The sequence below is a fragment of the Camellia sinensis genome, chromosome 6 (genome assembly GCF_055761805.1).
Source record: "Camellia sinensis isolate YWXY chromosome 6, ASM5576180v1, whole genome shotgun sequence".
Taxonomy (NCBI): Eukaryota; Viridiplantae; Streptophyta; class Magnoliopsida; order Ericales; family Theaceae; genus Camellia; species Camellia sinensis.
Window position 1 is genome coordinate 169,676,969 of NC_138966.1, and position 72,089 is coordinate 169,749,057.

The window sequence follows — 72,089 nt, forward strand, 5'->3', positions numbered from 1 at the left end:
TATGCATGTCTTGTTTTTCCCCTTTGAGCCTTTGTATTTGAGGTTTAGAACTTGTTAGGCGAGTTTGGAATAGGTTGGTTGTTAGTTGGGTTAGATTGTTATTGCCCAGATTTTGGCCTCTTCGCTCGAACGAGGCTTCTTGCCCTCGAGCAAGTCTTGTGTTATTTGTTTCTTCGCTTGAGCAAAATTTCCTGCGCTGCTTGAGTGAGGGTGTGCATTTGTGAAATACCTAAAGGTATGTACTCTACGCTCGAGCAACACTTCTTGCGCTCGAATGAGGTCACTTGTTGTGTTTGGTCACTCGAGCGACAACTCCTTCGCTCGAGCAAAGGTCATGTATATCAGTTCGTAGCTGGGTCATTTTACTTTACTTTTTGATTTCTTTTCATCCCAAAACCCTAATCCGGCACACTCTCTCTCTCTCTATAAATACATCTTGATTTGGGGATCTCTCAACCCTAATCCCTTTATTAAAAAGATAGAGCATCTTGTGGGCCTCCATTTCATCCGAGCAAAATCGAGTTTGGACATCTTTGAGGTTCTTCTTTATCTCCTTTAAGCTTCTACATTTGAGGTAGGGATATTCTACTCTTTGATATGGTTTTTAACCTAGGTATTGGTCATTTTGTATAAATGGTGGAGTTAGGAGGTTTTGGGTGAAACTAGGGTTTGGGTTTGAATTTTGAAAGAGGGGTTTTCTATGTTTGGCTCCATATATATGGGAGAGAACTTGATTATGATATTATATGAGAATAAATGGTGAGATTGGGCGTTGGGGATGATATTGGAAAAAAGGAGAAGGTGTTGCCCTAATTTGTGTTAAAGAACTATTTTGAATAAATAATGAAATTGACATGGGAAATATGAAATTGGAAGGGTATATAATTAAATGGTGTAATTAGATTTGTTTGATGGATTGTATATCTGTTTAAGGATATCTGGTTTGGGTTATCGGTGGAGAATAGCTATGATTGTTGTAGAAACTGCATGACGATTAGGTGAATTAAAACTAATCATTTGAATTATGTCATTGAATATGACGGTTTGATTAAACCATTGAATATGTGATATGGTTAGTCATCGTATATGACAACGCTTTTAAATACATTGTATATGTATCATTGTTTGGGAGAAGATAGGGGATGTACTCCATTGTTTGGGAAAAGATAGGGGATGGACTCCATTGAAAACTAAGTTAACCGAAGTGTCCTGGGTGAAAGTCTCGAAATCTTATAAATATGGGTGCTGATTCTCTCAGATGTGAATTCCGTAAAATGGCAAGAAAATAGAAGTGTTGGATTGATGAATGTATTGAATTGTAAACCATTGAGTTGTAGTCTCATTTGGTTGATTAGGTGATAATGAATTTGGTAAATAAATTAATCTGAAGTGGATAAATAGAAATGGATTGAGGTATGATCATCTATATTGAATGGTCTTGGAAAGAATATGTGTTGGTTATGAATATTGCACATTTATCTGATACTTATATCTTTGTTAAATCTTATATATTGTTTTAGCATATCTCTGTTGGGCTTTGGCTCACCCTACATGGGAAACCATTTTCAAGTACAGGTGACATGCCGCCTCCAAGGACATAGCTTGGGAGATTTAGGAGCTGAAGGCTCTATTTTTGTTATGATATGTTTAAATGTTTATTCAAGCCGACGGCTTTACATGTATAGAGCTTAGGACTCCTCTTTTATTGTAACCAAGTGATAACTTGGAGAGATGTAAGCCCGTAGGGCATTTATTTTGTTGTTGTTAATCTAGTGTTACATGCTATAGATTCAAGATGGATATTTATAAATGTGTAATGCATGTAACACCCCTTTGTAATATAAACTCTGATGAATGAAATATACCACTGTATTATGTTTATAGATCTTATGAATGGATTATTTATGTATTTTTTTTTTTTAAGGCGTTACATAATCTCATTTTTATTTGGTTATAATGCAAAATACCGGGGAACATAAAGTGGAAGGAAAATATAATCTCACTTTTTGTCTTTTTAGTTCACTTTAGACTGTGTTTGGTTGAGGGATTTGGGAAGAGATTTTGAATGGAAAATAAAAAAGGTAGGTGGAATGTGAATAAAATATATTTACATTTCATCTAGTTTCACACACCTTTTCCATTTCCAAATCCCTTCTCAAATCCCTCAAACAAACACAGCAATAGGTTATTTTCTTTCTCCATTTTTCAACTCAACCAAACATAACTTAGAATTCGAATCCTATCAATTTTTTCTCATTTTGTTCCTATTTCTTTTTCCCTTTTCATTTTTCTCATCAAATCCTCCAATAAAAAACAGCTTAATTATAAACTACAAATTTTAAATCATTCAAACTTTTGGGTAAGCCTCATAAAAAAGCTTAGAGCCCATGACTAAACTGGGCTCAACCCATTGAGCCTTAGCCTAGCTATACTTCAGTATGGGCCAGTCCATCTCAGCCTTAAAATGTATAGTCTGGGCGTATGCTGAAGAATAGAACCCGCAGCTCAGCCGATCAGGTTAGGCTACCAAAAGCCAGCCCACAACCCCTGACATATAGCCCGTGTCCTTCCTATTAAAAAATTCGATAACCTTGTCAATTTTATTTTGAAAAAATTATTAAAAAAATCTTAAGATTTAATTCTTATAGCATATAAGCATTGAGTTTTTACTTTTATTAATAGAAACTCTAATTCAAAAAAAAAAATCAATATAAACTATCTATCTATTTTTGTTAAGTAAAATTGAAAAAAAAAATTAGTAATTAAACTCGACAAAAAATATTATTTTAGACATTTTATATACATCTACATTGAGTTAATGACCAAAACACCTTTTGTGAGATAATTTTACGGTTTTTATAAACTAAAAGACTAGAGGAAGATTTTTATATTTTTATAGAATATATGTAAAAAAAAATGCTACGTATTTTTGTATATTTTTAATATATGTTATGTAATTTTTGGTAGAATTACGATAATTTATTATTAAAAAATGAAGTTATATATCTTTTTAATACTATGCATTTTTGTAATAATGTTATACACTTCTTGATTAGAAAATATTTCAATAAAAAATATACTATTATCACTAAAATATATAATTTTATTTCTTACTGATGTTTGTTATGGACTATTTGATAATTGAATTTTTAGTAATTTTTTTAAAAATTTTACAATGTATATATATATAAACCCTTAACTATTTTGACTAAAACTTGAAGTTCTCAAAATAGTTCTAATTCTTAGAAAGCAGCATTTTAGCATGGCGCCTTGTGAAGTTTAATTTAGCACAACCTCACCAAACAAGAATAGTTTTTAATCAAGTTAATTAACAGTTTCTACTCCCTTATTTATAATCTTAGGCTTTTACTTGTAATCTTTTACTTTCTAATTTCATTAACATTATTTTTTTGCTGATAAAAAATATAAAGAATAGAGTCATTTGAATTTAAATAAAAAAATAACAACGCTACAAATTTATAAAATTTTATTAAAAAAGAATGAATAATCTACATTCATTGAGTGTAACACAAATTATATTAATTTTAAATGTACATGACATGATAGGAAAAATCATTTTAGAGGATCTCACCCTACTTCTGATAGATTTGAAGTAAATTTTTATGCATTCTTTTGATCATTTGAAGTGTATTCTCCTACCGTGAGTATATTCCTAAATTGTGAAAACGACGTCGGTTTTTCATTAGTATAAAAACCCTAAATCCAAGCCCACTTCTTTTTTTACTTAAAACACAGAACAATCATATATCATTCAACTCAATTTTTAATGCATACAAATATCCAGTAGCTCTCTCTCTCTATATATACAAGAAGCAGATAACTAACTCTAACTAACCAACCACCTAACAAACTATCTAACCAACTGAAGCAGATGTTCAGCTATAGCTGCAGCACATGAATTATACAATGAGACCTCAGCTAGCTTCTTGAACTCTTTGAGCTGGCTTGATCTGTCGAAGCTTTGAAGGTTCACCTGAACTTGAAACTGATCTGTGAGCTGTAGAGTTAGTATTGTGAGCTGCAGAGTTAGTATCCTCAACATCCCCTTGCAAGCGAATGGGGGAAGATGGACACAACATGAGCTTGGCTTTAAGATACAAAAATCGAGAAACAGATAGGGGCTTAGTGAATATGTCAGCCAGCTGATCAAATGGTAGGAATGTACTGAAGAAGCAACTTCTTAGCCAGAACTTGATCACGCACGAAATGGCAATCTACCTCAATGTGTTTAGAGCGTGAATGAAAAACAGGGTTGGAAGCTAAGGCAATTGCAGATACATTATCACACCAAAGTGTAGGAAGCACAGGAGAGACAACAGATAAATCTTGAAGAAGCATGCCAATCCAAGCTAACTCAGCTGCAGTATGAGCAAGAGACCTATACTCTGCCTCAGTAGAAGATCTGGAAACGGTTGGTTGCTTTTCAGCGGACCAAGAGACAAGATTACTACCCAGAAAAATGCAATAGCCTGAAGTGGATTTACGGTCGATTATATCTCCAGCCTAATTGGAATCAGAGAATGCATGAACATCAAAGGAACTAGGGGAATAAGATAGACCATGAGTAAGAGTTCCTTTGACAAAACGAAGCAATCTCTTCACAGCAGCAAAATGACCAACTGTGGGTGAATGCATATGTTGGCAAGACTGATTGACAGCAAAGGAAATGTCAGGTCTAGTAATTGTGAGATATTGAAGAGCCCCAACCAGACTACGATAAAGAGCAGGATCAAAAAATGAATGATCAGCATTGGGGGGAAGAGTTGGCTTGACAGAGGTGGGAGAGGAGCATGGCATACAGTCAGCTGGACCTGCTTTCTTGAGAATGTCTTGGGCATATTTGGTTTGAGATAAAACATAGCCTGAAGCAGTGGTGGTGATAGAAATACCAAGGAAGTAAGATAGGTTCCCCAGTTCTTTCATGGAAATAGCTGTGTGCATATGAGAGATAAGGGACTGAATATGAGAAGGATTATTGCCTGTAAGCAATATATCATCAACATAGACTAAAAGAATAGTAATATTGGAGCCTAATTTCTGAATAAACAAGGAAGAGTCACACTTGTTGTTGGAAAATCCTTGAGAGATCATATAGGTTTATTTACAGAAGAATTAGACAATTGAAAAGGTAAACGATGACTTTTAGCAACACAGCAGTCAATACAATCAAGTGACTTAACAGACTTATTGGTAGTAAGCTGCAAATGAGGAACAAGATGCTGAAATTTCAAACTACTAGGATGACCTAATCTATTATGCCATACAATACTAGAAATAGGCAGTGACTTATTAACAACAGAATCTGGTACATTAGTAGTAGCAGATGTGAGTGATGCTGTGTTTGGAGCAGCAAAGGCAGCAGAAGCAGATGTGTTAATGACTGATGGAAGAAAAAGGTATAATCCATTGAGATTAGATCCTTGATGAAGAATTCTCTTCGTAACTTTTTCTTGAATCACAAAATTGGCTTCATAAAAACTAATAATGCAATTATTATCCTTAGCCAACTTTTGAACAGAAACAAAATTAGAAGACATAGAATTAGCATGAAGAACATTATTGAGTTTGAAAGAATAATGAGGTGCAGGAAGGAGACCTTTACCAATGTTCTGAATGGGAATAGAAGTTTCATCTCCTATGGTAATATGATCTGAACCTGGATAAGCCTGATAGTTACTGAGATGATTCAAATCATTGGTAATATGATCAGTGGCTGCAAAGTCTAAGTACCAAGGACTAGACTGAAAATCTGAAGAAACCTGAGACAGATGTGAAGAAACACTAGAACCAGGGAAAGAAGATGTAAGATGTGCTCTAGGTTGCTGAGGAGAAGAAAATTGAGAGGATGGAGAATGAGTAGAAGTATGTGAAGGAGACTGATATTGAGGATCCATGCAATGCCAGCAATCAAGTGCAGAATGACTCAGTCCTCCACAAATTTGACAACCTGAAGTACAAGAGACCTGATTGAAATTGCGTCATCTGCCTTTGTTGTTGCTATAATAGTGACTATTACCTCTATATGATCCTGAAGTTCGACCTCCTCTGCCTCTATAGGATGATCTGCCTCTTTAATAAGTGAAATGAGGTGCTCGTGAAGCAGAATTAACAGATCCAGATCCTTTGAATGAAGAGAATGCAACAGTTGGTTTTGCAACTATTTTGTGTTTAGCTTCCAAATGAATCGCCTCGGAACATAGCAGAGATGATAGATCATCCATAGTTATAGTTTCAGATCGAGCATGAATGGCTGTGGTGAAAGCATCATATTTAGACGGCAAACCATTCAAGGTAATTAACACCAAACGTTCATCTTCAACGATTACTGAAGCAATTTCCAGTTGACTGACTAAGGCCTTAATCTTTGAGAGATACACCTCCATTGTATCTAATTTCTTGGAAACAAAATTCAACTTGTTCTTCAATTGATGGATATGAGACCGAGATAGAGATGTAAATCTCTTGTTCAGAGAAGACCAGATCTCAAAGCAATTCTGATACTGAAGCATAGTTGAGTAGATTGGTGGTGTAAGTGTAGCAGTGATACAGCTCAATAGATGAGCATCTATCATACACCATTGAAGATGATCCGGATTAGGCACTTCCTTTCCTGATGAATCTATAATTGTAAGAGAAGGACATGGTGTTGATCCATCAACAAAACCTAGAAGATTAGTAGCTCTGAGAATGTTGGACAATTGATTTTTCCAGATGATAAAGTTTGATCCATCAAGCTTTACATTGACAAATGATGAAAGATTGGATATCAGCATTGTTGAGTTTAAAGGAAGTGAAGAAGATAAAACAGATGAAGATAGTGAAGATGAAGTTGCCATAGATCAAGAGCTCGTGAGAGCATCAATGCTCTGATACCATGATAACTTCATCTTCACTATCTTCATCTGTTTTATCTTCTTCACTTCCTTCAAACTTAACTGTGTCTTTTCACCATCAGCTTTTCACAAGGAAGACGAGGCTTGAATCCTAAGGCCACGAATTTCGCAAGATAAATATAATGGTCACTTTGTCTTTTGTTATGGGGGTGGGTAAGGTCTATTATTACCCTCTATGATGCCCAGGGAGCGTCCGTCCGTTTTTGGTGTTAGTGAATGGAGAATTTAGGGTTGGAGACAAAGAGTTGGTGTGTTTGGGTTGGTTTACGAATGTGAGAGCTCTGATCCTGATAGAGTCAATAAAATTTGATTGAAGAGTTTTTTTAATGGGAATGGATTTTTAGTTATTTGGAGGTTTCAAAGTTCACAATTTTTCAATCTGGGTAGCTACCTCAGTAATGTACAATGCCCCCATTTTTGTGACTTTGATTTCAAATTGTCCGTTTGATGGATAATTAATTGAGTTCAAATTCCTAGTCTCTCTTACAAATGTTGAAACATCTTTGATCTATGAGTTGAGAATAATCAATGCAAGTACATACAATAATACAAATATACAGAATAATTAATGTAAGTTATAAAACAGAGAAGATTTAGACTACTTTAGTTTATTATGGTTATTTAAATAGATCATGGTAATTTTCTATTTATCGCTTTATTTATTTATTCATATATTCAAACCCTAGCATGAGGTGCATAAACGAATCATGGCCAGAACAAATAGTAGACTGAAGATATAATTTTTCGTTACATTAAACCAATGATTCACATAGGTTCTTAGTTCACAACAAATATTAATCAAAGATAATAATTTTTTTTTACAAAAGTTTTTATACCATTTACTCTTCAATAATAATTGGCCATTTTATAGTAATACAATACATCAAAGCTCTTTTACTTGGAAACCCACAAAAATTGGCACAAGAAGCGAGTACGGAAGAGAATATGGATCTTGAAACTCCAATAGAAATTTTTACCCAGTGTGGAGGATATGAGTTCCAAGGTCATTGTCTTTGGAGTGGTATCGAATCCTCGAGGGTTTAGGATTGTTAGGGACTATACTAAATACAAAAACTTGGAGTGCTAACCAAGTGATCTTAGATTGATAACCAAACAACCGAAGTAAGCAAATATGCAAAAATAACGAAAGCCAAACCAATCAAATTAAAAGAGGTTGCCCTCATACAATAGTATAGATGATTCCACTCTTACCTAAAAATAAAGGAATCTTTATATCTCTTTCACACACACACGTTAATAAAAATGCTTTGTAATTTAAAATTATAGTGTAAATTTAAACTTCGTGTGAATGGGCTGCCCAAAATGAATTTTATCCATACATTTCAAATTCTAAACACTTTTCTGATTATTTTTTCTAAGTACATAGTCATTACTGCAAAGGTTAGTGAGCTACAAAGGCACAAATGTTGGCATTTCTTTCTAAGTACACCAGGAAGGAAGGCTATGCGAACTGGCCCATCTTCTGGGACCCTTTTGTTTTAACACAAACTGTAATAAAAGTAATTTTGGTGCTGTTTCTGATTCCAAAAGCACTTTGTAGTGTACGGAAATACTCATAGGATTCTTTGAAGTGAGGAGTGGCATCTCATTTTGCTGTTTGAGCATATGACATTTCTCCTTCCACTGAGCAAAGTATAATACCCATAATATTTTCCTGTTAATTTGTTATCAACACTATAAATTAGTGCATAAAGGGAGTGTTTCATCACTGGCCCATTCACAGTAAGAGTTAGAAGGGTAAGAATAGTGCTATATGTAGTTTATAATTGATTCTGTACTGAATTGAAAGAAGCAATATCTTTCATATGAAGATGTTCTTATATATGTTTCTCTTCTCCGTGCATGAACATATGATTCACTACAAAAAATTAATGTTTTAGAAACTAAAATTTGGAGACAAAATTATTTTTTAGGGACCAAATATTTTTGTTGCAAAAAATGTTGTTATTATATTTTTAGCAATGAAAATTGAACATTAGTGATGAATTATTATCTTTTTGTGACCAAATTTTTTGTCTCAAAAACTAAACCATTTTGAGACCAAATTATTTTGTCCTTAAAGTTTATTTATTAGTAACATTTTCAAAATTTTGTCGCTAAAAGCCTTGTTTTTGACTTTTTTGGACTATTTTTTAGCGACTATCCTCACGACGATAGAAATTGGTCCCTAAATGTCTTTTGCAACAAAATTATCACTTTCAGAGACGAAAAAGTTTGGTCTCTAAAACTCTTATATGTTGTAGTAATTCTACCACTTGATCAAAAGCTTCACAGGTTTGTTAGGGCAATCCTACGTCGCCGGGGGACAATAGCGGAGTCAGGAAATTAACTTAGAGGGAGTACTTATTAATTACAATTTTTTATTTAATAAAATCATGATTAACATTAAGATAATAATAATTTTATGAGCTAAATTTAAGCATAAGATATTAAAAATCCTTATTAATAGGAACAAATCAAAATTCTATAATAGTGTATAATAGCTCGGTGCGGGATAGTGATATAAGTTTGTAATTTTAGCACAAAAAATTATGAATCGAAATTCCTAATTTTAGAAAATAAAAACACATCATTTATGGTACAAATTATTATAAAATCTATTTAATTTTTATTTGACAGAAAATATTAAAGAGATGATATTGCTTATAAATGATATGTCCGAATAGAAATTATTAAATAATCTTTGAGTATCATATGGTGTTGCCTATGTGATGCTCAAAGCATGAAAAATCACAAATCACACTAAGTACTTTGTCAACTACCTGAAAATAATGAGTTAATTATATTCAATACATAAGATTTCCCACTACACTATTGGTTTAGACTACTACACAAAAGTGCTCCCAAAGTATCAAATAATTACTTATTGTGGACAATACAATAAATCCTTAGCCAAAGAAAATGTTAAGAAAAAAAATTTATTTTGTATAGACCACAAAACAAAAACAAAAAAACTTCAAAATTGAGGGAGGGCACGTGACCCCCTGGGCCTTCTTTGGCTCCGCCCCTTGCCTAGGGAGACGGATGAACTTCACCTTATAAGCATACTGTCCCCTCAACATGTGACAACGCGTTTTCCTCTGAGGAGGAACAAAGCCGTGAGGCCGACGAAGCTCTGCGCCCACCTCGCCAAAGCGGAATTGTGGTAGGCACGCAGGCACCAAGCACACGCACTTTGTTCCTCCTCGGGAGAAAACGCGTTGTAACAAGTTGAGGGGCCAGTATGCTTACAAGGTGAAGTCGATTCGTCTCCCTAGGTGATGTGGGATTGTCCCAACATAACCCCTAGCGAATTGGGCCCGCAACAGCAGGGGAAGAGACGGGCCCTTCTTCTAGCACCAAATGCGCGTGCTTGGCGCTTACGTGCTTGTCACAATATTGTCCGCTTTGGCGAGGTGGGCACGGAGCCCTGTCAACCTCACTGCTTTGTGCCTCCTCGAGAGAAAATGCATTATAATAGGTTGAGGGGCCAGTATGCTTATAAGGTGAAGTTGGTCTATCTCTGTCGCCACAAGCGATGTGGGATTGCCCCAACACTACAAGGAAAAGCAGTTTTGGCGACTAAAAACCAAATTTTCATCGCTGAAAGTGGCACAATTGGCGACTAAAATGGAATTAGTAGCCAAAAGTGAAGACTTTTGGCGACTAAAAGAGTTTAGTAGCCAAATGTATAGTTATTGGCGACTAAAAACAGATTTAGTCGCCAAATGTATGGGTTTTAGCGACGAAAGGTTTTTTAGTAGCCAAAAATGACGGTTTTTGGCAACTAAAATAATTTAGTAGCCAAAATATAGGTTTTGGCGACTGAAAAACAGTTTGGTTGGCGATTCTACGTGTTTTGGCGACTAAAAACAGTTTGGTAGCTGAAAGTGAAGCCTTTTGGCTACTAAATAAAATTTAGTAGCTAAAACAGGCAATCGGCAACTAAAGTTCAGTTTAGTAGCCAAAAGGGGACATTTTTGGCGACTAAAAACAGGTTTAGTCGCCAAAAATGCCACTTTCTGCCGAAACTTATTTATTTAGCTACTAAAAAATATTTTAGTAGCCCAAAATTACATTATTGGCGACTAAATATTTAGTCGCCAAAAGTGGCTTCAATTTTTTTTAGTAAATAATTTATTTTTTACATAAATTATATTGCATAAAAATAATTATATTTATATATATAGTTTTATATTAATATGGGTCAATATAGTATATAAATAATATATATTGCATATATATTCATGTGATGTTGTAGTGGTATAGTGGAAGGAGTGTGTTGCTAAAGGTTGGTGGTTCGAATCTTAGAAAAGGTAGAAAAGTTAACTTTTTTTTTTTTCCACTGAACAACCTTTGGCGACTAAACTATTGGTCACCAAAAGTATTTGTTTTGGCGACTAAACAGTTTGATCAGCGTTCCATCAACTATTGGCGACTAAAAGATTGGTCGCCAAATGTATAATTTTAAACAGTGGAATTGAGTATTGGCGACCAAAACTTTGGTCGCTAAAGACCTGTCTTTTTGCCGACTAAAACCTTTTTAGTCGCCAAAACCTTCTGCGACCGTTTATTCGCGACAAAATCGGCGACTAAAAAATTTAGTCGGGGAAGGTAAAAAGGCGATTTTTGGTGACTAAAAATGGACCTTTGGCCAAAGGTGATTTTTCTTGTAGTGCAACTTCCGACACAAACTGTAATAAAAGTAATTTTGGTGCTGTTTCTGATTCCAAAAGCACTTTGTAGTGTACGGAAATGCTCGTAGGATTCTTTGAAGTGAGGAGTGGCATCTCATTTTGCTGTTTGAGCATATGACATTTCTTGTTCCACTGGGCAATGTATAATACCCATAATATTTTCCTGTTAATTTGTTGTCAACACTATAAATTCGTGCATAAAGGGAATGTTTCATCACTGGCCCATTCACAATAAGAGTTAAAAGGGTAAGAATATTGCTATATGTAGTTTATAATTGATACTGGGGTGATGCTATGGTACATTTAGATGTACCATACATTTAGTTATGAACTTATATGATTTTACATCATAATCAATACCATATTAGTCATAATTACTATCATATTAAGTCATAACTTAGTTATGTTCAATTATTTACTTATACCATATTACTTCATAACCAAGTCATAACTAAGATATTTAAATAATTTGACTCTCAAATTAGGCAACCTGTGTAACCGGTTACCAAACAGAGCAAAAGATCAGAGTAGTCCAACAGTCGCAAGTCAGTTGGTCTCCCTCTCTGGCTCGTGCTGTTGCTCTTCTCTTCTCCTCCCTCCCCTCTTCCACCATAGCCGAAGCTTCAGCCATTGCCGAAGACCACCAGCCCCGTCGGCGTCGGGGCCACCATTCTCTCGGTGTAGACATCTTTCTTCATAACCTCTCACTGTCTTGACATCAAGAACCAGAGTTTCTTCCATTCTAATCGAATATTTCCAAGAGATATTTTCTATAGCTCAGGTTTGTTTCTAACTCTAAACTTCATTTACATTAGGGCTTTTGATTTGAAAACCCTAACCATTTCTTGGAAATATCTCTTGGAAATTAATAGTAAGAAATTAATTTTGATGGGAATTTGAATCACCATTTCTTCCTCAAAGTAAGTATGAAAATCTATATGGGCAAGCAGGGACGACGGCATGTCAACAAAGAGGGTTCATGTGAACCCAATGAAATTTGCAAAATGAGTATTAGGTATGTGAAGTTTTACGAATAAAAGTCAGCAATGTTCTGAATGAACCCACTCATTTTATTCTTTGAACTGTGCATTTCTGGGAATTCTTAATATCTTTTAAGGAATGAGTGGTTCATTGGAATGAAATTATTTCATTAAAATATTCATTTATATGTTTGGTTGAATAAAAAATAATTAAAATTATATTGTAAATAAAATTACAATTCATTATTGTAAAAGAATTATCATTCCACAGAGAAACTTAAGGAATGATAACTCCATTTCATTTCCATATCAATCCAGTAAACCAAATAATGCATAACTTGTATAAGAATACACTAGACCTTTTCACTCTGTTTTGTAGAATCAATTCTATATTTTTTGAAATTTGTGAACTTGCACTTTACGTCTGAGGCCAAGTTTCTCCAATGACTGACCAAATTTCTTCTTTATTCTTCTTTATATTCATTTTTGATCAGATGATAAAATTGAAAATTATATAAAAAACATTCATTGAATATATCCATAGTTCCATACTCTTGATTTTTTAAGTAACCCGTGTCTAAGAAGATTCTGGGTCTGTACTGCCAAAGTATTAACATTTGCAAAATCTCAACCCTTTTGTCACATCATAAGTTTATTATGCTAAAGGCTTGCAATGTAGATTTTTTGTTGCAGATTAAATCCATTTTCTTTTAAGTTGTGGTGTTGATATCTTTACTAAAATTATTTCCAAACAGTCAATTGTAGTCATTCACTAAGAAAAGAATTTATTTGAACCTGTCACTGTCCGTGTCTTCTTTTATATATAATTTTTGTGTTTTTTTAATCTCAGATTTGGCAAGCCCACAAGGAATTCCAAAAAAACTGTGCAATTTACTTTTGTTTAGCAGAAGACTCCACTTTTTTACTAACTCGGTCTTCTAAATTTCGTTTATGCAAATTCATTGCCATCTTTATATGGGGTTCCGTCTTTTTTTTTTTTTTTTTTTTAATTTTATTTTGAGACCAATATTTCCAGTGACCACCTGAACTTGTTTAGTCTTCTTTAGATTCAATTCCCACTTCTTTTTCCTTTCCAACCCTGAAGGCTTTTTAGTCTATTTTATTTGTTTCCAATTTTTGTTAATTAGAATCTCTTGGTAAGAACAAATCATAAGGTAGAACAAGTAAGAATACGTATCATTGAAATTACTTATCAAAAAAAGAAAAAAAGAAAAAAAAAAGAGAATATGTATCATTGAAATTGAAAAAAGGAACATGAACTACCAGCTGTGATACATATCTTTGAATCCTCTCTTCTTTTTCCTTTTTAAGTTCATACAAAGAAGCACGATTCAGATATGCATCATGGCTAAAGTTTCTTTCTTCCTCTACCGCTGTGTGCAGATAGCCGGCCCAAGTTGATTGCTGGATCACCTGATGGGTATTCGGGGCTTGTGGATGGAAAGCCAAGAGAAGCTAGGATGAATCACCCAAAAGGGATTACTGTAGATCACAGAGGAAATATCTACATTGCTGACACTCTGAATATGGCCATCAGGAAGATCAGTGATGCAGGTAGAGTAGAGTTTTTGCTTAAAAACAGATGTACCATACATTTAGTTATGAACTTATATGATTTTATGTCATAACCAATACCATATTAATCATAACCACTATCATATTGACTCATAACTTAGTTATATTCAGTTATTTATTTATACCATACTATCTCATAATCAAGTCATAACTAAATTACTTAAATAATTTAACTCTCAAATAGGCAACCGGTGTAGCCGGTTAGAAGGGGAAACAAAATTGAATCAGTCGTGTTTGGCCCTCTTGTTGGCTCTTCTCCTCCCTCTTCTCTTCCCTCTTCTCTTCCGCCATAGCCGAAGCTTCCAAGGATCACCAGCCTCGTCGGCGATCCGAGCTTCAGCCATGTCGACATCTTCTTCACAAGCTCTCACTCTCTGGACGTCTCCACCATGGGTTTATGACCAAAGACCTAGTCATCGTCTTTTCCCTTCCCTTCCAGTCGAATCGAATTTTTCCAAGAACTCTTTTCCGTAGTTCAGGTTTGTTGCTAACTCTAAGCTTCATCTAAATGTGCCATTGGGGCTTTGATTTCAAAACCGTAATTGTAAAGAATGAATATTTACTTTTCTATGTAATTTTTTGTTACTTCATAGCTGTCTAATCGATTGTTAGTGTGAGGTTGTAGATCAAACTTCAAAAAAAAATCTGAAGTTTTTATTTTTCTCACTTATCTGTGTATCTCTAACTTTGGACCCTCTTGAATTCTGGCTATTGTGTTTGTTTCTTATTCAAAGATACCAATGAAGTTCTATGAAAGTTCAGATTGGATCCAAAACCTGGCTGTTTGATTTATATGTTATGGAGTTCCTTTAAATGGTGTTTGGTTATATAGATTTGGAACTGAGTGCTGGATCCTGGAATTTTGTAGTCCTTGGGAGTTGAGGCTTATACATCATGGCAAGGATTAAACCTCAAGCTCTGCTACAACAAAGCAAGAAGAAGAAGGGTCCAAGTCGTATCGGTGCCACTACAGTTATTTTATACAGCTTAATTATAGTTGTGATGGTGTTTTTCCTGTTTGCTAGTTATAGACATTGGATTCAGAGGTTTGTTGGAATCTTCTTTGATGAATAAATACTTGTTATTTTGATAAATTGGGATTCAGAGGGACTAGCATGACACCTTGTATCTTGTTAACCGAATTTAATTTTTAGTTTGATTATTAATTCATATGTTTTGAATCTTGTGGGTTTGGTGAAAGACCTATATCTGTTTTCTTGGAATGATTTCTGAATTCTAAATTTAGCAACAACCCATGTATTTAATAAGTGATAAAAAGAATTTTAATTTAATCCTGGACCTGGTGTTTTGAAATATTGCAGGAGGTCTGTTGCAGTGGTATCTGCATTTATTTAGTAACAAAATAGAACCACTTGAAATAATCATTATTTTATAGACCAAAGAGGGCTTTATATGGCTTTTAACTTTTATCTGCTAACTTGTGTTTAGGTCAATAATTCAAACAGAGCATCGGTTATCAGTTATTGAGGTACTCTTTTCTGGATAATGTTGTTACCTGTGTATTGTTGTTGTTGTTGTACCTTTCGCGAGCATAAGTGTTGGTTATTGATTAGAAAGACTTACAAATTGCTGATATCTTCTTCTCTCTTTGCCTTTTAAGTCATAATGACGACTTATAATGACAATTAAAGATTTATTAAGTTTATCTTACTTTGTGTGTGTGTGTTTGTGTTTGTCTATTATACAGTGTTAATGCTATTGAGGTTTGAACAAATTCCTTTCAAGTGACCATCACTATTTCTTTATTCTTTCTCTTCGTATTTGGTTCTGTGTGTGCTGCAGCGTGACGATGCTTTTGCAGATGGAAAGAAATCTGATGTCCCCGGATATGTTGTGAGTTTCTTTATATCCTAGTCATTGTAAATTGCTTTTATTTTGTTCTTATTTTAAATGTCGATCCACTATATTAGGTATTGCTTTTAGATTTAATCTGCTCCTGAGGAATCATTTCACTTATTGGTCAGTTCAGAGGATGCTACAGGCTTTAGTTTAGATACCAATATGTGGCAGGGAGCTACTGTTTTGTTAATAAAGTTTCATTTAGTTCTCCATTTCTCTGTTTGTTGTTTTCGCATAATGTCCATTTATCTTTTTTCTTTTTATTGGGACATGCAGGGGGTATCAGTTCTTTTGGAGAGTCTTCTCAAAATTTTATTGTTTATTGTCTATTGATAAACTTGTATATTTTTTTGTTTTCCTGTTTTAATAGATTTTAAATACCTCAAAAGGGTCAATAACAATCGAGTTATACAAAGAAGGCTCTCCTGAGGTGGTTGATGCATTTATTGACTTATGGTGGGTACTGGACTCAACTCTATTATATTTCGATCCGTTGTTGTGGATTCTTATTTTCATTGTTCACATGGCTGACCTTGTTTGTTTCCCAAATCCTTATTTACTTATTTGCTTACTGCACTTTCTTCCTTGTACATAGTTAATCACTTGAGTGGTTCTTTAGACACGTTAACAGCAGTGAGATGAGAGGGTTTAGTGTTTTTGTGGTCTTTATGCTTCTCCAACATTTCATCACATATTTTTTTTGGAATCTATCATTTTACTTGAACCTCAAGCTTTGCCTTCAGTCAAGCAAAGCTATGGAAACTTTAATTTGGTTGGGCAATCTGATGCTTGCAAGTGTATAATCAAAACACATATCATCAATTTGATCTTTGCACTAAAGAAGTAGTTCAATTATTGCATATGCTTAGTGCATCATCTTTATGTAATACATCACTTGAAAATGGTGTAGGCAGTCTCCACGCAAGCCTTCCACCTGGGGGGATAATTTTTGACTTTGTACATATACTGAAGTTTTAAATTGAAACGATTTTTTAGTCAGAGGGGGCACTTCAAGGGGATGCCTTTTCACCATGTAATAAAGAACTTTGTGATTCAAGGAGGTAATTCTGATATACCTGGAGCTACAGATGATTGGACTTTGAAAGTAAAGCATAACAACCAACTTGAAACAAGGTTTGCCCTCCTGTTGACCCAACCTGTGGAGTTCCCTTTTTACCTCTGTAGTTTCTTATTCTATCCTGGTTACTGAATTTGTGATTTTCATCCAGCATGAAGCATGAGGCGTTTATGCTTGGTACTACAAAGGCTAAACATGACAAAGAGGGATTCGAGCTTTTTATTACAGCTGCACCTATAGCGACCCCGGTCTTTTCCCATCTGATTATTGTATCCGGACTTAGGTTCCGTAGATTTTGTCATTGTATATTGTTGTTGTTGTCCTTTATTCTCTCATTTGGAATTATGGGTTGTGTTGGGCAGGTTTGTTTCAGGTTGGTTGGGTTTAGAAACCAAGTCTTGCTGTCCGGGTTTTTGGTTGTTCGCTCGAGCGAGGAGTTTGTCGCTCGAGCGAGATGTTATTTTGGTTCTTCGCTCGAGCCGGGGTTTGGTAGCTCGAGCGAGAGTTTGCGTTTGGGTTGAACCTGAAGCTTTGCATTCTTGGCTCGAGCGAGCTTTTATTCGCTCGAGCGAGTTAGTTTGTTCTTCGCTCGAGCAATAGTTCCTTCGCTCGAGCGTGTGTCTGGTTACAGACCTGAGGGTTTGAGTTCTTCGCTCGATCGAGCTTTCTTTCGCTCGAGCGAGCTTTTGGGTTGTTGGCTCGAGCAAGGTTTCCTTGGCTCGAGCGTGGTTTCTCTGTGTCTGGTCGCTCGAGCGACCAAGTCTTCGCTCGAGCGAGCCTGTCCAGTTTATATACACAGCAGCGGGATTTGATCAGTCTTTTTCATCTTATTTTGATTCCAAACCCTAGGTCCGACTCCTCTTTCTCTCTACTCACCTTCTCTCTTAGATTTGATCCATTTAAGGAGTGTTTCTACCCTAGATCCTTCATTAAAAAGATAGAGTGAGTTGAGGGCTTCCATTTAATCTGAATAGTTGGTGATTTGGAGCACTTTGGTATTTGGGGTATCATCTCTGTCTTCTTCATTTGGGTTGTTCTCTTCGAGGTAGGGATTTCCTACTCCATTTTATAGGTTTTGCTCTAAGTTTTGGTATGTTGATATGTTGGGTTTACTTTGGTAATTTTTGGGAAAACCCTGGTTGTAATATTGAATTAATTTGTATAATTAATTTAAGGGATTTGGGGAAATATGGCTAAATTCATGGTATTGGGGAAATTATTGAGTAAATGGTGTAGTTGGTTAGTTTAATCACTCACCTATGAAAATGTTGGAATTATGTTAGTTGATACATTTATTTCCTGTTTAGAAATAACTGTTTTGGGCTATCGGTGGAGGATAGTTGTGATTGTTGTAGACATTGCATGTGGATTAGGAATAACTGAAACTAATCACATTGGTTAAGTCGTTAATTTTGAATATTGCACTGATACAGAAAATACGTGTATTGATTGAGCATTGCATGTGCATTTGCATTTATATTGTTTTGTGTGGGAGGAGATAGGGGATGTACTCCACGGTTTAGGGGAAGATAGGGGATGGACCTCTAAACCGGATTTTGTTTGGGAGGAGATAGGGGATGGACTCCATTAGCATCACTTTTATGTGTGCTTATTATATAGAAGTGTTTTTATTGATACAGCACTAAAATGTGTATCAATCTGGAAGTATGAAGTGTTGTGAATTGAGCTTGAGTCTCATTTGTTTGTTGATATTGGAAGGATGTGAATATGGTATATGTAATTCACTGTTGTAAGTTTGGCCAGGTTCTGAGCCATGTTGATAAAATTGGAAAGTAAATTGTATTTTAGACAATAGTGTCATGAGACTGTAAAAATGAAGTGGTTGATTATCTTGGTTAACCATCTGTCAAATACTATTGCTTTATTCATTTCTTATATGTGGTTTAGTATATTTCTGCTGGGCTGTGGCTCACCCTTTATGGGAACATCATTTTCAGGTTCAGGTGATAAGCTACCTCCAAGGACTTAGCTTTGAAGGACTTGGATTCTGAAGACTATTTTTTTTAGTTGTTTGTTTTTGGTTGTTAGTACATGTAAACATTCAAGCCTAGGGCTTTTCTTGTATTGAGTTAGAACTCATATTTTTGTATCCAAGTGTTGGCTTGGAAAGATGTAAGCCTGTAGGGCATTTTATTCAATGTTACATATAATGCTTTATTTAGTAATACTCTGATGAATGAATTAGTAAATTGTCTTCTTTAATTAATGCATGTCAATGATATTTAATGGGTTATTTTTGAGGACGTTACAACTTGGTATCAGAGCGTACCGGGTTTGAATACTTTGGGTACGTGGGAAGTGATTAGTATCACATTGGGTTCGTCTCGTTTGATAGAGACTTAGTGTAATGTTATATGCTTATGTGATAACATGTTTATGTGATTATGTGGGTATGGAATGTAGTTCTAGGATGTTGATTGGACCCTTGAGTTTCTAGTAGTCTTGTTGGAAAGGCACTTGATCACTGCTGCTTCCAATCGGAACTATAGTAACGCATTGGGACTATCATTATCCGGGAATGAAATTCGTAGGTGCTTATGTGATTATGTGCTTACGTGGAATGAATTATTGTTGTCCATTGCATTAGGATGCGAGTGTTTAGCTTCGGCACATTTATTAATGTGCTAATGTCTTTGTTTCCTTTATTAGGATGTCAGGACGAGGACGAGGACGCGGTAGGCGTGGTAGGACGGGCAGGCAGGAGGTGCCTGTGCCAGGAGAAATTCCGGCTGTTCAAGAGGGAATTGGCCAGGCCAATGTGGCCGAGCCAGTAGGCCAGCAGGCTATGGGCGCTCTAGCCCGAGAGATAGCAGGGGCATTCAGGGAGTCAGTAGGTATTCTCAGAGCTGAGAATCAAGCTCAGGTTGTTGTTGCAGATGCAGGACCTTCCTTTCTGAAGAGGGAGTTCTTCCGGTCTAATCCGGATGAATTTGTGGGTGATCCTAAAGAGCCGCTTAAGGCAGATGAATGGCTCGAACAGACAACGAAGACGTTTGAGATGCTTGGCATCGAAGACGAGGGGTTGAAAGTGACCTTGGCATCTTTCCAGTTGAAGGGGGATGCGGGTCAGTGGTGGAAGTTTACTAAGGGGCGTATAGGAGGTACGTGGGAGGCTTTTGTGAATGCTTTCCAGGAGAAGTACTTATCTCCAGCAGTTAGGGAGAAGCTACGAGACCAGTTTTGTCAGCTTAAGCAGGCGAGTTCTTCAGTGGCCGAGTTTGAGGCTGCATTTACCAGTTTGTCCAGGTTTGCACCTGAATTGGTGGCGTCTGAGGAACGCCGTTGTATTGAGTTTGAGAAAAAGTTGAGGCGTGGCCTCAAGCTGAGAGTAGGGGGAACTATGATTCGGGATTATGGGCGTATGGTTGATGCTGCAGCCCATATGGAGATTATGATGCAGGAAGAGGAGGAAGGACAGAAGGGCTCCAAGAGGAGTCAGGATAGTCAGAATGATGGTAGGAGACAGAAGGGTTTTAATCCCCAGCAGTCTCAGGGTAGCTTTGCTAGATCGACTTTTCCTGTACCGAGTGCTAGTTCGGGAAAAGGCAGTCAGGGAGACATTACCTGTTTCAAGTGTGGCCAGCTGGGCCACAAGTCTCCAGTTTGTCCTCAGAGGGGAGGAGTTCAGAGAGCAGCATCTTCTTCGGCTCGATCACAGAGCCAGAGTCAGAGTAGAGGTCAACCACTCTCGTGTTATCAGTGTGGTCAGCCAGGGCATATGAAGAGGTATTGCCCACAGTTGGGTGGCACACCTAGTGCATCTGGTTTGAGGCCAATTCAGGGTCAGCAGCCAGCTCAGTCGGGTCAGGCCTCGAAGGCTAATCAGGGGGCTTCATCGTCCCAGACAGTGCAGCAATCTTATGCTCCTAGGGGTGAGCAGGTTGATCAGAGGTCGTCTGGGCGCGTGTACGCTGTTACCACGCAGGACCTTGTACCGACTCCATCAGTTGTGAGAGGTACCTTCTTGTTTTGCAACTCGGTTGCTAATGTTTTGATTGATACGGGTGCATCTCATTCCTTTGTGTCTGCTGCATTTGCATCTGTTTTGGAATTGGAGTTAGCACAGTTAGCATCTCCTATATGTGTAGTGTCACCTCTTGGGGGTGAATTGATTTTGAAACAAGGTGTTAGGGGTTGTGATATAGAGGTTGATTATCATAGAATCCCATTTTCCTTTGTAGTTATGCCTATGAGGGGTTTCGATGTTATTTTGGGTATGGACTGGTTATCGTCATACCGGGCAGTTATTGATTGCTACCGCCAGAGGGTCACTTGTTGTACCGTGAGCGGAGAGTATTTTCATTTTCTGGGGGACCGGGTTGGTGATGTGTTGCCACCGGGGTATGTTCCGCGAGGTCGGAGTGAACTTAGTGGTCTACTTGCTAACCTTTCGATTAGTGAGGGTGATGAGACTCAGATTGTGTTACCAAGGGTGGTTTGTGAGTACTCGGATGTCTTTCCCGAGGATCTTGCTGGTTTGCCACCGCATCGGGAGATTGAGTTTTCTATTGACCTAGTACCTGGCACGACGCCGATTTCTATGTCACCCTATCGTTTCGCCCCAGCCGAGTTAGTTGAGTTGAAGACTCAGCTCCAGGAGTTGCTAGACAAGGGTTTTATACGTCCTAGTGTTTCACCGTGGGGAGCACCAGCCCTCTTCGTTAAAAAGAAAGGTGGTGCTTTGAGACTGTGTATAGATTACCGAAAATTGAATCGGGCTACGGTTAAGAATAAGTATCCGATGCCTCGTATAGATGATCTGTTTGACCAGTTGAAGGGTTCCCGTTGTTTCTCAAAGATAGACTTGAGATCAGGCTATCATCAGTTAAGGGTCAGGGAGGAGGATATTCCGAAAACGGCATTCCGTACGCGGTATGGCCACTATGAGTTTCTGGTGATGCCATTTGGGCTCACTAATGCACCGGCAGTTTTTATGGATTTGATGAACCGGATATTCTGGGAATTTTTGGATCGTTTTGTAGTCGTTTTTGTGGACGACATCCTTATCTATTCGCCTTCTGAGGAGGAGCACGAGGCACACTTGAGGGTGGTGCTTGAGTTATTTAGAGCCCATAGGCTGTATGCCAAGTTTGGGAAGTGTGAGTTCTGGCTGAGAGAAGTCAAATTCTTAGGCCATGTGGTATCCGGGGAAGGAGTGTCTGTTGATACATCCAAGGTAGAGGCAGTGCAGGATTGGGCACAGCCTAAGAGTGTGTTTGAGATTCGCAGTTTTCTGGGATTAGCTGGGTATTACCGTCGATTTGTGAAAGATTTCTCCAGGTTAGCATCACCGTTGACTAGATTGACTCGGAAAGGAGTCAAATTTGTATGGAGTGAGACTTGTGAAAAGTCGTTTCAGGAGTTGAAAGTTAGACTGACTACCGCTCCAGTGTTGATTATTCCAGAGAGAGGGTTGGGTTATGCAGTCTATTGTGACGCCTCACGAGAGGGTCTGGGTTGTGTATTAATGCAAGAAGGGAAAGTAGTTGCCTATGGTTCACGTCAGTTGAAAATTCACGAGCAAAATTACCCTACACATGATTTAGAGTTAGCAGCTGTGATATTTGCCTTGAAGATTTGGAGGCATTATCTTTATGGTGAGAGATTTGAGGTATTCTCGGATCATAAGAGTCTGAAATATTTGTTTACACAGAAAGACTTGAACTTGAGGCAGAGGCGGTGGATGGAATTTATAGAGGATTATGATTTTGAGTTGCATTATCATCCAGGAAAAGCCAATGTGGTGGCCGATGCCCTTAGCAGGAAACCTGTTGGTGTCATAGCTAGTATAGCTATTCGAGAATGGGAGATGTTGGGGGCACTTGGGGAGTTTGATTTACTTTTGGGCGAATCCGTTGAGGCTGCGGCCTTGTTTTCTGTTGTTGCACGGCCTACACTTGTGACACGAGTGTTAGAGGCTCAGAGAGGTGACCTTGAGGTAGAATCTCTCCGTGAGAAGATTTCCGGTGGGAAAGTTGAGAAGGGTTTGACGGTGTATTCCGACTTGAGTGTGAGATACCGAGACCGTCCGTTTGTGCCGGAGTCTTGCCGAGAGGAGGTACTCCGAGAGTTTCATCATTCACGCCTTGCGGTGCATCCGGGAGGCACTAAGATGTACCGGGATTTGGGTCGTCAGTTTTGGTGGCGGGGTATGAAGAGAGATGTGGCAGTTTTTGTATCTAAGTGCCTTACTTGTCAGCAAGTGAAGGCTGAACATCAGAGGCCAGCGGGTTTGTTGCAACCTTTGCCTATTGCTGAGTGGAAGTGGGAGCACGTCACTATGGACTTCGTTGTGGGTCTTCCGAGGACTCAGCGGGGTAGTGATGCTATTTGGGTGGTTGTAGACCGGTTGACTAAGTCGGCGCACTTTATTCCTATGCGCGTGAGAGATTCGGTAGATCATCTTGCTGACTTGTATATTCGGGACATAGTGAGATTGCATGGGGTTCCAGTGACGATCGTCTCAGATAGAGATCCTCGTTTTACTGCCAGGTTGTGGCAGAGTTTGCAGAGTGCCTTAGGCACTAAGTTGACCTTTAGCACGGCTTATCATCCTCAGACTGATGGGCAGTCCGAGCGTACTATTCAGATCCTTGAGGATATGCTTCGGGGTTGTGTTCTAGACTTTAGTGGGTCGTGGGAGAGGCACTTGCCGTTGGTAGAGTTTGCCTACAACAACAGTTTCCAGTCTAGTATCGGTATGGCACCATTTGAGGCCTTGTATGGCCGACCGTGTAGGTCTCCTGTTTGTTGGGCCGAGGTGGGGGATGCACCTCTGTTGGGTCCGGAATTGGTGAGGGAAACGACGGAGAAAGTTGAGCTTATCCGTAAGAGGCTTGTTACAGCACAGAGTCGTCAGAAATCTTATGCCGACCGTAGGAGGAGACCTTTGGTGTTTGAGGTGGGCGATCATGTTTTTCTAAAGATATCACCTAGACGGGGTTTGATGAGGTTTGGGAAGAGCGGGAAGTTGTCCCCTCGGTTCATTGGTCCGTTTGAGATCCTTGAGAGGATTGGCGAGGCTGCTTATTGTTTAGCTTTGCCGCCGCAGTTGTCCGGAGTACATGACGTGTTTCATGTGAGTATGCTTCGGAAGTACGAGCCGGATCCATCACATGTGTTGGATTGGACCGATTTAGTGGTTGATGAGGATGTCTCGTATGAGGAGAGACCGGTTCGGGTATTGGATAGGCGGGATCAAGTTTTGCGAGGCAAGACCATCCCTTTGGTAAAAGTTTTGTGGAAACATCATGGAGTGGAGGAAGCCACTTGGGAGCGTGAATTGGAAGTCCGTGAAAAATACCCGGACATGTTTATTCATTTGTAATCCTGTATTTAGATTTGTAATGTTGTTGAACTTAAGAGCTTTACATAAGTCTTAAGTTGTAAAATGTTGAGTATGTTTTGGTAAATGGGTGTATCTTGAAACTTACTTCATTATAGAAGTTTGGTATAGCATTGCATATGTTGATTACATTGCTGAGTGTGTTGTATATATCATGCGATTTAATATGATATGAGAATTGTTAACATTGAAAGGAATAATGCATGATATTGATACAGGTTGAAATATATGTTATTTTGTATATGTTATGAGATGCCTCTTGATAAAGAGATGAAGTGACCAGCATTGGGTCAAGCTGTCTATTATTGTTTTATAATATCATTGGGAGTTGAGAAAAATCTGTTTTCAAAAACTTAAGCTTAATTTCGGGGACGAAATTCTTTGAAGGGGGGGAGGTTATAGCGACCCCGGTCTTTTCCCATCTGATTATTGTATCCGGACTTAGGTTCCGTAGATTTTGTCATTGTATATTGTTGTTGTTGTCCTTTATTCTCTCATTTGGAATTATGGGTTGTGTTGGGCAGGTTTGTTTCAGGTTGGTTGGGTTTAGAAACCAAGTCTTGCTGTCCGGGTTTTTGGTTGTTCGCTCGAGCGAGGAGTTTGTCGCTCGAGCGAGATGTTATTTTGGTTCTTCGCTCGAGCCGGGGTTTGGTAGCTCGAGCGAGAGTTTGCGTTTGGGTTGAACCTGAAGCTTTGCATTCTTGGCTCGAGCGAGCTTTTATTCGCTCGAGCGAGTTAGTTTGTTCTTCGCTCGAGCAATAGTTCCTTCGCTCGAGCGTGTGTCTGGTTACAGACCTGAGGGTTTGAGTTCTTCGCTCGATCGAGCTTTCTTTCGCTCGAGCGAGCTTTTGGGTTGTTGGCTCGAGCAAGGTTTCCTTGGCTCGAGCGTGGTTTCTCTGTGTCTGGTCGCTCGAGCGACCAAGTCTTCGCTCGAGCGAGCCTGTCCAGTTTATATACACAGCAGCGGGATTTGATCAGTCTTTTTCATCTTATTTTGATTCCAAACCCTAGGTCCAACTCCTCTTTCTCTCTACTCACCTTCTCTCTTAGATTTGATCCATTTAAGGAGTGTTTCTACCCTAGATCCTTCATTAAAAAGATAGAGTGAGTTGAGGGCTTCCATTTAATCTGAATAGTTGGTGATTTGGAGCACTTTGGTATTTGGGGTATCATCTCTGTCTTCTTCATTTGGGTTGTTCTCTTCGAGGTAGGGATTTCCTACTCCATTTTATAGGTTTTGCTCTAAGTTTTGGTATGTTGATATGTTGGGTTTACTTTGGTAATTTTTGGGAAAACCCTGGTTGTAATATTGAATTAATTTGTATAATTAATTTAAGGGATTTGGGGAAATATGGCTAAATTCATGGTATTGGGGAAATTATTGAGTAAATGGTGTAGTTGGTTAGTTTAATCACTCACCTATGAAAATGTTGGAATTATGTTAGTTGATACATTTATTTCCTGTTTAGAAATAACTGTTTTGGGCTATCGGTGGAGGATAGTTGTGATTGTTGTAGACATTGCATGTGGATTAGGAATAACTGAAACTAATCACATTGGTTAAGTCGTTAATTTTGAATATTGCACTGATACAGAAAATACGTGTATTGATTGAGCATTGCATGTGCATTTGCATTTATATTGTTTTGTGTGGGAGGAGATAGGGGATGTACTCCACGGTTTAGGGGAAGATAGGGGATGGACCTCTAAACCGGATTTTGTTTGGGAGGAGATAGGGGATGGACTCCATTAGCATCACTTTTATGTGTGCTTATTATATAGAAGTGTTTTTATTGATACAGCACTAAAATGTGTATCAATCTGGAAGTATGAAGTGTTGTGAATTGAGCTTGAGTCTCATTTGTTTGTTGATATTGGAAGGATGTGAATATGGTATATGTAATTCACTGTTGTAAGTTTGGCCAGGTTCTGAGCCATGTTGATAAAATTGGAAAGTAAATTGTATTTTAGACAATAGTGTCATGAGACTGTAAAAATGAAGTGGTTGATTATCTTGGTTAACCATCTGTCAAATACTATTGCTTTATTCATTTCTTATATGTGGTTTAGTATATTTCTGCTGGGCTGTGGCTCACCCTTTATGGGAACATCATTTTCAGGTTCAGGTGATAAGCTACCTCCAAGGACTTAGCTTTGAAGGACTTGGATTCTGAAGACTATTTTTTTTAGTTGTTTGTTTTTGGTTGTTAGTACATGTAAACATTCAAGCCTAGGGCTTTTCTTGTATTGAGTTAGAACTCATATTTTTGTATCCAAGTGTTGGCTTGGAAAGATGTAAGCCTGTAGGGCATTTTATTCAATGTTACATATAATGCTTTATTTAGTAATACTCTGATGAATGAATTAGTAAATTGTCTTCTTTAATTAATGCATGTCAATGATATTTAATGGGTTATTTTTGAGGACGTTACAGCACCAATCCCTGATCTAAATGAGAAGCTGATTGTGTTTGGGCGGGTCATTAAGAGAGAGGATGTTGTTCAGGTTATAAGCCTTTTGCTCTATTTCTCTCTGATTTTTGTGAACTATGAGCATGTGGATGTTTTACTTAAAGTTGTTGCATGCTAGGAGCAATTGAGAGTCTATTCTTTCTGGACATATGAACCATAATCATATTTATTCTCAAACTTTTTCATGAAGAATATGATGGGAATTTTTATTTGTTTTGGCAATGAATGATTGTATCATAGGATTGAGACTACCAAATTCTTGAGACAATGTAATAGGACCATCTCCTTTTATGCTGATAAATTGACATGGATTCATGATGATTCAACACAAGGCAGCTGCTTGTAGTACTCTAATGACTGTATCTGATCTAAAAAAAAGGAGGCTATAGCACATTTGTTGTTATATAAATCTTTTATATATTAAGTTGAGATTGTTATCTCGATAAACTAGTAAAGTTTTTTTTGGTGGTGTGGTGGTGGCTCCCCAATCGTCTTAGCCCATTACATTGGGCCACAAAAAAAAAAAAAAAAAGATGCTTGCATTCGTCGTTAATATAGTCAAATGGCACTATGTCAAGCCAGTTGGATCATGTTAAGTTAATGGGGGAAAAATATGCCATGCTTTTAGTTTTCAAGTCATTAAATCATATTCTTTATTGATGTTTGAACGCATGTCCTGCAATGTGCTTACCAGGAAATTGAAGGGGTGGATACGGATGAACATTATCGACCTAAATCTCCAATAGGAATCATCAATGTGACTCTGAAAGAGAAGGTTTGAAGGAGGTTTTATCAGTTTAAAGCTTCTTTCAATGGCATGGTTTCCCCATCTTAGATGCCAACGTGCTGATAATCACCAAGCAAGCAAGAGGTTTATGGAAAGTATAAATTTTTAGTCCAGGTATAAATTTCATTTTCTGCTTGTATGTAAAAGACTTGAATTTATTTTTGTCAAACTTTTTCACCAATGTGTGTTACTATAGGGTCGTAAGATGGGTCAATGTGAACCTCATAAGTTGAATTTCGATTGTACGAATGGGATGGAAGACAATACGTACGAGCGAGTATGTGTTTCATGGTCCAGTACAATTTTTTGTATGGTGTTCATTACATTATGTTTGAACTTATTAATGATATTTTGTTATTATGGTATTTTTAGGTGCCGCAAGGTCAATCCTATTATTTTCCGTGTATGGATGGGACACAAGAGAGCGCATTGCAAATGGTGGACAAAATTGGAAGCTCATCTTCAGTGAATCAGGAATGACGAATAGGTTTTGAACAGAGTCGGAACAGGTTATATTTGATTCTAAATAGGTTTTGAACAGATTCGGAACAGATTATATTTGGTTTTGAACAGGTTTTGAACAGGTTCTGAAGAGGTTAATTTCAGATTTTGAACAGATTCTGAATAGGTTAATTTCAGATTTTGTATTTCAGATTCTGAACATGTTAATCTGGTTTTGAACAGGTTTTGAACAGGTTCTGAACAGGTTAATGTGGTTTTGAACAGGTTCTGAAAAGGTTAATTTCAGATTTTGAACAGATTCTGAACAGGTTAATTTCAGATTTTGTATTTCAGATTCTGAACATGTTAATCTGGTTTTGAACAGGTTTTGAATAGGTTCTGAACAGGTTAATGTGGTTTTGAACAGGTTTTGAACAGGTTCTGAAGAGGTTAATTTCAGATTTTGAACAGATTCTAAATAGGTTAATTTCAGATTTTGAATTTCAGATTGTGAACAGGTTAATCTGATTTTCAGATTCAGATTCTGAAGAGGTTAATCTGAATTTTAGATTTAGTCAATTTGTGTAGAATGACAGGTTCAGAAGCAGAATCACAGGTTGATTGTTTGAAGCAGAATGACAGGTTCAGCAGAATGAAGTTCAGACTGATGCAGTCTAGAATAAAGCACTCCAGAATTGAAGCTCAGAATGATGCAGTCCAGAACTTAAGAATGATGCAGTCCAGAATTACATGAAGTTCAGAATGATGCAGTCCAGAATTTCAGAATGATGCAGTCCAGAATGAAGCAGCATGGCTATGCACTATTAAAGTAGTATTGAGCAGTCCAAAATGAAGCATTTGGCAATAATATGTAATCTGTTGCTGGATATATGTAATCTTTTGCTGGATAATATGTAATTTTTTGGAGTTGTTATAGATTATGAATGTCTAAGTAGCATGGTAAGAGATTACATATTATTAGTAACATTTGGCTGTAAGTAGCATAGATTATGAATGTTTACGTAGCATGGTAAGAGTTAAATTGAGGTCAATATGATGATTGTTGAACAGAGGTTTAAGCATTTGGCAATAATATGTAATCTGTTGTTGGATATATGTAATCTTTTGCTGGATAATATGTAATTTTTTGGAGTTGTTATAGATTATGAATGTCTAAGTAGCATGGTAAGAGATTACATATTATTAGTAACATTTGGCTGTAAGTAGCATAGATTATGAATGTCTAAGTAGCATGGTAAGAGTTAAATTGAGGTCAATATGATGATTGTTGAACAGAGGTTGTAGAAATAAATTTAATGGAATTGAGTTTTGCAGTGTTGTCCATCGAAGCTGAAGCTTAAGAAATAAATTTTATTTTGGGTTTCAAGTACCTATATCCTTCTGTTTTCTGTTTAAATGTTTTAATGATTTCATGAATGAAGATGATGGTGAGTTGAATTTAACAATTGTTAGCAGTTATTTCTTAGATCAATTAATAATATGGACATTCTTGGGGAAAAAATGACAATTTGGGTACTAACATGGTGATTCTCGTGCCTTTTTTCTAATAAATTCTTTTACAGGATATGACAAACATAACACTCATGAACCTTCCCACCTTTCCACTTTACAGCCAAACCTTGTCACCACACCACTTTTCCTTAAAAAAGTAATGTTAGAAAGCAACCAACAAGCTCTAATAATAACACCTGAAACAAAACCTTAAAGAAGCCAAGTGAAGGAACTATCAGTTGTGCTATGTTATCTATGCACAGATAAGTAGATTTCTTTAATGCCATGTTTGATTTACTAAAGTAAAAGTTTCTTTAGTCTCCTTATAGGATGACCATTCAATTACAATGGTGAATAATTATTTCATAATTCAACATGTCCATTATAGAAATTCAAGAAATTCAACATGTCTGGTATAAAGTCAACAAGTCCAACAAGTCCATTCAATCCATAATAATACATGTCTGGTATAAATTCAACATGTCTGACGTCATAATCCATAATCCATTCAATTCAACATGTCCATTCATAATCATCATGTCCATCATAATCCATAAATTCAACATATCCATTCAATCCATAATCCATAATCCAACAAGTCCATTCAATCAACATGTCTGGTATAAATTCAACATGTCTAACATCATAATTCAACAAGTCCATTCAATCCATACAAGAAATTCATAATTCAATCCATATATGTCTGATATCATAATTCAACAACAAATTCAACAATAATTTCAACCTATCAACAGTAATTGAAAATAGAAGTCCATTGAAGTTATAAAGTTCATTCAATCCATAAGGACATACATCAAGTCCATTCAATCCATAAGTACATCCATCAAATTCCCCAAAAGCTATGAACTCAGTAGTTTACATTATAAAATATAAAACAATACAAAATACAATGACATAAAGCACGACATTCAATTTCTTCTCCGTCTTTCGAAGCCTTCTACCATGCTTCTGAAATTCATTATCCATCTCATAAACCCTTGTGCTTGGATCGTTAAATTCTTCGCTTCTTATAGATGTACGAGGTGCAACATTGGAGATCACGTCGTAGTCATCATCATCTACGAACTTGAAGTAATTGCAGTGTTCCTCACTATTCTACAATGCATGACAATCAGTTAATCAAATCAGGCTAATAAATTTGCAAACAAATTTCCAAACAAATTTCCATAGTACTTACATATTTTGATGGACACACAAAGTACACACGCCCTTTATTTCCATTCTGATTGGTTCGCACAATGTGTATGGCAGCTGTTCTCCCACAATCACAAAATCTTGGTATCAATCTTAAGTAGCTATTGTTACTAGAGGAAGAAGCCATTTTGTAATCTACATACAAAATAGAAAATATATATATATATATATATACATACATTAGTAAACATAGCTACTATGAATTAATAACTTAGAGATAAGCTTTTAGATGAATATCTGGGCTGAGAATGAGATTAGGGTTCAAGGACCAAAACATTTGCTACAATACAAGATAAATATATATATATATATATATATACATACATTAGTAAACATATTAGATTAAGCCATAGATTTTAACTCAAGACAACATTGAACTTGTGCTTAGCTAAACTTGTTATTTTGACAAGAACAGTAAATAAAAAACAAAAATCAGCATAATCAAAACCTTAACAGCCATCCCATAATGCCCAAATTCAACAAGAAATTCAAAATCAAATTCTAAATCAAGTATAATCAAGTCCAGAATCAAGACCATTATAGAAATTCAAGAAATTCAACATTTCTGGTATTAAACTATGAACAAGTCCAGAACCCATAGAAGTCCATAACCTGTTCCGAATCTGTTCAAAACCTGTTCCATTATAGAAACCTGTTCCGAATGAACAAAAATCTGTTCTGATAAATGGATAGATTCAGAATCTGATTTAGAACAGCTTTTGAACAGATTCAGAATCTGTATAGTGGAACCAATGAACAAAAATCATTATAGAAACCTGTTCTGAATCAAATTCCATTCAACCTGTAGAAGTCCATTCAAGAAATTCAAAATCAAATCAAATTCCATTCAACCTGTAGAAGTCCATTCAAGAAATTCAACCAGAGGCCCTGCTTTGCTTACTTCTACAATCAAATCAAATTAAACCCAAATCAAAATGTGAACATCATGCTAAAGATTATTTAAAAAAAAAATAAAAGGACAAAAAAACAACCTCCTCGTCACGAAGCCAAACCCTTGACTTCTTCCACTTATCTTGTCATAGTGCTTCACTTTATTAGCCACCTCTGATGGAGTCAGTTTTGCACCCCATTTATAGCAGAGATTCTAAAAGAAGAATGAAATCGTAACAAATAAAAAAAATATGAATAAATATATGGAGACTCATTAAGGCAATTCATTTGGGTTCTTTGGTATTTTTCTTAATTGACTTGGGTTATTTTTAGGTATTTGGATTGCTCTAAAACACACCCGCAAGTATAACTGTATACACTGTCCAACTTATAGCAAATAAAATCAAACTTATAACTTTATAACTTTTTAATTAATCAAACTTCACAGAATTTTTTTGACTTATCCTCCTTGTATAAGTTAAGATCTATTCTTATAAATAAGTGATTTATACCCATCGAATTCTGACTCACACAACTCTAAACCTGGTGTTCATGTGCTTCAAATATATTCAAACTTGGCCACTGTTGGCAAGTGGGAGGAAGTGGTACCCATGTCAATTTAAATCAATCCACAAGACAAATTGATCCTGGCTGTTCTCTGATGAGTGAGAAGGCAGATAGCTTTAAATTTCCACTAGCCACAGTGCCTCATTCAGGTGGAATTTCTGGTAAGGTTTTTGAGGATTATTTGGGCTTTTAGAACATGATGAACATTCTTTGTGCATGATTCATATTGGATAAAATGTTTCTTTGACACTGTTTTGCTTTGCAGGAACATTGTTTGTTGGAATGTCAAGCCTAAGAATGTGGGTTCAAGTCTAAGGACCCCCACTTTGTGCAAGTAATGCCAGAAGTTAAAAGTCTGTACCCTATACCCAATTCATCCTTCCTAGCCACCAACACTGACTAATGGATTTTTAATGTCTTTTGATTTTCTTGTGCAGAATTTAGTTAAGGTTGACATGTTAATCTGAAAGCAAAAATCTGAATCATACATGGACGGAAAATTATGTTTGTCGATTCAAATCTTTAATACTGCGTTATGGGTAGAAATCTTTATGTCTCTTTGGTATGTATTGATTGCTCTCCTCTGAAAACTTGACCCTCGGCAATGTATGGACAACCTCAATGGGAAAGTTAACTGGAGTGATGAAATTTGTTTTCATGGAGAATGTAAGTAGAAGATAATTCATATATCATATAAGACTTTCCTCACCACCAGTACAAGTGAAGGAAAAAAGATGTGATGCTTTATTACCACAGCTTCTTTGGTTGCTTTCTCAAATGAGAAAATTGTCCCCTCTTTATTAGAAGGCTGTATATGCCACCAAGAAAGCTGTGAGAATAGTATTTTCCAGAAATAATTGTTTACTATCAGCAAAATCTATGTTGAATACCAATAAGATTGAGCCACAAATGCAAAACAGCATTGACTTTTTCTTTATCTTTGGTAATAAACAATTATTACAAGGTCTCCTAATATTCATGTGACTTAATCAAGGGGTAACATGTCAGCCACCAACTTTGGGAATCTAGGACTGACATGCTGCATGTCACAGAAAGTTTAGGTTATCACATATTATTCTAGGATATCTGTGCTTGTCAGAAGAACATCAATTAATGGATTTTTTTGAAAAATTACTAGGCACTTGATTTTTGATACTATTTATGTTATCTTCATGATAAATCACGCAAATTTGTGCAAATATTCATATATTTATCATGTCATCATAAACAGAATTATATAAAATTTTGAAAAATTACTAGGCACTTGATTTTTGATACTACAATTCCCCCTATGATTCTACCACAGAAAAACATGGACTTTACACTCAAATTGATACACCCAGTTTGGTACTTAAATAAGTTACACTCAAATGGACTTGTAATAAAGCTGAAAAATAGCAATAATATGGATAAAACTTAACTGCTATTTGAATATATTGACTGAATTTAGGCAAACATTGCATGATTATTTCTAAACCAAAATCAAACAACAAACACAACCAAAAAATAAAAGGAAAAAATACATCGAACTCCAGATGTATGCAAGAACGATCAGACTCGGGTTTGTGAAGTTCTCTCTGAACAACAGCATTAACTCTTTAAACAATTCAAAACACTTAAAGGCTAGTAAAAATATAAACAGTAATAACAATGACATAAAAAATAAAATAAAAAAACACTCTACCCTTAGTATCTATGTACATCCACTCAAGCTATAGAAATCAGAATTTAATACATGAACCTTTCTATTCTCCAAAACAATTTTGCATTTTGTTTGTGTCACCAAATGAAGCTTAGCTTTAGCAGAGTGTAACTTAGTCACTAGGTTCTTCACTACATCATTCTGAAATTCCAAAGACAAATGAAACACTGAAACTCCATAATAGCCAAAAGGATCATGAAATGATGTCCATACCACATTTTTTGAAATGATATAGCTCTTAACACTACACTTTCCTGTAAGTTAAGCTCAATAAGTTAGAACAACTTACCTTGTTCATAAGATTTTTATTTATATTTGTGAATGGGGGGACTACTACTCAAAATCGGGCAATTGTTTGGGATTAAATGTAGTTATGGTAGTTTATTAGCTTGAAACAGGAAAACACTATCAATTCAAAAAAAAATTTCTTCATGATAATTCCAGGTCAGCTATCATGCTGTTCAGATGGTTGTCATGTTTTCCCATCAAAATAAAATCACCATTGAAACAGCATGCAACAGTAACAGATCAGAAGCAAATTTTCATAAATGTCATCTAACATTAAGAAAAACTTCTTTTTAATCACACATCATAGTTCAGTTTCACCTATTTGCTCACCAGTTTTATCCTTGATCTGCACGGATTAAAATCAGTATCATTAGAAGAATTTTTGTTTGGAAGTAAAGAGTTAAATATAATGTTTTTTTTTTTGATAAATAATCAAACTTTATTAAAAAAGCATCAAGGCGATACAAAGAGTTAAATAGACCAACCAACAACCAGACACAACACCAAGAGCAGGAATACTTATGCAGAGCAGGCATCTCACATTACTGAGACAACAACCAGACACAACACCCAGAGCAGGAATACTTATGAAGAAGTTCCTTGAACATATGTAATTGTCAGAGGACATATAGGGTTAGGTTTTGGAATGAACGTAGGCTGCCAGAAGAGAGGGGGCAGGGGTTGCTCTTGAGACAGAACTTGTTCAAACTCAGAATTCTGCAAGGGGTAACCTCCAAGTTTGGAGGTTTTGAGGTCAAGTACTAGTACACACAATTGATTGGAGATTGTAAGTATTTTTTCCTTGTAAAGGGATATCAAATCCAAACTAACAATGTGTTTATGTGTGTCTACGAGATAGACATGTATTCTAAATGTCCAAAGTCCACCTAAAAACGTCTAAAAATATAATAGGGCATGTCTGAATGGGTGCCCAACACATGTCCAACATGGACATGGAACCTTTTTAGAAGAATCCATGCTTCTTAGATTTAGCTAGATTCTTGTACTTGTATGGGATGATAGCATGTGTTTCCCTTGGACTTTCTACATGAGTTGTATCCACTTTTAGCACCTTTTGTAAATCTATCTCTTATTAATAAAAACACATAACCAGATCCTCTAGAAATCCTTGATCATGTGAAGATTAACAATACACTTGAAAGTCCAATATCAACTATAAAAGGTGTTCTGAAGGATTCCAAGGAAAAGGGCTTGAGTTTTAATAAAGAGGAGCTAAGAAAAGTTGAAGAAAGGTTGAAACTTGAATTTATCGAATTCTATCAGAAGCTTCGTCTCCTAAAGAATTACAGGTAATAAACCGAACATGGTCAATGTGAATTCGGTTGTGGAAAGATGTTCATGGTTTTTTATTTTATTATTTTTTGTTTTCTTATTTTCACATTTTTCCCTTCTGACTTGTCAATTATTATATACTTCTTGTTTTGCAAATGAATGAACCAGCTTTATGAACCTCTCATCATTTTCCAAGATCATGAAAAAAATCCGAGAAGGTTAGAATTTGAATTAATGAATAGTACATATAAAGAGAAACATTACTGTGGATTACTAAAATAGTTATGTGAATTGTTGTCAATTGAAAAAAGAAGGGCGTCAATAATTTCAAATAATTCAAAACCTACAAATTAACAAAACTCATCACAGAATTACCTACAATGTTGCTTAAATTTTCTTACATGTGGGAGATGCAAGATAATGCATTAAAATACAGGACATCCAACAAAAGAAAGGGAATTTCTATTACTTAGCAAATGAGCAATTCTGGCATGAATTTAGACCATGTCTAGCAGGGACATCATTATCATTTATCATTCATTACAAGAACCAAGGATGTGAAATGCAAAACAAGGGCATCATTGTCATTTATCAGTCATTATCCTTGCAATAACTTTGTGATTGGAGAAAGGGGGGGAAGATTAATCTGATTTTATAATTATCCAATCCTGCTGTTCCTTAAAAAAAAAAAAAAAACGCAAACAAAACAATAAAGAAAAAACTAGCCATTGTGGCATTTTATCAAACACCTAGCAGACCCATAATCAGAAGCATGAGACTTTACTCTCTGTGTGTGTAGAATCACCAACAATTTATTCACTTCAATGATTATATTGGGTAGAATATGAATATCATAATCAAAATACATAACATGTTAATCATTCTGTTTTCTATATTTTTTTTCCCAAATTAAAATCATTCAAGTTATTCATGGAACCCTTTAAAGTAGAGAAGGTTTGGAGATGTTAGAACTAATGAATGGAATGACTTTAATCTCATCTTAACAATGAATTCCATTTACAGAAACACGTCCGAAAACAGAGTGAGGGTAGAGAATGAGAAACCCAGAGACCAGAAGAGAGAGAGAGAGGGGTAGAGAAAGAGAAACAGAGACAACAAACTGACCTAGAACTCACGGTGGTGTTGTAGCTTGATGTCGGTGCAGGATGACTCACGGATGAATCGTCCTCACGGTGGAGGATGAGCTCACGTTGTTCTCTGCTACTGCTTTGTGAAAGAACTATGGATAGATTATTAGGGCACAAAGTTCTAACCAAGGAGTTGAAAACAATTTAGGCGCTAAATCAAAATTTTTTTAGTGCTTTAATTTTGGGTTTATGTAAAGACATGGAAAAATATGAAAAAAAATAAAAATAAATCATAATTCATAAATTGGACGGGTAATGTGAAATTATTCCTGCTAAAAAATAAATTTGTGTGTTTTATGAAATTTTTTAATTGTTAAAATTATAATTTGTTGTAGTGAGAGAGAGATATGAGAGGAAAACTGATAAACACAAAAAAAAAAAAAAAAGAGAAAAAATTAGTAGAGTATTTTTTTTCATTATTGCCCAATTTGTCAAAATTTTCCATCCAAAATTAGTGACAAAATAATTTTCTAAGTAAAAGGTCTCAAAATATTAAAAATTATTAGTAACGAAAATATATTTCTCACTAAATAATCTTAAAATATTTAAAATCAAGTTTTTTTTTAAAAACAAAATGTAAAATTATTGGTGACGAAAATATATTCCTCACTAATAATTTTATAATTAGTGACAAATTTTTTTCTCACCAAAAGTCTCAAAATTTTGGCGCCACCAAAAAAATTTGGCGGAAAAGCCTTCAATGACGCAACTTAATTTTTTCTCACCTAAAAAGAAGTATTTATTGACACAAATAAATTTCATCACCTATTATTTTTATTTTTTTATTATATGTGACAAAATTTTATAATTCGTCACAAATTGTTCTTATTTAGTGACAAAATTTATTTTCTTCACTACTTTTTGTCACCATAGGTTACTTTTGTTATAGTGAAAACAGTGTAACTAAGCATATGAGTAATGAATTTTTGAATACTACAACTGTTAGAATACTCACTGGATTCAAGAATCCCCTCACAAAAGTTGCATGGGTATGTTGTAACTGCCTATTAGGAATTAAAAATGTAGGCGTAAAGTTGAGGAGGCCGACGCTGCTGCTGCTCCGACGCCGCTCGACGTCGATCGATCGATCGATCGATCGATCGAGAGAGAGAGAGAGAGAGAGAGAGAGGGTAAGAAGAGATTAGGGATTTTTGAGTTTGAGATTGGGGATTTTTTTTTGTTTTTTTTTTTTTTTGGGTGGGTGGGATGAAAAAAAAAGGAATGGAGGAGCAGGAATGGAAAAAAAAAAAGGGGACGGGAATAAAAAATAAAAAAAAAATATTTTTTAGTCACATATGAAATTTAAATAATAAAATAACGTCATTTAATTTTAATTTTTTTTTTTTGCGACAGGAGTTGTTGTCATCAAAAAAAATTATTTTTTGTTAAAATATATTTTTTTTGTAGTTAATGAATTTTTTTTAAAAAATATTATTATTATTTATTTGGTAGAAGTAGGGGTAATATTTTAATGAAAAATATTTTTCACTAAAATAAAAGTTAATTTTTTGTAGTCAATGAAAAATATTTTTCTGCGGCCTATTTTTTTTTTTTTTTTTGTTACTAAAAATCATGAACTAAATTTTTGTGATAGAGGAAAGGGAGCGGCAATAGTAGTGAAGATGGTGGATAAGAGATGATGGTGATGGTGATGGTGATGGTGAAAGAGATTAGTAGTGAAGTTGTGGTAGTGGTAGTGTAAATGGAGTGATAGGGGTGAATGAGAGGTAATGGTAATAGTAGTAGCAGTAGTGGTAGTGGTGGTAATGAAGTGGTGGCGATGGCAGTAGTAATGGTAGTCGTAGAGGTGAAGTGGCGATAGTGGAAGTAGTGGTGGTGGTGGAATAGTGTTTGTAGTAGTGGTGAAGGTGGTAGAGGAGATGGGTGGTGAGAGAGATAAATGAGTGAGAGACAGATAGAGGAAAGAGAGAGACAGAGTAATGAGAGAGAGAGAGAAAGAACGCAAACACAGTGGGAGAGAGAGAGAGAACAACGCAAACAGAGAAGACGGGAGTGAGAGAGTGAACAACGCAAACACAGTGGGAGAGAGAGAGAGAAAGAAAGAAAAAGAGATAGAGAGTGAGAGACAAAAAAGAGACATAGAGAGAAGAGAGATGAACGAGAGAGATAGAGAGAGATAGAGAGAAGAGAGATGAGCGAGAGAGACATAAAGAGAAGAGAGATAAACGAGAGAGACAGAGAGAAAGATAGAAAGAAGAGAGATATGTGATTATTAGTTATAAGATATGTGATATTGGTTATGATCAAAGTGATGTGGTTATGAGCAAAAGGATGTTGATTATGAGATATGTAATGTTGGTTATGAGTCAAAGGGGGATTGGTTATAAGATGTGGTTATGAGTTATATGGGTAGTAATTATGAGATATGTGATTAATGTTATGAGATATGTGATATTGGTTATGATCAAAGTGGTGTGATTATGAGCTAAAGGATATTGGTTATGAGATGTAGTTATGAGATATGTGATTGTAGTTATGAAATATATAATGTTGGTTATCAACAAAATGGTGCTGGTTATGAGATGTGGTTATGAGATATGTGATGTTAATTATGATCAAAGTGGTGTGGCTATGAGCCAAAGGGTGTTATGAGATATGTGATTAGTGATTATGATATATTAGTGGTTATAAGTAAAGTGGTATGGTTATGAGCCAAAGAGTATTGATTATGAGATATATGACTAATGGTTATGAGATATGTGATGTTAATTATGATCAAAGTGGTGTGGCTATGAGCCAAAGGGTGTTATGAGATATGTGATTAGTGGTTATGATATATGTGATGTTAGTTATGAGCCAAAGAGTGTTGGTTATGAGATATGTGGGTAATGGTTATGAGATATATGATTGTTGTTTATGAGATATGTGATTTTGGTTATGAGCAAAGTGGTGTAGTTATGAGTCAAAAGAGTGTTTGGTTATGAGATATGTGATTATTAGTTATAAGATATGTGATATTGGTTATGATCAAAGTGATGTGGTTATGAGCAAAAGGGTGTTGATTATGAGATATGTAATGTTGGTTATGAGTCAAAGGAGGATTGGTTATAAGATGTGGTTATGAGTTATATGGGTAGTAATTATGAGATATGTGATTAATGTTATGAGATATGTGATATTGGTTATGATCAAAGTGGTGTGATTATGAGCTAAAGGATATTGGTTATGAGATATAGTTATGAGATATGTGATTGTAGTTATGAAATATATGATATTGGTTATCAACAAAATGGTGCTGGTTATGAGATGTGGTTATGAGATATGTGATGTTAATTATTATCAAAGTGGTGTGGCTATGAGCCAAAGGGTGTTATGAGATATGTGATTAGTGGTTATGATATATGTGATGTTAGTTATGAGCCAAAGAGTGTTTGTTATGAGATATGTGGGTAATGGTTATGAGATATATGATTGTTGTTTATGAGACATGTGATTTTGGTTATGAGTAAAGTGGTGTAGTTATGAGTCAAAAGAGTGTTTGGTTATGAGATATGTGATTATTAGTTATAAGATATGTGATATTGATTATGATTAAAGTGATGTGGTTATGAGCAAAAGGGTGTTGATTATGAGATATGTAATGTTGGTTATGAGTCAAAGGGGGATTGGTTATAAGATGTGGTTATGAGTTATATGGGTAGTAATTATGAGATATGTGATTAATGTTATGAGATATGTGATATTGGTTATGATCAAAGTGGTGTGATTATGAGCTAAAGGATATTGGTTATGAGATATAATTATGAGATATGTGATTGTAGTTATGAAATATATGATATTGGTTATCAACAAAATGGTGCTGGTTATGAGATGTGGTTATGAGATATGTGATGAGAGCTCATAAATAAGTTATGATTAATTTGATTCTAGTTATGAACAAATATGATTTTGGCTCATAACTATAAAAAGTGACCTGCTTACCAGGTCACTTTTAATGATGTGGCTCAATCTGAACCATTGATTTTTTATGTACCATACATTTTTTAAACAAAATGTACTATAGACTTTCCCTTGATACTGTACTTCATTGAAAGAAGCAATATCTTTTATATGAAGATGTTCTTATATGTGTTTCTCTTCTATTTGCATGAACGTATGATTCAACCTCTTGATCAAAAGCTTCACTGGTTAATCAGAAACCTCACGACTAGCTAGCCTTGTCTTCAACGCTGAGTATTTGAGGTAATTTATTTTTACATCGTCAAAAATCAATTTTATTGAAGAGATAATGTAGTACAAGATATATAACAGAAAGACGTCAAACTGGAGTTTGGACAAAAATCATTATTGCTTAAAACCACATCCCAAAAGGTTATGCAAATCCCAAACCAAAACAATCAAAAATAAAATACATCTACCAATACAGAGCCCCATTGTTGGACCCGTTATTGTTATGTTGGTTGTTATGGGGGCTCTTTTTTCTTCCATTGATTTTTAGGAAGAGTTACACGTGTTGTTGGACTGTGATTTTTCAAATTGTGTATAGAGTGAAAAAAATGCTATGAGAAATGAGATTGTGTACTTTTGTGAAGTGTCTTGTGTTACTGTACATTCAGAGTACTCTTTTTTTCTTTTTTTTTTCTTTTTTACTTTTTTTTAACCAAGGCGGAGGGCCAAGACTCTGAGCCAGAGTAAAAGGTCCAAGAGCAGCCCTGGCCCAAAGATTTAGTGGTATATATTGTTATTTTCAGGTAGCGTTTTAGAGTGTTTCACGGAATTATTCTTGAAATGCTTATTGTATATGGTGGATCTTGATTTTTTTCCCCACCATAGAGGTAGGCATCTCGCCGAGTCACATATATCTTATATATCTGTGTTCTCTATGTGTGCTATGATCATTTATTACTATTTTATTATGTGATTGAAACCAATATTAATTTTGCACATATGTGCAACATTTTCCTTTCTCAGTCCTCAAGTTTTATTTATTTTCTTAGGCAAATTATAACGGTAGTCCCTGTACTTTGGTTCTTGTATCATTTTGATTCCTATAATTTCAATTGACTCAATTTTCACCTTGAATTTATGACTGTCTCAAATTAGTCCAATTGATTATAATCCTTAACATTTTTTTAATGAAAAATGTGGCACGTGTTACACGTGTAAGGGCAAAATTATAAACTTACTCAACTTAGTGAGTCCCTTAATTAATTCAGTGATAATTTTCTATCAAAAACACTAAAGCATTATCAATTAGACTAAGTTGACACAAAATTTAAAATTAATAGTTAAATTTGAGCCAATTGAAAGTGTAGAAACAAAAATAACATAAGAGGCAAAATGTAGGGACTATCAATGTAATTTGCCCTACTTTGTTTTTTCAAGCCTAAACTTTGCATCGTGCAAAATGTTTTCCAATGTTTCATTGCTATGAGTTATTTCGATATATGATTTTCGGCTTGAGAATTCGAGTACTATTCTAGCCAACTCTTGGAAATTTGTTTATCACAAAATATCTTATTCTATTTACAGGAGATATTTACACATGTCCAAAAAAAATTATGGTTATGTCTCCCTCTATATCGATGAAAAGCTTTCTCAATTATCTCCAACACGAACTGAGTGTTGTATATTCAGAGTGCCAGACCGACTCCGTAGGGAAAATGAGAAAGCCTATGAACCGGAAATACTTGCTATTGGTCCTTACCATCATGGTAAAGATAACCTCAAACAAATGGAAGAAAACAAAGAAATGAGACAAGCGTGGATAGATATGTCAGGGCCATGAGAGAATTGGAAGAAAGAGCGCAGAAATCCTATGAAGGCTCCATCAATCTCAACGCAGATGAATTTGTGCAAATGATGCTTCTTGATGGCTGTTTTATCATCAAGTTGTTTCGCAAGTTTGAGATGAGGGGATTGATAGATGCGGATGATCCCATTTACCAATTTGTGTTTAGTTCGCAATGTCTTAAGGCGCGATTTATTGTTATTTGAGAATCAACTTCCTTCTTTATCCTCGTTGAGTTGTTCAACATGACTAAGGTTGAAAGCCCACAAGATGATATTGTTAGGTTGTCCCTAAATTTCTTGCGACATGTGCTACCACATCAAAAGTTAGACGTCCCTAATGCAAAACCAATCCATGAGATCAAGCACATACTCAACTTGGTACATGATGGTTGGTGCTCTTCGTTTGCTGAAACTTGCAGCAGTGTTAAAAATGTGATTGTGCATTGGAACTTTATAGACTCAGCAACAGAGCTCCAAGAGGCTGGGGTTGAATTCAAGATGGTTAATAAAAGTAGTACAGTCGATATAAATTTCACAAATGGGGTGGTGGAGATTCCACAGTTACGAGTTACACACACTATAGAGTCTCCACTTAGAAACCTAGTCGCATACGAGCAATGCTTACCCGATGCCTATCCAAAATATGTTTGTGACTATATCGCCTTCATGAATTGGCTCATCAATTCTTCACAAGATGTTGAGATACTTCGTCGGAGTGGAATTATTGAAAACTGGATAGGGGATGAAGTGGTCAATACAATGTTGAACAAGATAGACAAGAACATCATGATATCTGTCACCCCATTCAATTATTCAGAAATCTCCAATAAATTGAATAAGCATTGTAAGAAACGGTTGAACGTGTGGATGGCAAACTTAAGGCCGAATTATTTCAACAGTCCATGGTCTTTACTTTCCTTTCTTTCTGCTGTCCTGCTACTTGTTTTGACAATCCTACAAACTGTATTTTCTATTCTTTCTTATGTTTCACCTAAATCTTAAATCATATCTGTCATCACAGTATCAAATATTATCTTACTTTTTAAATAAACTTGCATTCATCAGTTGCTCTGTTTTTAAGACATGTCTTCTTGATGTACTACGTAAATCATCAATAAATTTCCTTGTCCAAAAAAAACAAAGAGCCTACAACAATTCCCAAGATTTAGGGGGATTGAGAAAAGGTTGTTGTTCCAATAGTTTTTTTTATTGATGTATTTGTTATGGTTGATCCAAAGAGTCCACTTCCTGATTGGGTTGATTGAATTCATTGAAGATCCATAAGTCATATAGGTCGTGAGCTCCTGTGAAATCGTTTCTTCTGGGGCTGACAAAATAGATTCTTAGAAATCATTATTAACGTACTCATTATGCTTTATATCAATAAATTTTTACATTTTCCAATAATAATACCCCACCCAAAAAAAAAAAAAAAAAAAAAAATGAGTAAAAAAGGTGAAAGGCGTGAATCACATATAAAGTAATTCATAAATGGAGAGTCGGTCAATATGGCTGCCAGGTGGATTGATAGAAAAAAAGGTAAATTACACGTACCTTTCTTGAAATTTGAAAATATATATATATATATATTTTTGACATTACTTTGAGTTTTCTTATTATTTTAATTTATGTAACACTTAATTCTTTTTTTTATCAATAATTTATTAATCATATGGATAAAAAAAATTGTTATCTCTTTTATACTAAAATATATATATTTTATATTATTTATTTTGTATTTTTATAATATCTGTGTTAGTTTCGATACGTTTAACTTTATTAAAAAAATTAATATAATTATATTAAAATTATAAAATTTAATATATTTTTTAAAAATTTCAAAAAAGTCATTGTAATATATCCGTGAAAAAAAGGAGTAAATGACTGTTGTCTTGTTTTGATTGTTTGGGCAAGAGATGCGTGAAGAGAAGTGAGGCGAGCACTAATGTATGCACGAGGTGATTGAGCGGTTTTATTTTATTTTTATTACTAATAATCATTCAACAACTGGGTGCAGAGAGGAGAAAACAAATATGATTTTAAACTTTGCCACAACATTTAATGTTTTATTGAATAAATTATAATAAAGTCACATTCATAAAAATTATAATTTATTATCGATTGCCACTGTCTTTATTGATATGAATTATACCCACTTACCATTATTGTTATTGTAGTAGTGTAAAGTAAATAATAATGGATTTAATATTGCAAACAACGGTTCCACCACTGCAGATTCCATGGTATATATTGTTAGAAAAAATATGATTTTTCATAAGTAAATCAATCAATGAGAATAAAAATTAATGTAAAAAAAATAAATAAAAAATAACACAAAAATTTTTACACGGTTACCTCAATGTGAGGTACGTCCACGGAATCGAAATCTGATCTACTATCAATCAAATAAGTTTCTAAATGATTACAAACGAGACATGAATGATCTCATAAACCAATCTTAAGTGAATTTTAAATAATCACAAATAAACAAGAGGAAAGATCTCACCAAATAGATGAACAAAAAACCTTCAAACTAGAGTTGTAGAAGATCTAAAATAATAATCCAAATCAGTGTCACCAAACATCAACCGAAACCACACCACCGAATCAAAACCGCAGAACCATGCTTGTCACAATGATCATAAAAGTTGGGTGCTCACCTTCAAAAAAAGAATACCAAAAAATAGGGCAGTCGCACGGTACTAATTTTTTGTTGGAAGACTAAAACAATATATATATATATAATGTTAAATCTTGAACTTGTTTTTATCAAAATTCTAGTTGTATCCAAATTGAATTGGGTTTTCACAAATTAGATATAATATATAAAAATATATTATAACTAATACCAAACTAAATTAAACTATTTTAATAAACCAATTGGGTCTCACACTCCAATAAGGAGGTATACCTAACAATTCTTCCCCTACCGACTTAGGTGGAGAGATCAACCATACCCGCCAAAGTTCGACACTTTAAATGTTTGTCCCTTGACAAAGTCTTAGTCAACATATCTGAAATATTATCATCTGTGTGAACCTTTTCAAGTTGCAACAATTTCGAATCTAACACATCACGAATCCAATGGTATCTTACATCAATGGGTTTCGATCTCGAATGAAAAGTAAAATTTTTACTCAAATGAATAGCACTTTGACTATCACAATAAAACACATAATTTTCTTGCTTCACACCCAACTCTTGCAAAAATTTCTTCAACCATAACTTTTCTTTTCAAGCTTCCGTAATGGCAATAAATTCAACTCCAGTAGTTGAGAGAGCAACACATTTTTGTATTTTTGATTGTCATACCATAGCTCCCCCTGCAAAAGTCATCAAATACTCCGAAGTAGATTTCCAAGAATCAACATCACCAGCCATGTCAGAATCTGTGAACCCATCAAGTATCGGCTTACCATCCTCAAAACACAAACACACCTTCGAAGTCCCTCGAAGATATTTTAGAATCCATTTAACCACTGCCCAATGTTCTTTACCCAGATTAGAGAGAAAGCAGCTCACCGCACCAACGGCGTGAGCAATATCCGGCCTTGTACAAATCATAGCGTACATTAAAGAACAAACTGCTGAAGCATAAGAAATTTTCAACATCTCTTCTTTGTCTTTCTCACTTGTAGGACATTGATTCGAACTAAGCTTGAAGTGACCCACAAGTGAACAACCAACTGGCTTTACTTTATCCATTTGAACCTCTCAAGAACTTTCTCAGTGTAGCTCTCTTGAGACAACCAAATCAGCCCCTCTTTGCGATCATGAATAATTTTCATACCAAGTATTTGTTTAGCCGGCCCCAAATCTTTCATAGCAAACGACTTGCTCAACTCCAATTTCAAACTGTTAGTCATGGTAGAATCTTGACCCACAATTAACATGTCATCAATATAAAGCAAAAGAATAATAAATTTACCGTCCGAAAATTTTTTCACTTACACACAATGGTCCGAAGTGGTTTTAGAAAAACCATTATTCATCATGAAAGAGTTATATTTTTTGTACCATTGCCGCGGGACTTGCTTAAGGCCATACAAACTTTTCTTCAATTTACAAACAAATTTCTCTTTCCCTTTTTTCACAAAACCTTCTGGTTGCTCCATGTAAATTTCTTCTTCAAGATCACCATGAAGAAATGCGAGCTTTACATCAAGTTGTTCAACTTCAAGGTTCATACTTGCAGCCATGCCAAGTACAACCCGGATAAAAGACATCTTCACAACCGCCAAGAAAATCTCATCAAAGTCAATACCTTTCTTTTGCTCAAAGCTTTTCACAACAAGACGTGCTGTGTACCTCAGATTCTTGCCATCATTCTTCAATTTGAAAACCCACTTATTTTTCAGAATTTTCCTCCCCTTAGGCAACTTTACTAAATCATAAGTGTGGTTTTCAAGCAAGGAATTCATCTCCTCGTCCATGGCCTTTTTCCAATCATCTTTCTTTGCATGCTCAATTGCTTCTTGGTAGCTCTCAGGCTTCCCTTGATCGAAAATCAACACAAATTCATTGGGAGGATACTTTCTTGAAGGTTGTCGGTCCCTTGTAGATTTCCTTAACTCAAGTTGTGATGGCAGTTCTTGAGTTGGATGTTCTTCCTCAATTTCTGGCTTAACTTCATTAGGATTAGCATCATCCTCTACATCTTTAATAGATGGTTGCACATCTTTCCCATTTTCATTATCAACTGAAGATGAAGGAGATGGATCTATGTCAATGAGATCACTAGTTTTTAGCTCCGGTTGATCACATTTGCCAAAGTCTTTAATTGTTTGGTCTTCAAGAAACACAACATCACAGCTTCAAATGATTTTCTTGTCGACTAGATCCCACAATCTATATCCGAATTCATCATGCCCATAGCCAAGAAATATACATTGTCATGACTTGCTATCAAGCTTGGACCTCTTATCTTTTGGAAAGTGAACAAAGGCTTGGAAACCAAACACTCTCAAGTGCTCATAAGACACATCTTTACCGGTCCAAACTCTTTCTAGAACATCACCATTCAAAGGATAGGAAGGAGACAAATTGATCACGTCAACCGCTGTCCTCATTGCCTCACCCTAAAAGGATCTTGGCAATTTAGCTTGTGAAAGCAAACACATTGTTCTTTTCACAATGATGCGGTTCATCCTCTCAGCAACGCCATTTTGTTGAGGAGTCTTCTTAACTGTCTTTTGGTGCCGAATACCTTGGCTGTGACAATACTCATCAAATGGCCTAATGTATTCACCACCATTGTCTGATCGGATGCACTTCAATTTTTGTCGTGTTTCTCTTTCAACCATGGCCTGAAAATGCTTAAATACTTCTAGAACTTGATCTTTAATTTTTAGTATAAAAGTCCAAACTTTCCTTGAATAATCATCAATGAAAGTAACAAAATAAAGTGCACCACTATGTGTTCTAACTTTTAAAGGATCACAAACATCCGAATGAATCAACTCCAAAATATTTTCTTTTCTAGAAGCAACATTTTTATGAAAAGAAACTATATGTTGTTTACCCGCCATACAATGAACACAAGTTTTGAGATGTGTACCTTTCAAACCGGGTAGAAACTCTTTTTTGAAAAAAACGTGTAGCCCCTTTTCACTCATATGGCCAAGCCGCTTGTGCCACAACTCAGTAGAAGTATCATCTTCAAGTGCATTGACAACACCTTTACAAATTTTTCCTTGCATCGAATAAAGTGTATGAGTCTTCTTGCACTTAGCCACCACCAAAGAACCCTTTGTGAGCTTCTATATTCGATCACCAAATTTGTTGTTGAAGCCTTCATCATTTAGCTTCCCAGTAGAGATCAAATTGAGGCGAATGTCAGGAGCATGCCTCACATCTTTAAGCGACAACTTGTAGCCTAAATTTGTTTCCAAGCAAACATCACCCATGCCAATAATCTTGGACAAACTTTCATTACCCATTCGAATAGAACCATAATCTCCTTTGGTGTAGGTAGTGAAGAAATCAACTCGAGAAGTCACATGAAAAGAAGCACCAGAATCAATCACCCATTTGCTCCCTCGGCCCACAAAATTGATACAATCATCTTCATAAACGACCATGAGATCATCATTGGTAGTAACTGCTGTTGTGTCTTCTTGCTTCTTATCCACACTTTTGTCACGCCTTTTTTCCCTGTTCTTGAGCTTTCGGCATTCTTGCTTCATGTGTCTTTTCTCATGGCAATAATAGCACTTAATGTCTTTCTTTGAAAAAGAATTATCTTTTGATTTGTCACGGCTTTGATCAGGACTATGAAGAGTCTTACTCCCTCACCTTGTTTTCCTTCGGCCTCTCACAACAAATGCTTCCGAATGAGAGGAACTCGCTGATTTTCTTCTAATATCTTCATTCAACAGGCTACTAGTGACTTGGCCCATTGTGACAACTCCATCAGGCGTCGAATTACTAACTGTCACAACCAAAGTCTCCCAACTTTTGGGCAAAGAACTAAGTAGCATCAAAGCCTGTAACTCATCATCAAAAACAATTTTCATAGAAGCAAGTTAGTTAATAATACTCTTTATTACATTCAAATGTTCTGGAATGGGGCTGCCATCTTTATATTTTAAATTAACCAACTTTCGAAACAGAAAGGCTTTATTTGTGGTTGATTTTCTATCATAAAGACTCTCTAATTTTTTTCATAAATCATGTGCCGAAGTTTCAGTAGCAAAATGATGAAACACACTGTCATCAATCCATTGACGGATAACACTAACGGCTTTTCGATTAAGCCTCTTCTATTCATCATCTTACATATCCTTGGGTTTGCCACAATCACCCTGAATGGGTCCATACAAATCTTTACAAAATAATAGGTCCTCCATTTTAGTTTTCCAAGTTACCCAATTACTTCTATTGAAGCTAGACATACGATCCACATTTCCCACCATTGATTTTTCCTAACAATTGGTATCAGAGCTTACAGTTTATTTGGGTTAATAGGTATTGCAAAGTAGGTAGAAATAAGAGACTAGGTTCTAAATTCGATTTCTGCAACCCCTGTTTTTTCAATTTCTTCCATGCTTTTGTTTTTATTTTTATTTTTCTTCTGCTTATTTTTTCTTGATGTGCTCTAAGGTGAAAGGCAATATCACTCTCTCATTCCTCTCTCTCTGGGGTCTGAGAAGGGGACACAGCATGCGATGCTTTGGATTTTTTTCTGGTATGATTTGGCGCGAATCTTCTTGTAACATAACACAATTTTGATAAATGAACAAGACACACAGATATGGCCCAAACGATCCGTAGTGGATAAGAACTTAGAGAACCTCACAAATATAATTTTTCTTTTTTGTGAGGAGACTTATCTTCTAATAAAGTTATTGGTGTAGAAAACTCATTCAAAAAAAGTGACGTGTTGTTCAGATTCAATTTTCATATGATAAATTTGCACTTAAAATAAATTTAAATTACATGATTTTTTTTTGAATAAATTTTAGTAAATTTCTAACATTGATGCCATATAATAGGCTCATCATGTAACTCAATTATTTACCATGGGCGGAGTTTTGCTGTGTTGGTTGGTGAGGGCTATTTTGAATTCAAATAGTTCAACATCATAATATGTGAAAATTTAAGTTAATATGATATTAGCACCCACCTAATCAGATAATCTATGTTTTAGAAAAATGAGCAATTTATTCTCAAATTACATTTACGTCTATATAATCCAATGTAACTGATACTTTAACAACTTTATTTTTCACATTGAATATTTACTTGATGAATCCTATCATGCCGACAATTTAAACAGTAAGCGAAGGTGGACCCAAGCTAACAGACAGTTTATAGTGGCTTCATGTCAATCCCAAAAAAGTTGGGATGCTGGTTCACAGAAGCAAAAGCAAACAAACGCATACTCTCATTTCCTCTCTCTTTCTCATGACTCGGTGCTTTTTATAAATGGCCTACCTCTCATTTTCAAATTCAATCATACCCATATGCAAAGAAGGAAACAGAGCAACTAGCAAGAAGAGCAACTTTGTAGATTCTAACCTGTAAGTTCTATGTTGTTGCAAACATTTTTTTATTTTTTAAATTTTAATTTTAATTTCATGAACTACACTTCCTGCGTCTGCTACATCTTTTTAACTTAATTTATTTATATTTAGTTATAGTGACGCATGAAGACACTTTGCACAATCCTCTGTTTTTAATCTTTTTTTTTTTTTTGGGTTAACAAATTTTATTTTTGTTGATTTTGTTTTGACAGAGTTTCCACTAATTTTATGAGATATGGTGTCCAATTCAAGAGTTGAAGATCATGTCTCCGTTCATTTAGACAATAAGCTTACTCACCTGTCTCATAGGCACTGTGAATGTAATATCTACAGAGTGTATGATCGACTTCGCAGACAAAATGAAAAGGCTTACGAACCAGAAATACTGGCAATAGGCCCATATCACCACCATAAAGCCAACATAGTGATGGAAGAACACAAACTATGGAATTCGCAACAACTTCTTAAACGAAGAAATGAGACGAGCGTGGATAGATACATCGTAGCCATGAGAGATTTGCAAGAAAGAGCACGTAGATGTTATGCAGACTTTGTAAGCCTTAATGAAGACGAGTTTGTGGTAATGATGCTTCTTGACAGCTGTTTTATCATTGAGTTATTTCGCAAATTCACCATCACAAGTATGCAAGATGTGCATGACCCTTTGTTCAAAATGGAGTGGATCCACCATATCATATGGCGCGATTTATTGCTATTTGAAAATCAACTTCCATTCTTTATCCTTGTACAAATGTTTGAAATGACCAAAATTCCAGACCCCCGAGACAATATCATTGATTTAGCCATGCAATACTATTCTTGCACTAGGGAATATTACTATTACTCTATATGGCCCAGTCCTGAAAAGATTTCAACACCTTCCTCTTTAGTTTTACCCCATGATGTGAAGCATGTTCTTGACCTAGCACACCTTGTAACCTCTCATTCATTTGCAAAACTGCTCGCGGAAAGAAATTATGGAAAGAAGAAAAAGAGATGGGAATTCATACATTGTGCCACAGAGCTACATGAGGCGGGGATTAGATTCAAGAAGGCTAATCATAGTACCCCTTTGCTCGATATAAAGTTTGAAAATGGGACACTGCAAATCCCACAATTCACGGTTGAAGAGAAGACCGAGTGTCTTTTTAGAAACATAATTGCGCACGAGCAGCATCTTCAAGATCCGAACCCTAAATATGTCACGGATTATTTGACTTTCATGTTTTGCCTCATCAACTCGTCCAAGGATGTCAGCTTGCTCCATCGTAATGGAATTATCAATAATATGTTAGGCGACGACGATGCTATTTGCGCCATGTTTACCAAAGCCTCTACTTGCGTCTTTGTGTCTCGCGATGGCTTTTGTTACTCCGAAGTTTTCAATGATATCAATGAGCATTGTAGACGGCGTCGGAACATATGGACTGCAAAATTAAGGCATAATTACTTCAGTAGTCCATGGACAATCATTTCGTTTCTGGGTGCTGTTGTGTTGCTTCTACTCACTTCGACGCAGACAGTTTTTACTATGTTTCCTTTCTTTCATAAATCCTTTCTTTCATAAATGTTGAACCAAGTTATTGTTCTTGATTAATAAAAGAAACTGTTGTGTTTGTGTAAGATTGATCAATAGATTATGTACAATTGGGTTGATTGAAAAGTTGCATAGGAAATTCTTCCATCCACTAACTCACTCGCCTGGACAAATTTTCTGGTGGGTCTTTCAGAAAGAGAGCAATGAGGAGATGGCGGGAACAAGGTGCGAGAAGAACGTAGACCGGTTAATTTTTGGACAAATTACATCGCTAGTTCTTGTACATTATTTTTGTGTTATTTAGACTCTGTTATTTTAATGCATGTGTTATGCTTTTATAATCAAAATTGTTAGTAATGGGCGCCCATGTGGCATGACCATTTGAATTTGAATTTGGAATCCTATCCAAATAGGTTTTGAAATTGAATTCAAACCTATTTAGGATAACCACTCAAGATACAGATATTATCAGTTTTAACTGATATGGATAGATATAATAATATATTATATATCTGATATATGGTTATGGGTAATCAAGAGAGAAACAACGTATGATCTGTTTCTAACCATATACTGACTCTCTCCAAAAAACAACGATCAAGCCATTTTGCACTGTGGTTTGTGTGGGTGATATTCAATATTGTAATATCACTTCACTGCTGGGTTGATTGACTAGATTCAGGAAGCACGTGATTTATCCGCGAGGTTTTAGATCAAAGAAAAGGTATGATCTAAACATTTTATTCCGCTGCATGTTTTCTACTTTGATTTACATTGGTATCAGAGCCATTGATGGATATTTTCGTATTTCTTTTTAATCATGTGTGTATTTTTACATGTGTATGTTTACATTATATACATGAATGTTTGTAAAGAAAAAAAAAATCTACTTTGATTAGATTAAGAGCATAAATATTTTTTTATGTTCATTAATGTCTTTTTTTTATACCATAAACGGTTTTATTTTGAAAAAAGGAGTCTGGCAGTATAAAAGTCGGACCAGTCAGTACCCTGGAAGGCGGCGCGTGGTATGCACGCGCCACCACGCCGCAGCCACGCGCGCCCACGCGCTGCCACGCGCCCACACGCGCCAGAGGCCCAACAGACGCGCCTGCACGCGCCATCACTCGCGCGTCAGCGGCGCTGTCCACGCGCACGCCGTCCACGCCTCACACGCGCGCCGCGTGCTGGAGCCGAGCGCCGAGCCGCGTTTGAGCCGTGCGTCGAGCCGCTCCGAGCCGGTGCTGCGCCGCGCCGCGTTGAGCCGACTCGCGCCGAGTTGCGCTGAGCGGCGCCGAGCCGAGCCGAGCCGTTTTTTCCCGCCTGGCTTGGCTCTAAGGCTCTGTTTGTTTGTTTTTAATTCTGAATTGCGTTAATTGGCCATAATTTATTCGTTATAGCTTTGTTTTAAGCATGGTTAGTACCGTTAGACTCAGAATTAATTTTTCTACATTCTGTAAAATTTTGAAAATTTTACGAAAATATAAAATATTTTTTCTGTGTTAATAATTCATGTTTTATGCTTTAAAATGCATCTGGTGTTGCATGATTAAATTTCTGGGGCTGGATTTTTTATTGTAGACTATTGATGTAGTTTACTATTTACTGGTATAGTTATAGCATTTTATCAGATTCTGGAATATTTATTTATGATTTTATGTGTGTTTATTAGTTATTTAAAATTCCAGAATATTTCAGAAAAATTCCAGAAAATTCCAAAATGATGTACACTTTAATTATGGCATAATCTGAATATTGAATACAACATATTTTTTTTTGGGTTTGTAATATGTTGTGATTAGAGGAGCATGATTATTTATTTACTTATTTATTAGAATTCCATTATTAAATGAATATAGCATGAGTTATTTGTAAATTTACATCAAGATGCTATTGTATAGAATTTATCATGCTTTGTATATGCCATAGTCAGTGGGAGGTTATTCGGTTGAGAGAAATCTTTGTAGATTAACTCCCGAAAACCAATATTTTGCGCATAAATTAAATTAAATTTTGGATAATTGTCACCTGTGGCGCAAGAGATGATTACGAGCATAGCGGATTTTCGATCTTGCGACTTGTGTAATATTGTCACTATTTAATTTAGTTTTTTGCGGCAATATTATATTATGCTAATCAAATTAATCCCAATGCGAATTTCTCTCTAAATTGATTTAACTTATGGAAGTTAATTTGATTGACCTAGACTTAGTAGAGATGTTCAAATGTGAACAAACTAATCCCATTCTTTAGATGAGCAAAAGTCTTGGAGACTTTAGGTCAAACCTTAATTGAGCCAAAGTAAGGAAACATGACTCAAAGTCGCCGTGGTTTTGGTGCCTTGTTTGGCACAATAAAAACTAATGTGTGCGCTATGGTTAGCGGCATACTACGTAGTTTTGGTTGGCGAGTTTTGGAGTTATGAAATTAGTAAGCCCTCAATAGATCAGTATATGATCTTGACTAATGAGCTGCGCGGATTGACTTTGTAATTTGATTTGTAAATAATGTTACATCATTGGATGAAGTAACATTCAAGAGTCACGTCATCCTAGAAATGCGAGCTTAAATAAATTAGTCATTAAGTGTAAGACGAGTAGCCAGTATGAGCAGTGTTTTGCTCTCTACCCAATTATTGGGAGTTGGATGGAGCAAAATTTCATGCACTATAATAGTGTGCGTTGAAATATCACGTGAAGTTAAAAGACTAGCGCTTAGTAGCTGCAAAATCTATTAACACTAAGTGAAAAGATTAGCGCTTAGTGGCTGCAAAATCTATTAGCATTGCCAACTTGTCTAAGTCTGGACACTTACTGTTTCCACACTTGAGTGTGAGACATGAGGAGGGGCTTCTTTGTATAATTCCTTAGCTAGGCTAACGTTTTTTTAATAACGTTTAACACTAAGCGCAAACGTTGCGGCATAGTGATGAAAAGGTCAAGGCCGACAAGGTTGTTATGACTCTAAGAATTTGACGCATCACTTGTGAGAGCATTGTGTTGAATTAGACTCTTTAGCCTAAATTCGCGCTTAAGTTACTTTGGAGCTGTCATAGTTGATAGCTTATTCTCTCCTTCTTGTGGATAGTAGAATTAATTGCAAGTAACTATGAAACGAGAAATAGATATGGCAAGATGAGTATCGTCATCTTTCAACTAGATGCAGTAAAGTGTATGGAGAATAAAATTGACTTGAAGGTGCAGGGGATTAGCACTTACTAGTTAAATTTGCGACTTAGGCGCACTTGATATCTCCATGACATCCCTTTTATGATCTAGTGAATATGACTTTGTCGTGAGTCATTACCTAGTTGGGCCTAAACCTTTAAAACTTGTCTTTGAGAACTCACACATTAAGATGATTGGAATTAGTTTATGACATTGGTCATGAACCAGTGGCTTATTATACTTAATCACATTAATGAGATGATGACACGATGTTTTGAGTAGGCCTTCTCGAGCCCACTCGCTTATGACATCCTGCTCTCATGTGAATGTGTAACTTTGTTCGCAATGGGTGCACACAAGTAAGTAGGAAAGCCGTAGAAGGTCATTTGTATTGGCGCATTTAGTCCACTATGATATTTGTGACTAGATATGTGTGAGGGTATGATAGCTAAGCCTCAATCTCGACACATTTATAGATTACGATACGCATCTGAGTCAAGACTATTTGATCTCCCATAAGTCAAAAGTTTTGAGATGATTTTTGACATTGCACATATGAGGTTGAGATCAATTAGATAAGAGCTTTTGTGCTTTTAGTTTTGACCAAGGTGGCGAGTATCTATTTGAGTTATTTTTAGAAAACTCTGTGAAGAGAAATGGATGCTTAGAAAATTGATTATTCCTAGTACTCAACAACACAATGGTGTAGTAGAGAATAAGGAATTAAATATTGTTAATGTTAGGTGGATAATAGCGCAAAATGTTTCCCAATTGGAAATTGCACTAGTTTGTTGCCTATATCCCTAACTAAGAGCCCTCCATATCAGATTTTACACTCCAATTTTGAGTAATAGGTTAGTGGAGAGCCATCTATGGGCGATCTGTAACCGTTAAGCAGCTCATCTTTATGTTACTTCTCATAAGATTGTGAAGTTAAGACCTAGGGTTCTATAGCGCATTATTGTATGTTGTCTTGTAAACACAAAGGGTCGTATGGCGCATTATTGTATGCGGTCATGCAAATCCTCCGGGTCATGTGCATATAGGTAAGCAGCTTTGTGGTAGTGTAACTAAGTCACATAAAGTTTTATTAGTAAAGGTGACGTGAATAGAGTTTTTGGAACTCTATAAGATGGAGAATTCCAAGCATAGCGCTCTATGTAGCCTAGTTGAGAATGGAAAGAAATTTCTAATATCCTAGGGACAGTGGGAGCGATGTGCCTACTAATGGATTACTCCATTAGAGCAGAATACTCTACATTCTTAGTTGCGTGGTAGCAAATGTGAAAATTTTCCACGTCATCACTGGGTGATTGAGAGGGAAACATTCATGATTGCTCCGCAAGATGATAAAGAGCCTAGGATAATGCCAAAGGCTCTAGTCCCCTGTTTTTAGAAAGTGGATCAATGTTGCGTAGTTTAAGACAAAGTCTTTGAGGATTAACCATTTTTATAATTTGGTTGACTTTCCATTATGACGCAAAACTGTTATAAAGTTATGCGTAATTTGGATAGTCATTGTTGAGGCATAAGGCTCGCTAGATACCGAATGGTCGCACCATTGAGGAAAGTGTAGACCATGAGAAGACTTCCTACTGGGGAGTGACGTTATTTTGACTTAGGCTATGATTGACATAAGTTCGAAACATTGATTTGTGGACATTGTGACCCGATTTTTAATTAGAGAATTGGATAAGTAGATCCGTAAGGATTTACCTTCTGCTTTTATGGTGAAAAGTTAGGAGCGCAAAAGGTTGCTGGTTCCAATAAATCTTTTACAACCTAAAGCAGTTATTCAAACAGTGGTTCTTAGATTTCGTCAAGCCATGATAGGCCAACGATGATCAATGAAGACCACTGAGGCATGATCAATGGTCCAAAAGAAGTTTTTTCCTTACTTAGTCATTATGAGCCAGGAATTTAAAAGGTTGTCGCCACCTAGGGTGGGCAGTCCTCCATTTTAGATATGATGGACATGGGTGATGTAATTCATATGCTCGGATGTACGATCCTTAGGGATTGTTTTAGGAAAATTCTCGGTTTGTCTTCGATGACTTACATAAGGAATATCCTAGAACGATTCTAGATGCAAAATTGCAAACCCATTGACTTACCTATCGGTAAAAGCCAGAGCCTTAGCTATTGAGTGAATCCTCAGATTGTCTTTGGGAGAAACAGATGACCTATATTCCTTGATCTTTTCTTTGTTGTGGGAGCCTAAAGTACGCTATGTGGGCGTATTCGGCATGATAAGTGTTATCTTTGATAAATGGTTAACTGAGTTGTTTAGACATTGACCTTGCTCATTAGACTGTGGATAAAATGCTTTATTAGAAGCATATTAATTTGCTCCTTGTAAAATTCAATGCGCTAGTTGGGCGCATTAGCGCTAGTTGGGCGCATTAAGAATGAACGCAAATTGGTCACCAAAAAATATCTTTAGAGAGGTTATTGTGCAAGAGGTAGTGATCTTAAATCATTTCATGTGAGGCGCACATGGTGGATTCCGTTGTATATACTTATCGCAAGAGGTGCTGATAAGGCTTATATTTGGAATCTATAATTGCGCAAGCTATGGTCAATTTTTTTTTCGATCACTTATTTTGAGATAATGGGATGTTGACACTATTATGGTTTGTGTCATAATGATTAGCAGATGATGATGTCAGCAGGCAAGATTGGCTCACTCACACGAGCAATCGCCCTTGGCGCTTGGGAGCGAGCAAGGATGAGACTGGTGGTTTATTTTTATTTGGAGCCAAGAGAGGCTTAAATAATCCACTATGCATGTCGCCTTGGTTACAACCAAGATGAGGTCGTGTTAAGGACCAAACATGGATGATAGTACCCACTTTCCATGTTGTGCCTATTATGATTAGCCAGATGCGAGATCTCATTTGGCGCCTAGAAGGCGAGCAAATAGAGAATTCGGGTTAGGCGCTAGAAAGCGACTAGACTAATATATGTACGGTGTATCGAGTATGACATCACTCTTTATGGAAGAGTTACTCCACCGTAGCATGTATTCATACTATATGTGCTTGGCGACCGAGTAATGAGGTGAGAGAATGGATCCCTGCTTCCTCACCGTGTGAGTCTTACGTGTCATTATTGATATGACTTTCATTTATGTACCCTTTTGTGACTTTTGACTATGTCATAAGGTAAGGGGTTGATGTTCTGCTACTTTGGTATGTTGCCTGCGGTCATGCATGATTCGGCTTTAAGGGACATCACTGGGAAAGCGGTCAATCCTAAACTAAATGGTATGAGTGCAAAGGGAAGATCATCTAGTATTACACCACTGTTGTATATTCACTGCCCGCAACTCATATCGCTCTGTATGAGAGGCGAATTGAGTGTGAATATATTGCAAGAATTGAAAGGGTCAAACATGCTCTTTTTGAGGGATTAGAGATGTTCTTTTGGACCGGTGTAATTAGATGGGTCTGGGGTATATGAGACACTATTTCTGTTCCTTTTGGGTTGATGTCTCTATGCTGGCTCATTTTGAGTTTCTAGTATAGAGCTCCCACATGCAGGTGTTCTCAGCAGTCGCACGGTGCAGTGGCTAGTATGAGATTGTTTATTTTTGGGAGATTGAGACAGAGATGTGGCAGTGTCATGCCAACTCATGTGCGAGTGGGAGATGTTAGTAATGGGCGCCCATGTGGCATGACCATTTGAATTTGAATTTGGAATCCTATCCAAATAGGTTTTGAAATTGAATTCAAACCTATTTAGGATAACCACTCAAGATACAGATATTATCAGTTTTAACTGATATGGATAGATATAATAATATATTATATATCTGATATATGGTTATGGGTAATCAAGAGAGAAACAACGTATGATTTGTTTCTAACCATATACTGACTCTCTCCCAAAAATAACGATCAAGCCACTTTGCACTGTGGTTTGTGTGGGTGATATTCAATATTGTAATATCACTTCACTGCTGGGTTGATTGACTAGATTCAGGAAGCACGTGATTTATCCGCAAGGTTTTAGATCAAAGAAAAGGTATGATCTAAACATTTTATTCCGCTGCATGTTTTCTACTTTGATTTACAAAAATTATAAAGTTGTTTAACTCAATGAGTTAATTTCAACCAACTTAATAATCATTTTCTTTTAAAAAATCCTAATCAATGTTATTAAGTCAAATTGACACAATCTAAAATTAATGATCAAAATAAAATTAATTAAAATTACGAAGATAAAAATAATATAAAAGACAAAATATAGAGACTGTCTCCACGTCAAAAAATGTGAATACTAACTATGACAGTCAAACAATGTGTGACTCTCTATTAATAGGAGAAACGAATGGGACTTGATTTTTCTTATATAGAAAGTGCAAAAGACAAGCAAAGCACATTCAATCAATATGGGGTAGGGACTTATAGTGAATTTTTTTTTCTAATTCGGGATTAATGCGTGCTTCTTAAAATAATTTTCTAAGGCAATCAGCAATCATACCGTGCTTCTTAAAATAATTTTCTAACTCCACTAATCATAACGGTTGTAAACCAAGTCATGCAGTATATGCATTGTTAATGAGGTAGTGGTAGTAGACCAATTTGCTTTTTTTATTTGGTAGCACATGAATCTTCATCATGGAGTTTTTATAGCCAATCAGGTAAAAATGGTTCGATTTTAAAGCTCTATTTTGAAAATACATATATGATAGTATGGAATAAAATAAAAGAATGTCTGAGCTCAGATTAATTGTCACCGTGTTTAGATTATATATTTAGATAAATATTTAAAATAATAAATAAAATATAATAATATTTCACCTATATTTTTGTTTTCCTTTTCAAATTCGATCATCTTCAAACGAGTTGATTTGGTGGAAGACTTTACTTTTAAAGTCATGAACGGTACATTTGTTTCATTACTTTAATTATACCGAAAAGTTCTTTTTGAGAAATGAGTATTTTGTTGGGTGTAGCTTCTTATCAATTAATTTATTAAAAGAGTTTAATTTAGTTTGGTGTTAGTTATAATATATTTTTAATATATTATATCTAATTTTGGAGGCCGAATTCAGTTTGGTAACAACTAAGATTTTGATAAAAAGACCAAGATTCAACAATATATATATATATATATAAATATTGTTTATGTTCTTTCGTGTGATACACTGTGGCAGCCAACATAGATTCGGGAGCCAACATTGATTCTTGGGTGCATAAGTTCAATTGATGGTTCCATTGTTGCTGTGCATCTTCGGTTGGTGGGTGAAATTGATTTGATTTGTTATTTTGGATTTTCTATAACTCTATTTCGAAGAAGTTTGTTCATCTATTTGGTGAAATTTTTACTCTTATTTATTTGTGATTATTTGGAATTCACCTAAGGGTGATTTTGTGAAACCATTTGTGTCTCGTTTGTAATCGTTTGGAAATTTTTTAATTGATAGTGGAATCGGATTTCGATCCCGTAGACGTATCTCACATTGAGGGAACCACGTAAAAATTTTTGTGTTGCTTTTTTATTTAAATTTTTCCGCATTAGTTTTTATTCTCATTGATTGATTTACTGGTGGGGAATCATATATTTTCCCTAACAACTGGTATCAAAGCGTACGGTTTATTTGAGTTTAATTATTTGTGTAAATCAATAGAGGGGAATGTGGGTCGTATGTCTAGCTTTAACGTAAGCAATTGGTTAACTTGAAAAACTAAAATGGAGGACCTATTATTTTGTAAAGATTTGTATGGGCCTATTGAGGGTGATAGTGTCAAACCTGATGATATGAAAGATGATGAATGGAAGAGGCTTAATGTGTTATCCGTCAATGGATTGATGACAATGTGTTTCATCATGTTGCTATTGAAACCTTGGCACATGATTTATGGGAAAAAATTAGAAGGCCGTTATGACAAGAAATCAGCCACAAATAAAGTTTTTCTATTTCGTAAGTTGGTTAATTTAAAATATAAAGAGGATAGCCCTATTTCGGAACATTTGAATGAAATAAAAATTATTGTTAACCAACTTGCTTCTATGAAAATTATTTTTGATGATGAGTTGCAGGCTTTGATGTTACTTAGTTCTTTGCCCCGAAAGTTTGGAGACTTTGGTTGTGACAGTTAGTAATTCAGCACCCGATGGAGTTGTCACAATGGGCCAAGTCACTAGTAACTTGTTAAATGGAGAAACTAGAAGAAAATCAGCAGGTTTCTTTCATTCGGAAGCATTTGTTGTAAGAGGCTGAAGCAAAACAAGGGAGAGGAGTAAGACTCCTCATGGTTGTGATCAAAGCCGTGACAAATCAGAAGATGGTTCTTTTTCAAAGAAAGACATTGAGTGCTATTATTGCCATGAGAAAGGGCACATGAAGCGAGAATACCCAAAGCTCAAGAACAAGGAGAAAAGGCATAACAAAAGTGTGGATAAGAAGCAAGAAGACACAACAGCAGTAACTACTAATGGTGATCTCATGGTCGTTTATGAAGATGATTGTATCAATTTTGTGAGCCAAGAGAACAATTGGGTAATTGATTCTGGTGCTTCTTTTCATGTGACTTCTCGAGTTGATTTCTTTACTACCTACACCAAAGGAGATTATGGTTCTATTCAAATGGGTAATGAAGGTTTGTCCAAGATTATTGGCATGGATGATGTTTGCTTGGAAACAAATTTGGGCTGCAAGTTGTTGCTTAAAGATGTGAGGCATGTTCCTGACATTCGACTCAATTTGATCTCTACTGGGAAGCTAGATAATGAAGGCTTCAACAACAAATTTGGTGATGGAATATGGAAGGTCACAAAGGGTTCTTTGGTGGTGGCTAAGTGCAAGAAGACTCATACACTTTATTCGATGCAAGGAAAAATTTGTAAAGGTGTTGTCAATGCACTTGAAGATGATACTTCTACCGAATTGTCACTACTAAAAAAAGTACTTTTTGCGACCGCTACAAGCCGTCGCAAATAATGACGGCCCATGCGACGGCAAATGAGGGTTGCGAATGTGGGGGTGGCAAATACTTTTTGCGACCGCAAAATAGCAGTCGCAAATTATTTGCAACCGCCTAACCTACTTATAGCGACTGTTATTTTGCCGTCGCAAAAGAGTTTAAAAAATGCCTACAAGGTATTAGCGACCATCTTCTGTCGCAAAAAAAAACAAAAAAAAATACCTACAATCATATATGTATATATTCAAATATTATATACAAAAACGTAAAGACATTTGCAAAAATCTCAACATTCATGCATTATTTTCCATTTCTTCCCTTAATAAAAATCTCTTTCTTCAACAAAAAAAAAAAAACAATGTACAACAATAACAAGGAGTTCCTGAAAGAATCCTACAAAGGTTTTTCATCTCTTGCAATTACAAAGAACATTTGAAGTTATCATAGTTCTAATTCTAAGAATCCTTCATAGTCTTGTTACAGAGCCGGAAGAAGAGCAGCAACTCTTGAGATTACAGACATCTTCTGATTTCATCATCTGCTTTAAGAGAGAGAGAGAGAGAGAGAGAGAGAGAGAAAAAATTGCACCAAACAAGCCCACATGTTAGCTACATTTTTTACCAAAATCATTTAAAGGAACATTTTTTTGTTTATGAACTCAGACTAGAAGCATGGTTTTAGTGTGAAAAATTGGAAAGCTAATTCTCTGTTCAATAAATATTGAGAATAAGAGCTCCAAGTGTTTGAACAAAATTGTAACAAAAACAGAGAGGAAAGTAATGAAGCATGTAAATTTATTAGAAATGGTTCAGGCAATTTCACCATGATTCCTGGAACTGAAGGAGGCACTCTCCTCTTAAGCATAGTGAGTGTATGTGGCAATGGTCTCTGGAGAAGCTTTCTCCTTATGCTCAGCTCCTGGGGTTACCATGCTGGGCTTAAGTAAGATACCTTCAGACATCACATTGTTCTCAGCCAATTAGTAGAAGACTTCTGTCCAAACACGCTCCGCCACCTCTAGTGTCCTCTCAATAGGGTGCTCCCCATCAAGAAGAATCTCAGGTTCCACAACAGGCATAAGACTATTATCCTACACAAGAAACCAAAAAGTTTAAAAATTTTATCCTGGAAAATTAGTTTATCATCGGAAAACAAAATATACTAAATGATTAAGAGTGATGAACAAACCTGTATCGAACAAAAATTTCCCTATGCTTTACTAGCTTCACTTCTAATCTGTTTATTATACTAAATTGCAGAATGACAAGACAATATTCTTATAGAAAACTTCTATGAATTTATCAAAGCCGAAATATTGAAGACTAGAATAATTCAGAATTCTACCACACACAATCAAGCAGAAATGGTGAATTAATTTGTGACAAGAACTTAAATGAACATATGTGAGAAACAGTCAACAAACTTAGACTTTGCAAAATTCTCTCACTGTTTTATCAACTCCAATACAAATCATAACTTATGGATAAGGAGGTTCTGATGTAAACACTCAATCAGGATAGAATGTGAAGTTGACATGAATGTTGATGCTTGCTTTAGATGAATAATTCCTGTCATCATCCTGAATCCATTGCCGAGCAGGCACTTGTCAAATATATTACAAGACAAATTTTACTTAGCCCATTTGCACTCTATAGTTGCCAATAATTAAAAAATGAAGTTATCATTTAATAACTTCCTGTAATGCATAATACACTTGTGCAGCAAAGCTATATCAACAATTTCCTTCCTATGTTCAATTTAGACAAAATATCCTCTATTTCTTACTCTGAGCGAGAGAGAGAGAGAGAGAGAGGGGTCATACCTGAGAAATGCCAGCATAACGAGCAAGTCCCCATGCTGCTTCTTTCACAGCCAAAGCAGAAGGACCACAAGGAATGCTGACAACTGTGTGCCTATAAATTTCATACATAAATGTAAATAAAGTATTAAATCATGACATTTACTCTTCCATGTCAATTGAAACTAGTACTACTATTCTTTTGGAGCCTTACCACTTTGCAAAGCGAGCACCTTGCTTATAGTATTCGGCAGATCTAGAAGCCAATCCATCTAATCCCTAGCACCAAGATTCATTGTTGGACCCTGGTAGGGGAACTAAACCCTGAAAACATGTGTAAAAAGTGGGAGAGTTAAATTAACAAGACAAGGATATAAAGAAAGGTTTAGTGTAATTAACTTGAACGAGAAAGCATACCTTATTGACTTTGATTCCAGGTACAATGTTTTGCTCACGCAAGCAATTCACAAACTTCTTCCCGTCTGTTGTTGACTGGTAAAGTGTCTTCTCAAACAGAATCGCACCAGAAATATACTCACCCAGGCCAGGAGTAGTCAACAAAAGCTGTCTATAAGCCTGCCTGTTCACTTTAGTGTTGTCCAGGCCAATAGATGATAATCTCTTCCCACAGGTGGCGTTTGATTCATACTCTCCAATATATAGAAAGTGTGATAAATTAATGATACAAAGCATCAAGAGAAAGTGGAAATTCCATGATTTATACTAACTTTACAATGGTTCAACTTATAACATCTTTTTGAAAATAACTAAACAATTTGTAAAAGGAGAAAACAGTTTCTTGAGAAAATTTCAATAAGCACTCCCTCAAGTTAATGAATGCCAAGCTCGTACTAACTTGAGGCTTGACCTCTTGAATCTAAGCTTCAAGAAACATTAATGAGTTTAAGTAACTCTACCCTTTCATGAGAAGACAAGATTTGCTAGTTCCTCATTCCCAATACCAATTCAACAAGCCCTAATTCTTTTTTAAAAGCTATCAAAGCTGGAGCATGAAGCAGTAGAAAATATTTTGTGCAGTGAAGAGTTGAAGTAAACACACTTGAGAATTATAAGGATAAGATTAAGCAACATAAGAGAAAGCAAGAGTACCTCAGCTGCATATGTGCCTCAACAGTTCAAATCAGCACCGGATATGTCCTTCACTCCAAACAAGTTACCAATTCCATCATTACCAAACAGTTGTTCTGCATCATTAAGAGCTACACCAAATATTTCTTCATAGTTCTAAATATTCAAGTCAACTTCATCCATATTGAAGTCCTCATACAATTTATCATCTTCTTCTAAATCAGGTGCTTTTGTTCCAGGGCAGCACGTAGAAGAGGTCAGATTTTTACTCAAGCAACAGAGTAAACAGGTAACCTTAAACATATTCATAATACTATAAAGTGATCAGTTTTGTAGTTTGGCAATCTTAATTGATCTAACAAATTATCACTGCATGCATTTTATTTTAATCTTCTTTACAAGCATGGCTAGGATTGAAAACGTGTCATATAACATTCCAAGAAGAAAGGTCCAAAGCTCAAAGCCAATGAGTAAGGCCGAGAGGGCAAATAATGATGGTACTGTTTGGCTGACTAGAATGATTAAGATTGTGAGGACCAAGAAAATATATGAAGAATGGAAGAGCAAAATCAACTAGCCTTCCTGAAGTTGATCTTTAAGCTATACACGCCTCAAAGCATAGAGGACACCAGAGATATCTTAACTATACCTTCTTGGCCCCGCCAAAAACTAATAGCATTATCTACAAGCAAGAACTCTGAAACGGAGACTGAAGCGCCAATTTAAAAAGCCAAACCACACCAAACTAAGCTTTTTGTCCAAATCGAGTAGATTGGGTTTATGAATCATTTTTTTCCATTTCATCACACTAATCAAATTTGTCGAAGCTCCTACACACTTCAAACTCATGAAATTCCCGATTTCAATCAATACACTATTGTACAAAAGCAATTCAATATAGAATAACTCCAGCCAGCTACAATTGAACATACTACAGTTATTCCTATAAGTTTAAATGAACAATATAAGATCTAAGTCCAAAAAAAAAAAAGTCATGTAACTGTAATCTATGAAATATAAAACAATACAGCTTTCTTTTCTTTTTTTTTAATATATCCGAAATTGACTTTGGTACTCATACACAGTTCAGAAATTATTAAATTTCAATATCAAAACTAGTAATTCTATTATTTTTTAGTGTTTGGTACAGCTTTTCACATTTACACCTCTGCTTTTTCAACTGGAAATAAATTCAAAAAACTCACCTCCTTTTAAGATGAGTTTTGGGTGCTCTTTTTAAGGTAACTCTGCTCATAAGTATTTTACCACATGGTGTATATGTCTCCCCACAGAAGGTCCATTTTTTTTTTTTTTTTGTTCATAAATACCACTGAAGTCTCATTCTCATTGATTGTTGTAAAAAAATAATAGATGACTTATTCTCATTGATTCAAAAGAAAGTCACCATCTCACTTGGTCACTAAACCTTCTCATCTCTCCATCGCACTTCTCACTTCTCTCTGACTTTCTCACTGGTCTCTTAGGCTCTCTGTCTCTCTCCCCTTCTGTCAGACCTCTCTAACTCTTGCTCTTTTCTCTTTGTCTCACCCTCTCCCTACCCTCACTCTCTCATTGATGAGTTATATGAATTTTTTATATAATTTTAGAGCTCAAAGTCTCTACCATAGACAGTAATAGATAGTATTATATATCATAAAATTTTAGTAGAATGTGCAAAGTTTAGAAATAGAAATGCATTCAAATCAATTGAGCCTAATTCCCCCCGACACCTCCCCCCCCCCTCTCTCTTGTTCTTTGATGAACACTAAAGTGACAAAAAATGTTAGAGTTCTCATATTGTCAACATTTTCTCTAGATACAAAACCTAAGAAAAATTAATTCAATCTATTTCGATGCAAAGAATTTCTCAGACATCCTAGGTTTTGTGGATAAAACACACAGATTGCTAAGATATATTCAATCTCATCATTGTTTCTATTCAATGACATCACAAACATATATACGAAACACTAAAATTACCTCTCATCAATTGTACGAATCTGAAGCAATAGAAGGTAAAAAATAGAGCATGAGCATCAACAAACTTAGGTGATCAATTCCAGCAATCCCGATTAAATTCAACACACATAACCGAACAGAGCAATTCAAATAACAGAATTGATGAAAGAGGAAAAAGAAATAACCGCTTCAAAATCATGACAGGCAACATCATGCAACAGAAGAATTGGTGAACACGTCGATTCAAACCCTAGAAGTAGATTCAGATCATAAAATAAGAAGAAACAAAGAAAGAGGAGATTCAAGAGAGAAAGGAGGAGAACGAAGAGATTACCAGATAAAGAAGTTAGGGGAGTTCATACCGTTGCCGGTCTCTTCTTCAGACGACCATGGCGATTTATAGAACAAGAAACAGAGCGAAATCGAGAAAGGCATATCGAGAACGAAATCGAGAGAGCGAAACCGACACAGATTTGGGAAATAAGAGTGAAAGGGTCTAGGGCAAGTTTTATACGATTTGGTTTTTTTTTTTTTTCATGTTAAAGAGCACGATTTGGGGGTTATGTTAAATGAGATGTTGATATAAAAGGTGTTTTTTTGCGACGGTCAACCAATCAGTTGCAAAAGAATGGACGCAAAAAGTTATATTTTTAGTAGTGTGTGGCACAAGCGGCTTGGCCATATGAGTGAAAAGGAACTACAAGTTTTGTTCAAGAAAGAGCTTCTACCTGGTTTGAAAGGTACACATCTTAAAACTTGTGTTCATTGTTTGGCAGGTAAACAACATAGAGTTTATTTTCATAAAAACGTTGCTTCTAGAAAAGAAAATGTTTTGAAGTTGATTCATTCGAATGTTTGTGGTCCTTTGAAAGTTAGAACACATAGTGGTACACTTTATTTTGTTACTTTCATTGATGATTATTCAAGGAAAGTTTGGGCTTTTATATTAAAAACTAAAAATCAAGTTGTAGAAGTATTTAAGCATTTCCAGGCCATAGTTGAAAGAGAAACAGGGCAGAAATTGAAGTGCATCTGATTAGATAATGGTGGTGAACACACTTGGCCATTTGATAAGTATTGTCGCAGCCAACATATTTGGCACCAAAAGACAGTTAAAAAGACTCCTCAACAAAATGGCATTGCCGAGAGGATGAACCGCACCTTTGTGGAAAAAACAAGGTGTCTGCTTTCACAAGCTAAATTGCCAAGATCCTTTTGGGGTAAGGCAATGAGGACAATGGTTGACGTGATCAATCTGTCTCCTTCCTATCCTCTGAATGGTGATGTTCCTGCAAGAGTTTGGACCGGCAAAGATGTGTCTTATGAGCACTTGCAAGTGTTTGGTTACCGAGCTTTTGTTCACATTCCAAAGGATGAGAGGTCCAAACTTGATAGCAAGTCAAGAAAATGCATTTTTCTTGGCTCTGGGCGTGATGAGTTTGGTTATAGATTGTGGGATCCGGTCGACAAGAAAGTTATTCGAAGCCGTGATGCTGTGTTTCTTGAAGACCAAACAATTGAAGACTTTGGCAAAGGTGATCAACCAGAGCTAAACACTAGTGATCTCATTGACATGGATCAATCTCCTCTATCTTTAGTTGATGATGAAAATGGGGAAAATATGCAACCACCTATTGAAGTTGTGCAGGATGATGTCAATCCTAATGAAGTTGAGCCAGAAATTAAGGAAAAGCATCCAACTCAAGAACCGCCACAACAACTTGAGTTGAGAAAATCTACAAGGGACTGACAACCTTCGAGAAAGTATCCTCCCAATGAGTTTGTGTTGATTTCCAATCAAGGGGAGCCCAAGAGCTACTAAGAAGCAATTGAGCATGTAAGGAAAGGTGATTGGGAAAAGGCCATGGAAAAGGAATTGAATTCCTTGCTTGAAAATCACACTTATGATTTAGTGAAGTTTCCTAAGGGGAGGAAAATTCTGAAAAATAAATGGGTTTTCAAATTGAAGAATGATGGCAAGAATCTGAGGTACAAAGCACGTCTTGTTGTGAAAGGCTTTGGACAAAAGAAATGTATTGACTTTGATAAGATTTTCTCGGCGGTTGTGAAGATGTCTTCTATTCGAGTTATTCTTGGCATGGCCACAACTATGAACCTTGAAGTTGAGCAACTTGATATGAAGACCGCATTTCTTCATAGTGACCTTGAAGAAGAAATTTACGTAGAGCAACCGAAAGGTTTTGTGGAGAAAGGGAAAGAGAAATTTGTTTGCAAATTGAAGAAAATTTTGTATGGCCTCAAGTAAGCCCCGCGGCAATGGTTGAAACTAGAGTAAAAATTGTCTTTTGCTATGAAAGATTTGGGGCCGGCAAAGCAAATTGTTCGTGATCGCAAAGAGGGACTAATTTGGTTGTGTCTCAAGAAAGCTACATTGAGAAGGTTCTTGAGAGATTCAACATAGATAAAGCAAAGTCGGTTGGTTGTCCACTTGCGAGTCACTTCAAACTTAATTCGAATCAATGTCCTACAAGTGAGAAAGACAAGGAAGAGATGCTAAAAATTCCTTATGCTTCAGCAATTGGTTCTTTGATGTATGCCATGGTTTGTACAAGGCTGGATATTGCTCACGCTGTTGGTGTGGTGAGTCGGTTTCTCTCTAACCTGGGTAAAGAACATTGGGCAGTAGTAAAATGAATTCTAAGGTATCTTCGAGGGACTTCGAAGGTGTGTTTGTGTTTTGGGGATGGTAAGCCAATGCTTGATGGGTTCACGAATTCTGACATGGCCGGTAATGTTGATTCTAGGAAATCTACTCTGGGGTATGTAATGACATTTGCAATGGGAGTTGAGGCATGGCAATCTAAATTACAAAAATGTATTGCTCTTTCAACTGTTGCAGCTGAATTTATTGCCATTACAGAAGCTTGCAAAGAAGAGTTATGGTTGAAGAAATTTTTGCAAGAGTTGGGTTTGAAGCAAGAAAGGTATGTGCTTTATTGTGATAGTCAAAGTGCTATTCACTTGAGTGAAAATTTTACTTTTCATTCGAGATCAAAACATATTGATATGAGGTACCATTGGATTCGTGATGTGTTAGATTCGAAATTGTTACAACTTGAAAAGGTTCACACAGATGATAACATTTCGGATATGTTGACTAAGACTTTGTCGAGGGACAAATATTTAAAGTGTCGAACTTTGGCGGGTATGGTTGATGTCTCCACCTAAGTCGGTAGGCGGAGAATTTTTGGATATACCTCCTTATTGGAGTATGCGACCCAATTAATTTATTAAAATAGTTTAATTTGGTTTGGTGCTGGTTATAATATATTTTTAATATATTATATCTAACTTTTGGAGGCCCAATTCAGTTTGGTAACAACTAGGGTTTTGATAAAAAGACCAAGATTCAATAATATATGTATATATATATTGTTTATGTTCTTCCGTGTGATACACTGCGGCAGCCAACATAGATTCGAGAGCGAACATTGATTCTTGGGTGCATAAGTTCAATTGATGGTTCCATTGTTGCTGTGCATCTTCGGTTGGTGGGTGAAACTGATTTGGTTCGTTATTTTGGATTTTTTGCACCTCTATTTCAAAGACGTTTGTTCATCTATTTGGTGAGGTCTTTTCTCTTGTTTATTTGTGATTATTTGGAATTCACCTAAGGGTGGTTTTGTGAGACCATTCGTGTTTCGTTTGTAATTGTTTGGAAACTTTTTAGTTGATAGTGGAATCGGATTTCGATCCCGTGGACATACCTCACGTTGAGAGAACCATGTAAAAATTCTTATGTTGCTTTTGATTTAAATTTTTCCACATTAGTTTTTATTCCCATTGATTGATTTACTAGTGGAGAATCATATATTTTCCCTAACATATTTTATTACTAAAACCAAGAAAAAAATGTCCCTCAATTACATTGGAAAGTGAAGAGTAAATTGACTTGAAGTGCTCAAAAAGCACTACAAGAAATTTCATTTTTCGCAACGCAACAAAATATGTTGCTAAAAGGGAAAATTCGTTGGCAAAGAGTTTTGCCGACACACAAAGCTACGTTGGCAACCCGTAGGCAAAAGTGAGTCTGCAAAAGTTTTTGCCGACGAAATTATCATTGTGTTGGTAAAAGTAATGCCTTTAGCGACGAACATAGTTGTCGATAAAAGCCTTCATCCATCGTCGGCAATTTACCTTGCGTCGGTAAAAGTCATTCAAATATGATGATTGTGTGGCACTTTTCGCAACACAAATTTGCATGGGCAAAAAATAAACTTTTAGCAACAAAATATGCGTCGGCAAAAGTAAACTTTTGGCGACACATTTACGTCGATAAATGTTGCCATTTGCTGACGATTTGTTTGTCGCTAAAGCTTTACTTTTGGCAACGACAAATTGGCATTGGCAAAAAATACACTTCTACCAACATAATATGAGTGGGCAAAAGTAAACTTTTAGCAACACATTTACGTCGGTAAATGTTGCCATTTGCCAACGGTTTGGTTGTCGATAAAGCTTTACTTTTGACAACGACAAATTGGCATTGGCAAAAAATACACTTTTAGCAACACAATATGAGAGGGCAAAAATAAACTTTTGGCTACACATTTACCAACAAGTTGTTTGTCGAGAAAGCTTTACTTTTTGGCAATGACAAATTTTTAGCGGCAAAAAAAGTTGAAAATCATTTATATTTTTTTTTATAAGATTTACATATTTACAAGAGGCATCCCTCAGGCACTACTATTACAAACTAATAACATTGATATTAAATCACCTAAAGTTGATAGGTAGGCAAAAAAACACTACTGAAAAATATGCTTTTGGAAGCGGTGTATAAAACCTGAAAGGGTAAACTAACTAAAATACTCAAATACATCCAAATTGTGAACCCATAGTAAAAACAGCAGATAACAAAATGAAAACATGAAACTAACAACAACCCAAATTTGTAGCAGACCAGCATCTAGTAGCAGCCCACTTCACAACAACATTGCAGCAGCAGACCAGCAAGCAACAACCATCAGCCACCAGTATTAGGTAACAACTGCGGTAGACA

The 72,089-nt window shown here is 35.9% G+C and overlaps 3 protein-coding genes, 2 long non-coding RNA genes and 1 pseudogene across 9 annotated transcripts; 4 read left to right on the plus strand and 2 right to left on the minus strand.

The window, feature by feature from the left end:
• Positions 1–12,033: 12,033 nt before the first annotated feature.
• Positions 12,034–28,315, plus strand: LOC114301007 (peptidyl-prolyl cis-trans isomerase CYP21-4). Its single transcript, XM_082875300.1, has 12 exons — positions 12,034–12,392; positions 13,996–14,166; positions 15,056–15,233; positions 15,637–15,676; positions 15,991–16,041; positions 16,418–16,503; positions 17,044–17,181; positions 17,277–17,352; positions 26,916–26,996; positions 27,657–27,863; positions 27,946–28,026; positions 28,122–28,315. The coding sequence occupies exons 3-10, from the start codon at positions 15,082–15,084 to the stop codon at positions 27,741–27,743; spliced, it is 711 nt and encodes a 236-aa protein (XP_082731426.1). The 5' UTR covers positions 12,034–12,392; positions 13,996–14,166; positions 15,056–15,081; the 3' UTR covers positions 27,744–27,863; positions 27,946–28,026; positions 28,122–28,315.
• Positions 28,316–28,525: 210 nt separating this feature from the next.
• On the plus strand, positions 28,526–29,580 carry LOC145793021 (uncharacterized). The gene is made up of 2 exons (XR_014333472.1): positions 28,526–28,672; positions 28,779–29,580. It is a non-coding gene; the product is annotated as an uncharacterized LOC145793021 (long non-coding RNA).
• Positions 29,581–30,457: 877 nt separating this feature from the next.
• LOC145793022 (uncharacterized) lies at positions 30,458–37,075 on the minus strand. Of its 4 annotated transcripts, XR_014333476.1 has the most exons (4): positions 36,784–36,968; positions 31,910–32,022; positions 30,901–31,820; positions 30,458–30,813 (listed from the first exon to the last, which is right to left on the minus strand). It is a non-coding gene; the product is annotated as an uncharacterized LOC145793022 (long non-coding RNA). The 4 variants fall into 4 exon arrangements; XR_014333474.1 differs by having other exon boundaries at positions 30,901–32,022; positions 36,784–37,075; XR_014333475.1 differs by lacking the exon at positions 36,784–36,968 and having other exon boundaries at positions 31,910–34,326.
• Positions 37,076–41,909: 4,834 nt separating this feature from the next.
• On the plus strand, positions 41,910–43,562 carry LOC114265345 (UPF0481 protein At3g47200). Its single transcript, XM_082876671.1, is given in 4 exon segments — positions 41,910–42,512; positions 42,515–42,715; positions 42,717–42,788; positions 42,821–43,562. Coding segments are annotated over 4 exon segments (1,215 nt in total). The 5' UTR covers positions 41,910–42,312.
• A 6,840-nt stretch (positions 43,563–50,402) lies between these two features.
• LOC114265335 (UPF0481 protein At3g47200) lies at positions 50,403–52,207 on the plus strand. Its single transcript, XM_082875301.1, has 2 exons — positions 50,403–50,581; positions 50,797–52,207. The coding sequence occupies exon 2, from the start codon at positions 50,820–50,822 to the stop codon at positions 52,149–52,151; it is 1,332 nt and encodes a 443-aa protein (XP_082731427.1). The 5' UTR covers positions 50,403–50,581; positions 50,797–50,819; the 3' UTR covers positions 52,152–52,207.
• Positions 52,208–62,502: 10,295 nt separating this feature from the next.
• LOC114316725 (fructose-bisphosphate aldolase 3, chloroplastic-like) lies at positions 62,503–65,122 on the minus strand (annotated as a pseudogene). The gene is made up of 5 exons (XR_014333477.1): positions 64,436–65,122; positions 64,233–64,342; positions 64,043–64,133; positions 63,043–63,310; positions 62,503–62,761 (listed from the first exon to the last, which is right to left on the minus strand). The product of XR_014333477.1 is annotated as a fructose-bisphosphate aldolase 3, chloroplastic-like (transcript).
• Positions 65,123–72,089: the final 6,967 nt, after the last annotated feature.

Excerpts from the sequence above, each read along its gene's own strand:
- LOC114301007 (XM_082875300.1), top strand. The coding sequence starts at position 15,082 with ATGGCAAGGATTAAACCTCAAGCTCTGCTACAACAAAGCAAGAAGAAG. Across the intron at positions 17,353-26,915 it reads GATTCGAGCTTTTTATTACA|GACGTTACAGCACCAATCCC; the intron begins GCTGCACCTATA and ends GTTATTTTTGAG. Across the intron at positions 26,997-27,656 it reads AGAGAGAGGATGTTGTTCAG|GAAATTGAAGGGGTGGATAC; the intron begins GTTATAAGCCTT and ends TGTGCTTACCAG.
- LOC114265335 (XM_082875301.1), top strand. The coding sequence starts at position 50,820 with ATGGTGTCCAATTCAAGAGTTGAAGATCATGTCTCCGTTCATTTAGAC.